The sequence below is a fragment of the Hippopotamus amphibius genome, chromosome 2 (genome assembly GCF_030028045.1).
Source record: "Hippopotamus amphibius kiboko isolate mHipAmp2 chromosome 2, mHipAmp2.hap2, whole genome shotgun sequence".
NCBI lineage: Eukaryota > Metazoa > Chordata > Mammalia > Artiodactyla > Hippopotamidae > Hippopotamus > Hippopotamus amphibius.
This window is the reverse complement of record NC_080187.1, coordinates 118,899,768-118,971,856: the sequence shown is the minus strand read 5'-3', so window position 1 is coordinate 118,971,856 and position 72,089 is coordinate 118,899,768. Positions and strand designations below refer to the sequence as shown.

The 72,089-nt window shown below is 39.6% G+C and overlaps 1 protein-coding gene and 1 pseudogene across 1 annotated transcript in view; both read left to right on the top strand.

Moving 5' to 3' along the window:
* Nucleotides 1-1,280, top strand: part of LOC130844470 (NUT family member 2G-like) — an 11,246-nt gene extending 9,966 nt beyond the window's left edge. The window contains exons 7-8 of the mRNA XM_057720705.1: nt 1-60; nt 495-1,280. The exon at nt 1-60 is cut by the window's left edge and continues 57 nt beyond it. Of these exons, the coding sequence (XP_057576688.1) occupies nt 1-60; nt 495-1,280 (846 nt within the window). The remainder of the gene's footprint in view (nt 61-494) is intronic.
* A 37,705-nt stretch (nt 1,281-38,985) lies between these two features.
* On the top strand, nt 38,986-64,334 carry LOC130844469 (cGMP-specific 3',5'-cyclic phosphodiesterase-like; annotated as a pseudogene).
* Nucleotides 64,335-72,089: the final 7,755 nt, after the last annotated feature.

Sequence of the window (72,089 nt, the reverse complement as noted above, 5' to 3'; positions counted from 1 at the left end):
CTGGATCTCTTGGCCCTAGCTGAGGAGCTGGAGCAGGAGGAAGGACTCACCCTTGAAGAGGTGAGCCAGGGGAGGGAGAGGGACACTCAGGGACCCCAGGGAGCCAGGGGAGCCAGGGACCCCAGGTAGAAAAGGGGTGACGAGGGACACCCAGGTAAGACAGGGGAGGGAGGGACTCTGGTGAGCAGGGGAGAGATAGGACCCCAGGACAGGAGGCCCACGTGGCTGTGTCCATCCCTCCCTTGCCTGGGAGGCCTGGGGTGGGTGCAGTGCAGGGCAACAGGAAGGAGGGATGGGGAGACGCGAGGGGACGTAGGACACACAGCTGGGAATCAGGTGCAGGAGGACGGCAGGAACACACAGTGTCTGCGTGTGGACTCAAGTCCCGGGGTCACCCATCTCCTCCTACCCCTGAGGGCCATTGTCCCACTGCCCAGTGCTTCTCCTCTCACACGTGTGTGTGGAGCAGTCACTGTCCTCCTCCCTCCTACCAGCTGGTGCAGAAACGACTCCTGGCCTTGAAGGAGGACAAGGGTGCGCGAGCACCCCCCAGTCACAGCGCACCCCGAATGGACTCAAGTCATTCTGAGTCCAGCGCCGGGCAAGGTGCCCAGAGGCACGACCGAGGCCCCCAGCTCGGGGTCTGCGATGATGCCTGCCCACCAGAGATGGATTTCAAGGCCCTTCATAGGCTCAGCCAGACAGACACTGGCCTGTCCAGGCCCAAAGGCTTTGTTTCCTCTCCCAGACATCAGGAGTTGCCTCCATTCCGGGCTGCATGGCCGTCCCCTCCCCAGGGTCAAAGGCGCCCTGGCCCTCGACTGGGCCCCAGGGATACCTCCGTTCTCAGAGGAGCCTCTCCTGTTGAGGAGGCCCGAGGGCCCAGGGACAGGTCCAGTGAGGACGAGGGGGACCTCCCCAGCCTGGCCTTCCTCTTGGCCTCTGAGCACAACCTCCTGCCCCGGGGCCTGTGCCTGAGTCCTGCCCCTGCCTCGGGGCTGGTCGGCCCTGGAGGTTGGGGGACCCAGAGAGCTCCCCAGGGCCCCTCCCCTCAGGGAACAGGCCTCAGCCCAGCTCCGCCAGCCGCCGCCAAGTCTAGGAAGCGGGCTCCGTGTGGAGGCCCAGCTGCTGGTGAGAAGCTGCCTGTCCCCGGGGCTGACCTAGGGGTCTCTGGGAGGCCAGCCTTGGCTCTGGGGCTGGATCGCCCCACACAGCCGAGAAAGAGAAGGTGTGACCCCTTTGCCTCAGGGGGCAGGAGGAAGCGGCACTGCAGCCAGTAGGGAACCGTGGGCCAGCTCTCCAGTGCCAGCCCCTTGGGGCGGCCTGCAGGGGACCCTAGGGGCTCCCTGTGGTCTCATCCCAGTGCTGATCCTGGCTGATGTGGGGAAAGGGAGGGAGGGCAGGACCACCAGGGTGGGGAGAGGGGGAAGTGGGGTTATGGAGGGTGAGGAAGGTGGGGGGGGTGCGGTCTGGGTGGGTGTGGGTGGGAGCAGGACCTTTGCAGTGAGGTATGTAATTTGTGAATAAAGATCGTTTTGTTGGGAGATGCTCTCAGGCCACCGTCATCTTGTTTGTGTTTGAGCTGGTCCACAGAGAGGGATCCTGGGAGGAAGGAAGGATGAGGGAGGTCACAGGAGCTGTGGATCTACAGGGGGCCAAGTCTTCCTTCCACATAGACCAGGACCCCTCAGGCTGCTCCTGGGAGCACCCAGCTCTCACTCTCCCCAAAGACCCCTTGTCATCCCCCTCGCTCAAGTCTGCCTGGCTAGGTGCCTTCTGGGGCAACTGTACCACCTTCTGCATCCCTGAACCATCTAGGGAAGGGGAGCTGCTTTTGTGCGTCTCAGTCCTCTGGACACTAACCCATTTCTGGGATGGAGCCCAGAGACAGCCCTTGTCTCTAGGGAGCTTCTCTCTGCTTCCCGGAAGCGGCCAGAGGACGCTGGGATGATCCTCTGCTCATCCAGGGTTTCCTGTGTGGGTGGTCTGACCAGAGAGGGAACGTCTCGGCCCCAGGGACAGGACCGTCTGCCTCTCTGCCTCCTTGTCGGGGGAGCATCCTCTCATCTCAGTGGGAGTATTGCCATGTGGAGAGTGGTGGTGGCAGCTACCTCTTAATCCCAGTGAGAACGGAACAAGGGGAATGGTGAGAGGAAATTCCTGGGGCGCCCATTAAAGGTATGTATAAGGGAAAGGACAGGTGGGCCCTTTCGTGGAACGTGTGGGATTTCTGTGCAGGAGCATCTTGTTTAACTGAGGGAGGAGGACCCATCTTACTGTGGCTGTGGGGCCTGGCCCTAGAGACCTATGGGTCTGCAAAGACATCCCGCAACTACTGTCCCTTCCTTTGCCACCCATGGCTGGACATGTGTGTGTACTGGTGTCAACACTGATTTGTAGTCACATATAAAACACTTCCTCCTCACAAACTATGACCACGCGTCACAAGAACAGCTCACCCAGCAGGGCAGCAGGGTAGAGGTGTCTGTGGCCCAGATCTGGGTGGGAGCTGGGATCCGTGCTGAGGAGTGTGGAGACCTCCGTCACCCTCCTGTGGGTGCTGGCAGGGGACCTCACATCGTCAGAGCAGGGTAAAGGACCCGCTGAACAGGGAGCAGACCCTTGCTGTGTCCCAGAACTCCCCCGGCCCCTCCCAGTCTGCTTAGCCCCCATCATGCGCCGTGCTGGCCCGCCTCTGAAGCCCCTTCCTCCTAACCACTTAAACGTTCTGATCTTTTGTGGACCCACCCTGGGCCTCACCCCTCTTCCCTCCTGGCCAAAGCCTCTTCTCCAGGTTCTGAGTTCTGATTCCTTCCCCAGAACCCAGGCAGGGTTGGGACAGCAGAGACTCCTTCATTCTCCCTCCTCCCCCCCAGACCTTGACAATCGCCTTTCTGTGTTTCTATGGTTTTGACTACTGTATATACTTCATATGAGTGGCTATGATATATCCTTTTATGACTGGCTTATTTCACTTAGCATATTGTCTTAGAGATTTATCCATGTGGTAGCATGTCTTGTGGTTCCCGTCCTTTTTTGTTGTTGTTGTTTTTTGGTTTTTGTTGTTGTTGTTGTTTTAATAAATTTATTTATTTATTTATTGGCTGTGCTGGGTCTCCGTCGCTGCACACGGGCTTTCTCTAGTTGCTGAGAGCGGGGGCTACTCTTCATTGTGGTGCGCAGGCTCCTCATTGTAGTGGCTTCTCTTGTTGTGGAGCACGGGCCCTAGGTGCATGGGCTTCAATAGTTGCGGCACATGGGCTCAGTAGTTGTGGCTCACGGGCTCCAGAGCACAGGCTCAATAGTTGTGGCACACGGGCTTAGTTGCTCCGTGACATGTGGAATCTTCCCAGGGCAGGGCTCGAACCCGTGTCCCCTGCATTGGCAGGTGGATTCTTTACCACTGCGCCATCTAGGAAGTCCGGTTCCCTTCCTTTTTAAGGAAGGAAATAATATTTCATTGTGTGTATAGACCACAGTATCCGTTCATCTGCGTTGGACATTTGGGTTTTTTCACCTCTTGGATTTTTGGATAATGCTGCAATGAATATGAGTGTGCAACTATCTCTTCGAGATCCTGCTTTGAATTCTTTGGGTTACGTGTCCAGAAGTGGGGCTGCAGGATTACATGGTAGTTACATGTTTAACTTTTGCAGGAAACCTCATCTTGTTTTTTCTAAAGGTTGTACCATTTTACACTCTCACCAACAATGAGAAAGAGAGCCACCATCAAGAACTTGGTGTATATCCATCTTCTAAAAATATTTATGCTTTTAGCACACCTATAGGTAATCAAAATTATATACAATACTATTTTTGCTTATATAAGCTGTCATATGTATATCATATTGCCTTTGGCTTCTTATTTCAAGATTCTTACTTTAAAGTAAGAAAAGTTGACAAATGTTCTTTAATTTTTAAATTATTTACAATTTTGCATTGTATGGATACATTAAAAATCATTTCTCAGTTCTCATGTTGGTGAACTTTTATAAAATACAATGTTACAGGGTAATCAATTCCAGAAAAAAAGGTTTTCCTTTCAGAACTTTGAAACTTTATTCCATCCAATATGGTTTTTATTATTTTTTAACATTATGCCATCAATAAATCCTCTCATGGTGGACGATCATCTTCCTTGCTAATTGTTTTTAAGATTGTCTTTTGTCTTTTGAGATCTACGGTTTCTTGATGTGTGACTAGTTTCGGGTTAAATTTATCCTCCACATAACCTATTTTGCTTCATTAACTGATAATACACATTTTTCATCAACTCGAGAACATAATATTATGTTTTTCAAATGTTTCTTCTCCACATTCTCTCCTGTCTCTACTTGCAGAACGCTGGATAGATGTATATTAGACCATCTCATATGTTCTCTCTGTCTTCATCAGCTTGGACTGCTATCACAAAATACCACAGACTGCGTGGCTTAAAAAACAGACATTAATTTCTCAGAGTTCTGAAGGTTGTAAGTCCAAGATCAAGGGGCTAGTTTCAGTTCCTGCTGAGAGCTCTCTTCCTAGCTTTCAGATGGTTGTTTTTTTACTATGTCCTCACATGGCAGAAGGAAAGAGGGATCGCTCTTGTGTCTTTTCTTATAAAGGCACTAATGCCATCATGAAAGCTCCATTCTCATGACCTAATTACCTCCCAAAGGCCCTATCCCCAAATACACTGAAGGTTAAAGCTCCAGCATATGAATTTTTTTGGGGGGTGGGGTATAAGTCCATAGCGTTCTGCCCCTGGTACCCAAAATTCATGTCCTTATTGCATGCAGAATGCATTCATTCTATCCCAACAGCCTCAAAAGCCTTAAGTCATTCCAGCATCAACTCCAAGGTTTAAAGTCCAAAGTCTGATCTAAGCAACATCTAAATCACATATGGGTGAGACTGGAAGTACTGTTCATCCTGAGGCAAAATTCCTCTGCAGCTGTAAATCTGTGACCCAAACAAGTTAAATGTTTTCAACTACGATGGTGGGACAGGCAGATAATAGACATTCCTACTCAAAAGGAAGAAACAGGAAAGAAGGAAGGGGTGACCGTTTCCAAGCAATCCAAAATCTAGCAAGGCAAATCCCATTAGATCTTAAGGTATGAGAATAATCTTCTTTGATTTGATGCTTTGCCCTCCAGGCCCACTGGGGTGCCAACATCACCCTCACAGCTCGATGGGCAGCCCCACTCCTTCAGCTTGGTGGGGTGCCACCCACACTGCAGCTGTCTGTAGGTGGAAGAGTGACAATCTCATACTTTGAAACTGAGGCCCCCTGGGCCTGTGGTGGGACTGACAGCCCCAATGATCTCTGAATCACCTTTGGGGTCCTTCTTCCCTTTTCATGAGGGGAAGTACACGTTCACACCCAAATTGCTCTATTCTCCCATCCTGTAGAATCCAAGAATTCTGACAGCCTTCCCTCATTCCGCCTGGCTTTCTCTGTCCCCTTTGGTTCAAACTGGCAGTGTCTCTGCTGGTTTAATCCCTCTCTATTCCTAGTCTCTGCGGAGGTGACTGGTTACATTAACGAGTCACATCCACAATCTCTTCTTCAAATGGTTGCTCAGCTACACCCTTAGAGTTGTGTTCAGAACAAGCTTTCTCATTTTGAAAGATGGATAGGCTAAGAATTTTCCAAATCTCTAAGTTCTGATTTCTTTCTGCTTAACAATTCTGTCTCCAATTTATCTTTCTTCTGATGTGTTTTACTATAAAGCAATCATGAGGACCCAAGCCACGTCTTCAACACTTTGTTCAGAGATCTCCTCACATGATATTGTTTCATCGCTCACAAGTTCTACCTCCCAAAAAACACTAGAACACAGTTCAGTCAAGTTCTTTATCACTTGATGATAAGAATCGCCTTTCCTCCAATTTCTAATAACATGTTCCTCATTTCTCTTTGAGACCTCACCAGAAGAGCCTTTAATGTTCACATTTCTATCTATTTATGATTATTTACGTATTCTCTACAGAGATAGAGACTTTCTCTCCAGTGTGCTTCTCTTCTGAGCCCTCACCAGAATCACTTTTAATAGGAAAAGGCTGAAAGGACTTTATGGCGATCTCAGCTTTTTTTTTTTTAGCATACACCTCAAAACTGTTTCAGTCTTTACAAACTATCCAATTTCAAGGCAACTTCCACATATTTAGGTATTTGCTACTTCTTGGTACCAAAATATGTCTTAGCTCAAGGTGATGTAACAAACTACCACAGACTGGGTGGCTTAAACCACAGACATTGATTTCTCCCTGTTCTGGAGGTTGCAAAGTTCACAATCAAGGCATCAGTAGACTCTACGGCCATAAATTTCTCTTTCATACATTCTCTTTCTTTTCTGTGCTACATTTTAGCCATTTTTTCACATCTGTCATCCATGTCATATGCTTCCTCTTTATCAGTATCTGATCTAGCTTTTCCCCATTCTCTTTGACATGTAGATGTGTGATGTTTGTATGTTCAGTTTCATCATACACTATAAAATATTCAATTTCAATGGTCAAAATTTACTAACATAAATAATGTTTACTGTTTAATACAAAACACTGTTAACTGAGACTGGCACTTGTATTTTTTTTAATTTTTTTATTTATTAATTTTTTTGAACTATCATTGTGACCCTGGGATGAATCCAGCTTGATTGTGGTGTATGATCTTTTTTATGTGTTGTTGGATTCTGATTGCTAATATTTTGTTGAGAACTTTTGCATCTATATTTATCAAAGATTTGGCTTGTAGTTTTCTTTTTTGGTATTGTCTTTGTCTGCTTTTAGTATCAGGGTGATGGTGGCTTTCTAGCATGACTTGGGGAATGTTCCCTCCTCTTCAATCTTTTGAAAGAGTTTGAGAAGGATCAGTATGGGTTCTTCTTCATATGTTTGGGAGAATTCTCCAGTAAAGCCTAGACTTTTGTTTGCAGGGAGTTTTTTGTTTATTTATTTTTTGTTTTTTTTTGTTTTTAGTTTTTTTTTCACATTCTATTTCACTTCTAGTCATTGGTCTGTTTAAGTTTTCAATTTCTTCTTGATTCAGTTTTGGTGGGCTGTATGTTTCTAGAAACTTGCCTGTTTCTTCTAGGTTGTCCAATTTGTGGGCATATCATTGTTCATAGTATTGTCTTACAGTTTTTTGTATTTCTGTGGTATCAGTTGTTAGTTCTCCTCTTTCATTTCTTGTTATGTTTCTTTGGGTGCTCTGTCTTTTCTTCTTGGTGAGCCTGACCAGAGGTTTGCTGATTTTGTTTACCTTTTCAAAGAACCAGCTCTTGGTGTTATTGATTTGTTCTAATTTTTTTAAGTCTCTGTTTCATTTATTTTCTCTCTGATCTTTATTATCTCCTTCTTTTGCTGACTTTAGGTTTTGTTTGTTCTTCTTTTTCTAATTCTTTTAAGTGGGAGGTTTAGGTTGTTTATTTGAGATTTTTGTTGTTTTTTGAGGAAGGCCTGTATTGCTATGAACTTCCCTCTAAGAACTTCTTTTGCTGCATCACATAGATTTTGTATGGTTGTGTTTTAATTGTCATTTGTCTCAAGGTATTTTTTAATTTCCTCTTTGATCTCAATGTTGATCCATTGGTTGGTTGGTTTGTTTGTTTTTTGTAGCATGTTGTGTAGTCTCCATGTAATAGCTTTTTTCCCTCATTTCTCTCTCTGTGTTTGATTTCTAGTTTCATGCCATTGTGGTCAGAAAAGATGCTTTAAATAAATTCTATCTCCTTAAATTTGTTGAAGTTTTTTGTGTGTCCTACTGTGTGGTCAGTCCTAGAGACAATATCTTGCACTCTTGAAAAAAATGTGTATTCTGTTTTTTTGTGGGGTGTTTTTAGATGTAATGTTCTGAAAATTTCAATGAAGTCTAACTGTTCCACTATATCATTTAGGATCTCTATTGCCTTATTGATTTTCTGTCTAGGAGATCTGTCCATTGATGTGAGGTGGTAAAGTCTACTATTATTGCATTCTTGTCAATTTCTCCCTTTACGTCTGTTAATATTTGTTTTCTGTATTTAGGTGCTCCTATATTAGGTGCATATATGTTAACAAGTATAATATCTTCTTCTTGTATTGATCCTTTTATCATTATATAGTGTCCTTCTTTATCTTTCTTGATTTTAAAGTCTTCTTTGTTTTTAAAGTCTATTTTGTCTGATATGAGTATTGCTACCCCCACTTTCTTGTCATTCCCATTTGCATGAAATATCTTTTCCATCCATCACTTTTGATCTATTTGTGTCCTTTGCCCTAAAGTGGGTCTCTTATAGGCAGTATATTGTAGGCTCTTATTTTCTTATCCAATCTGCCACTCTGTGCCTTTTGATTGGACCATTTAGTCCGTTGCCATTTAAGGTAATTATTGATAAATACGTATTTATTGCCATTTTAAGCCTTGTTTTCCCATTGATTTTATATTTCTTCTTTGTCCCTTTCTTTTCTTTTTGTTTTTCCTTTTGTGGTTTGATGATTTTCTTTTCTATTATACTTATGTTTTCTTCTTTTTGGTTTTTGTGAATTTATTGCATGTTTTTGTTTTGTGGTTACCCTGTTTTTCAAGTATGTTAACCCCTTCCTATCTCTACTTGCCTTAGACTTGTAGTCCTATAGGCTAAAATGCATTCTAGAGAAAAAAATCTACATTTTCTTACTCTCCTCCCCTATATTTTATGATTTTGACGTCCTCTTTTACATCTTTTATGTTCATCCTTTTGCTGTTCATTGTGGTTGTCATCAGTTTCACAAAAAATTTTTGATTTTTTTTAATCTGTGTACTGGCTTATTTAAGTGATTTACTTTCCAATTGTGATTTTCTCTTTCCTATAGATTCTTACTTCTTTTCTGTTAAGAGAGGACCTTTCCCTGTTTCCTTTAGGATAAGTTTAGTATTGCTGTGTTCTTTTAGGTTTTGCTTGTCTTAGAAAATTTTTTTATCTCTCCTTATATTCTAAATGATAATCTTGCTGCTAGAGCATCCTAGGTTGCAAGTTTTTTCCTTTCAGGACTTTGAATATATCTTGCCACTCCCTTCTGGCCTTCAACATTTCTGTAGAGAAATCAGCTTATAGCCTTATGGGGGTTCCCTTGTAATTATCTTTCTCTTGCTGCCTTTAGAAGCCTCCTTATGTTTAATTTTTGCCACTTAAATTATAGTATGTCTTTGGTGAAGGTCTGTTTGGGTTCATCTTGTTTGGGACCCTCTGTGCTTCTTATACTTGGTTATCTGTTTACTCCTTTAGGTTTGGGAAGTTTTCAGCCATAATTTCTTAAAATACATTTTTTGATCCCCTTTTCTCTATCTTTCCTTCTGGGATCCCTGTTATGTATAGATTGTGGTGCTTTGTATTATCCCATAGGTCTTGTATATTGCTATCATTTTTTTCACTTGTCTTTCTGTCTGCTGTTCTGATTAGATGATTTCCATTATTCTCGCTTCCAGATCACTTATTCGCTCTTCTGCATCATCCAGTTTTCTCCTGATTACTTTTAGCTCAGTAAATGAGTTTGTCTGAGCAAATGAGCTTTCTTATTTTAATTGGCTTAAGTTCCTTTTTACAGTAATCTGCATTTCTATCAATATCCTTTCTCAATTCCTTCAATATTTTCATTATGTCCTTTTTGAACTTGGGACCTGGTAGACTAGAGATGTTTGTTTCATTGTTTGTTCTTTCAGGGGAATTCTCTCTTTCTTTTAATTGGGAGTGGTTCCTCTGCATCTTCATTTTACTTATGTTACTCTGAATCTATGAGTTTAGGAGAAACAGTTACTACTGTGGTCTTGAAGGGCTATTTTTACGTAGGAATATTGCCTTGTCTTTCCTCAGTGTGTGTTGGCCATTATCCCCTTGATAGGGGGTAGGATTGCTGTTGTGGTGACCAGAGCCTGCACTGGATATTGTGCAGAGCCTCATCTTTTCTCTGTGGTTGTCACAGCCCTGTTAAGGGCAGGTCTGCTCCCTGGTTGTTGGAGTAGACACTCCCAGATCTATTTCTGAACTGCAGAGTGGGATAAGCAGGACTGGAACACTCCTACTGGGACAGGCCTCACTGAGTATTCCTCTGCAGGAGCTGTCCACCAGAAAGTGTGCTCTGTGGTGCCACCTGTTACCCATTGTGCAGGCTCATAAAGTACACTGTAAATGGCACTGCCCTCAGCCCTGCATCAACTGTGGGAATTCAGTCCCCCAGGCACTGTGCTCACAAAGCAACTAGCACAGATCTTCTGGAACAGAACCACTGAGGTCCGGCACAAAGACTGCCATAGTTACACACTTAGACCTGCCTTGGGAGCTACTAAGTCTATCCAGATCCCAGCCCTGCCCCTGCATGCTTGCCTGCAGTAATCCACTTAGATGTCCACAGGCACTGAGTTTACAAAGCCGCCTGTGGTACATAAATCCACAGATCGCACAGCTGCTGAGACACTCAGATTTCAGCCCTGCTTATGAAGTCATGCAGCCCCTGAGAATTGGCTAGGATTTCAGCCTTGCCTCTGTGTGTGGGCAACCTGCTGGTACTTGGGTGCTCCCAGAACTTGTAGAGGTGGAGCTGCGCCCACTGTTGCACCCCAAGAACGAGGCTGCTGTGGCGGTCCCTGCCCCTCCCTTTGAGCACACACCTTAACAATGGGGCTTTAATGGCAGAGCCAGGCCCCTTCCTGCTCACATCCCCACTTGTGGCTTGGACCACACTCCAGCCCCTTCAGGCTGTCTCCATGCAGCCAGCTCCAGTCCTCTCCCCAGGTCTGTCCTTTGAAGCCCGAGTTTCAGCACCTAGGCCTTGCACCCACCAGCCAACATGAGTCCTCAGGCTGGGGACTGCAGCAAGATGGTCAGGACCTTCTGTGCAGGTTTCTCTCTGTTCTGCCTGCTACAACCCAGCTGTTGCACTCTCCTCTGAGCTTCTGAAGCTCCCTTTCTGTCCCAGCTGATCTCACAGCTGGTGAAGGGGCTTCTCAGAGTGAGGGAATCTTTCCTCTTTCACAGCTCCCTCCTAGGGGTGTAGGTCCTGTCCTGATTCCTTTTTTTTTCCCCTTTCTTTCATCCTACCTGGTTATGTGGTGATCTTTCTTGCAATTTTGCTTGTATGATATCTTGCGCCAGCATTCAGCAGGTATTCTGTGAGAACGCTTCCACATGTAGATGTATTTTTGATGTATTCGTGGAGGGAGGTGACCTCTGTGTCCTTGTATTCTGCCATCTTGATCTGGCTCTTACCCATTTTATATATAGGAAAACTGAGGCTTTATATGGCTCTCTAAGTTGACTAAGATCAGAGCCGGCATCCATTCTGCAAGATCAAGTCTTAGTCTTACAGAGTATTGGTACTAAAATTAGGATTCTAAAATCATTTCTAACAATAAGAATTTGACCAATGAAGCCAACAAAATGAGACAGAGGAACGTCAAATTCCTGACTTCTAAAGTTGTTGAAAGTAATATGATGATGTAAGACGTAGAATAGGACTTGGGGAACTCACTGAATTTATTATTTAGGGGTCAAGATTCCTTAGAGAAAGTGAATGCAGCTGGTACTGAGAGAAAAATTTTCTAAAAAGATGGTATTTGGTGGATCATTTAGTAAAAAGCAAATTTGAAAGATCAGAGAACATCTGTAACCATAAAACCATGTCATCCAAGCCCAGTGCTACATTCTACTCAAGTTTATGGACTGTGACCATGTAATTCATTGCACATTCAAATTGAAACAAATGATGCAGTACCAAAGAGAACTCTGGATACAACCTTTCATTTATAGACCTAACCGTAGGTCCCAGACTACACAGGTATACATGCTAATTACAGCAGTGACAGATCCCCTCATGATATAAACTGCATGATAAATGGAATATCTGCTGATGATCATATCTTTTAATTCCAGTTGCTAGAATACATAGCCTTGTCTATTCTTCCTTTTCATATATTTGAGGAAATAGAATATGCCTCAAATTTTTGGATAGATAAGTATGATATCCTTGGGGGAGGAGGGAGAGAGAACAATTTTATATGGTTAATTATCAAAGCTCCCACTAGCTCAAATTAAATGTAATTTTGTTAAAGATGTAAACAGCAAAAGCAAGAAGGTTGACTGGTGAGAAAGATATACTTGAACTGGGGAAGTTGGATTCTTGCCAATATCAATCTGAACTTGAGAATCAACTAAGAATATTAACCCTCTTAGGAAGAGTCAGTATAACAAAGAAATTGCAAGACACAAAATATGTACATAATTTGCTTTACTTTCTTTTTAAAACTCACTGTATATTGGCACAGAAACATGAATGCTTATTAGTATAGACTTCTAGGACAAAATGAAATAATTGTGTGTAATTGGTAAGATGGGTTATATGGTGATTAACGTTTAGTTGTGCACATTTGCAAGGATGAAGGGACACTAAGCTGAATGTTCCAACATGCACTCACATGAGGGTAAAGTTGTAATATTTAAGCTAGGATATCTAAGGTAAGGTTGTATAGAATGTGTGGATTAGCCTCTGTACAACTGAATAAACGTATGATAGCTTGAAGGAAAGGTCAGGGAGGTCTTTGAGGACATAATGTTTTAATAATAATAATAAAAATCACAGGCACACCACTATGAATCCTGGGTGAATAAATTGTGAATGAATGAAACATTTAGTCAATGATTGAACTAAAAGCCTACAAACAAAACTGAGAAATGCTTAAATTATATGAACACAGGATCATTGGATGAATATTTATATAAGTATGGGAAAAAGAGAGCAATCACCCCAACAGAATATATTTGGACATGTCAACAGAAGTCTCTCAAAAGCCCTAACACTGTAGAAAATGGCTTGCAGCATTTGGCCCTATCTTATCAGCTTGGAAAATCCACCTGGGCAAATCATTGTCACCATTTTTTTGTGTAAACTAAAATAATCCTCTCCTCAGCTAGATATTAGAGTCCTGGCCACAATCACAGTCACCTCATTTGAAAGACTCAACCAAGGGAATGTGTGTGTAAAGATACAAACAGCCACTCTAACAAATGTCACTTCACCCTACCACATGTTCAAATAAATCATCCAATTTCTAAAACCCACTGTCTATATTGAATACCATGTTAGGCAACAGAAAGGAATTTATAGTATGTTTATGAAAGTTTTCAAGTAATACTAAGACAGGTGGGTTCATTACAGACCAAAACAAGGTAATAACTAGTAAATTACCAGGAAAGACTGATTAAGGACTAATAAGGAAAAAAATCTAGAGTCACAAAGGACAACAAATTAAACGTGTTATCTCAATCCTTATCCCTACACTGTCATATAATGCTTACATATAGGACAAATAGGAAAATGAGAGATAGAAAGGCTTTTCTCTCAAAGTTAATATATGTCAAATCTGAATTAAGAGCTTTGTATTTTGGAGCCTTATGTTGCCCCCAAGTTTAGGAAACAGGAGAGAGTCTTGGACGAATCTTAGGAATAATAAATAATTTAAAATATGCTAAGTGCTATGAAATGGTAAAGATGTTTAGATAAGAAAAAAAGAATAGCTGTCTTCTGAGAATCTTACCTCACATTTGTTTCAGAGTAGTATAAAACAAAATATATGTTTACTGATTTTAGATAGAAGGAACTCTTCGTAACTCTTTTATAGGAGGGTGATATCAAACCCTTATAACCACAATGAGCTATCACTTCATACCCACTAAGAAGGCTGTAATAAAAAAAGATGGACAACAATACATATTAATGAGGATGTAGGGAAATTGGAACCCTCATGCATAGATCATGGGAATGTAAAATTGCGCAATCACTTTGGAAGACAATTTGTCAGTGCCTTAAAAAGTTAAACAGAAGAGAATTGAAAACATACGTCCACACAAAACATAGGTCCACACAAAACATACAATAATATTCACAGAAGCATTATTCACGATAGCTAAAAGTAGAAAAATCCAAAAGTCCATCTATCAAAGAAGGGGTAAACAAGACATGGTATATCCATACAGTGGAATATTATTCACTAATAAAAAGGAATGATTCATGCTACAACCTGGATGAACCTTGAAAACATTATGCTAATTGAAAGAACCCAGACAGAAAAGGCCATATTTTATATAATTCCACTTATATTGAATGGTCAGAGTAGGCACCTGTAGAGGTGGAAAATAGATTAGTTGGTCTGGAGAGGGGATGGGGTTGGGGAGCGACAGGGAATGGGGTCAGAGTTTCTTTGGTAATGAATGTGTTCTAGGATTAGAAATGTTTTGGAATCACGTAGTGGTGATGGTTGTACAACTTTGAGAATATAGTTAAACCCAGTGAATTGTATACTTTAGAAGGGTGAGTTTTATGATCGGTGAATTATATGTCAATTTAAAAACTATATAAGTGAGTAGCTAATATTAGGGAAATAGTTATTGTACTTTAGAAAAAAAATGTTTTATCTAAAGTAAACTTCTGCAATTTAAAAATATTCATTAAAAGGACAATGCACATCAGCTGTTCCTTCTTCTTTAGAACAGATGAAATAAAAATAATGGACAGCAATGATAGGATTAATTATACAAGGTCTCTGCCTACAGAGACTTCCCTGTACAGTGGAATAGACGACATGCAGATAAATAATTACACTACATGAAATACATGGGAAAAAATGAGAGATCTATACAAGGTAATATAACACAGAAGAGAGACGGTCTATCTCTGGGTGGCATCAGTGCTTAAGGAGCTTCAAAGTTAGTATACATTGATCTGAGTCTTTATGGAAGAGTGCATCTTCCACAGATACACAGGGTGTGGAAACACATGCAGATACAAAGAGCACGTTGGTTTCATGGGTCTGCAAGTCACTCTGTTGGGCCAGAACTTGCAGAGTTTTTGCAGAAGAAGAGCTGATGAGGCTCACAAGGTTTTGTTTTTAACAAGGAATGAGACAATGAGCTTTATTCCATAGGAGATGGAGAGCCATCAAAGATAATACTCAAGGAAGTGAATTATTCAGATTTCATTTTAAGCAGATCATGCTGGCAGCAATGGGGGTCAAGCATCCGAAGACGACAAGACTAGTCGCTGAGAGATTCTTAGAGAGTAAATGGTTAAGGCAACTAAATGATGAAGCAATATTAGCAGAAATAGAAATAAATTAACCAGGTACGGACATACTTAGGGAAGAGGAGGAATTGAGAATGACTCATCTCTGGCTTAGGCAGGGAGACATTTGTTTATGTTGTTTCTATTTCTAACAAAATTATATTTAAATTGTAATGTTGAATTTGAAGCGTTTGTTGCAAATTAGAAATCTAGTTGGTAGAATTTTGCATTTTCAGCAAGGGGGAGAATGTCTGGGTTGGAGATATAAATTTCAGGGGTCATTAGAACATTCCTGGACTGATGGGAATGGATAAGATTGAGCAAGAGGAACTGATAGAAATAAGGAAAGAGGGCAAAGGCCAGAAACCATTAGAAGCCTAGATTTTGAATAAGGGAGCTTAGAGCCCAGCACATATTGCTCAATAAGTATTTGTCAAATGAGTGGACAAGTGAACTTCATATTTGCTCCCAAGGAGAGCAAGTAAGATGAAGGGTTGAATATGGAATCAAGAAAGAAGGATGCTTCTTACCTAATTGTTAGTAGATCACAATGAAAAATAAAAATCAGTCCTCTACATTGGCTGAGCATATAATTTTGGTAATTTTAAGCACAGAGATGAGATCGCTGAGTAGAGAAGAAGGCTGAAGACTAAGTTCTAATCAGGAAGAGGAGGTAGATCCAGCAACTAAGAGAGACAAGCAGCCAGTGAGATGGGGGTAAAGGGAGGTGGGAGTGATGTCTTGGAGACCAAGTGAAGAAAAGGGAGAAAGGGTAGTCATTGCTCCCAATGCTGCCTATAAGTCAAATTAGATGAGGACTGAGGATTTTATATTGGATATGGCAAGGTAAAGGTCATGAGTGACTTTAACAAGTGCTCTTCTATGAAGCCAAAATGGGAGAAAACCTAACTGCAGTGGGTGTAAGAGACAGTGCTGTGGAGGAGTCAGATATGTCGGTTCAAATAAAAGATCCAGGCAGAGAATGAGGAGGTGAAGAAAATAGAAACAAGTATGGAGTTCTAGCATAAAAGGGAGTAGAGAAATGGGCAGAGCTAGTGTGGGATGAGGAGTCGAGAGAGGGATTCTTTGTAATGAGATGGGAGATATTCCACATGCTTTTAACTGATGGGAATAATTCAGTGCAGAAAGAAAGGATGATGCAGAAGAGAAATGGGATCAGCCCAGCCTCAGAGAAGTTAAGGAGGAACAGGACCCAGAACACAAATTGGGGGTAGGGGGAGGGAGTTGGTTGGAGAATGCTACTGCAGGAACAGCAGAGGATGTGGGTCCAGATGTAGGAAACTCATTAGATTTGGTAGAATTTAATTTTACAGATAAGATAAAAATGGTAGTACATAACTTCCCAAGAACCAGGAAGCCAGGATAGTTAATTTAATTTCTGTCTAAAAATTGTGACATGTTAAATGTTGGCCCAAATGGGACATAGTATTTTTCCTTAAAAATGATACTATTATTTTCATAAAGTAATTTGTCTCTTAGTAAGTGTAAGAATAAAATGCTATAAAAGTTTGAATATAGAAGACGGCTGGGTTTTACATATCAAATATGAGAGTGAGTCAAAAATTATCTGCACTCTGGCCTTAGAATTTATTTTCATTAACTTTTAGAAAAGACGAATACATCATTTTTCAACATAATCTCCCTTCTTTTCAATACACTTTGTCCATCTGTCAATGAGCTTTCGTATTCCCTCATTAAAAAATGTTTTAGGCTGAGCTGCGAGCCACAAATGCACTGCCTCCTTCACTTCTTCATCAGAAGCGAATCTTTGTCCTCGTAGGGCTGCTTTCAGGGGACCAAACAGGTGAAAGTCCGATGGAGCAAGATCAGGACTACAGGGAGGATGCTTTAACACCTCAAAGCGAAGTTTGTGCAGAGTGTCAACAGTGTGGGCAGAAGTGTGCAGATGTGCATTGTCACACCAGATCACAAAGCCCTTGGATAGTAGTCCTCTGCGTTTAATCCAAAGTTTAGGCTTCAGCACAAACTTTTCGAAACCTAAGTCTGTCATGGATTATTTCATAGGCAGAGCCGTGGCTGATTTGCAAACGATTTGCCACACAATCCACTGTCACTCATCTATTCGACAGAGTCATTTCACATGTACACTCAATGTTGTCATCAGCCGTGGTCATGGACAGGCGTCCGGCTCCCTCTTGACGGCTAACACTTGTGCAACCTTCCTTGAACTTCTCTATCCATTCATATACACTTCTTTGCGACAAAACACCTTCTCCATACAGTGCACAAAGTCTTTGATAAATAACGGCACCGGGTGCACCCTCAGAGCACAAAAAATGAATCACTGCATGCTGCTCTTCTTTCGTGCAGATCACAAGTGGGGCATCCATTTTTGCTCGCACCTCAGTTACCAATGAACGGATGTAACACATTCACACCTGCACAGCAGTGACTGGGGAGACAGTAGCCTTGAATGGAAAGTGTTGATAAGACAGTGCGGGCAACAGAAGTTTTAATATAACTGGAGTGCAGATAATTTTTGACTCACTTGTAATATGACAGCAAGTACATTGGAATCCATGTAAAGAAAACTTAAACACAACTGGAAGATTTCTAGGGTCACTTAACTAGCCTGACATTAAACAGGAAGCCATCAATAGCAATATTTACTTTAGGAATACATGTCCAAATCAAACTCTGAGGGGTACATTTCCTTGTAAAATAAACAGAAAATAAATGCCCTAATAGCTGTCTTCCCAGTAACAGTGTATTTTCACAAAACACTTGTAAATAATTAGAATTTATTTTACATAGGAGGCATTCAGAAAAACCCTTTTTAATGAATACACGGATGAATAAACTTTGAAGAAACATTGAGGAGCTTTCTGGATCCTGTGAATAGTCAAATTATTCTTCAAAACATGAGTTACCTTCCCTTATAGGCAATAGAACATTGCCTGTTGGATCCTAGAGCAAAAGAAAAAAGTATTACAAGCTCTAAGTCAATTAGCTTTTGTAGAACAGATAATATAAGGGATACATTTATCTGAATAGAGTCATATTTTTATTAGACAGTGGGGAAAGTCTTGAGCAGACAAGGTGATAGAGATTTCAGAAGGCACTAGGAAACATTTATTTTCTAAATTCAACACAATGAATGTTGGATATGATTATAATGATCACTATTCATGTTTTCACTAACTTGTTTTGCAACTAGCGTTTCTTTACAGCTAGTGATTATTTTCTGTAAATAAAGCAGTTGGGATACTGTCTGCACCTTATCGGGTGATAATGTGACTTAAACAACATGAATTTTTATGTCCAACAGGGGAAATAATAATATTTAAATATAACATTTTGCATATAGTTATATTCAATAAATATTTGTTAATTTGATTTAAAGATTATACCTATTTTACATGAAGTAATAAATGTTTAACATAATAAACCATCAGTCCAAGAAAAGGTTGGAAAATAGTTACTATAAGATCAGTTGGGGACAAGAGTGTGATTACACGTGAACAAATTCTGACCAACAGAACACATATCTCGCTACCTAAAAAAAAAAAAGAATAGAATTATTGCTTTTCCCAAAATACATAAATACAAAGTATATGTCGAATACAAAGAAGAAATCTCTTTGGGATTCCAAAAGTCAGTTCTCTAGCTCACATAAAAGCTGGATTGTTTTTATCCCTTTACACCAGGTAAATGTACCATAAATGCTAGTTGGGAAGGAAAGCAAGAAAACTTAATAAATAATCTTTTTTACATAAAAAGTAAATGCTTTTTTAAAAAAGTTAATAATTTGATTGTAGGCCATAAATAGTCACTTAACAAATAAAATCATTTAAATTTTAAAAGTAAATCTGAGTCCTATTTTATACTCAAGAGCATTGTTCAAGTCACGAGTGTAGTTTTAAATTTGAGTGTAAGTGAAATGGTATTTCATAAGTGCCAACTAGACTTCTCTGCTATACCTTTAAACAAAATGGACACATTATTTCAGGTTAATTGCTTGAGATAGTCTCACTTTGAAATCCCATATCAATAGTTCTGTGATCATTTCAATTCAGAATGTTTGCTAAAAATTATATATATCGTTGTCACCTACTCAAAGGTCAAATATTCTTTTTAAGGTACCATTACAACTTGAAACACATTCTGATGGCTCTGATTGTAGCGATTCTCTTTAACTGTACCTGAAAAGTAACTCATGGCCTTTTCTTAATTTGTTGGATTTTAAAATCGGTTAATTTTTAAAATTTTAATCATGTCATGTGGTGTTAAAAATATGCAAAGGTTCTACAGCAATTCATACACAAGTTATATACCCATCTTCACTCTTCACGTTTCTTTGCCAGGTAAATTATTACTTGAGCTTCTTGCTATCATAGGAAACTTGTAATTTCACAAAACACGCAATGTACAATGTTAGGGAACTGAAACTTGGTGACTTCAGATGAGTGGGTATATTTGAATTGGCAAGTTTTAAACTAACGTAGTCTCTAGAAAGTGTTTATTTGATTTTGCAGGCCTCTAAGCACAGACTTCTGAGTTAGCATGAGTCTTAACATTTTGATACCATGAGCAAGGACTATCTTTTTTACTTGTTTTATTGACTCAGCACCAGAATAAAATGTTGATAGTGCATAGATTCGAATACTTTCAGCAGCAAGTGACAGGAAACCCAACTCAAGCTAGCTTAAATAATCACATATTTATTGGCTTACTTAGCTAGAAAAAGAGAAGGCAGAGAGGTGTTAGAGGTGACAATCCTGTCACCTGCCAGAGTTCTTTTTCCTACTCTAAATAGAAGCTTCATTTTCAGGGTAATAGCAAAAGAGTTGCAGAAGAATCATGACAATGTCTAGAGAGAAGGTTGCTCTGAGAATCTCTCTCATTGTGATGATGTCTTTCTCAGATGCCCCTTGAAAACCCCTTTCACATTAGCTGGGTCACATGGCATCTCCTGCATCCGTGACTTGCTCTAGAGATGGGGTTAGCTTTAGATGCACCAGAGCCACCCAATAGAGCTGACCTGGAGTGATTGAGGTCAGGTTCTCCTGAGGCCCATGAGAGGTATGGCGGAGGGGCAGATACTTGAGTACAGTTTAGGTATTATCGGAAGGAAGAGAGAAATGAATGCTTGTAGGCAGCAGAAATGTCTGTTTCAAGTAGTGGTTGGTGATCATGTATGAAATATAGCCCTCCAAAAATCAAAAGCAAATAAAAAAATTGAGGGAGCAATACTCTTCCATATATACAGAATTTTTATTCTGCAGCTTTAGAATTTTTCGGTCAGGAGATTTTTGCAATCCTGTCTTTCAAATTCATGGTGTGTTTTCAGCCTCTTTGCAAAAAAGAATTATATACCAGCTTGGTCACTCTGTGGCTGCTATTTTTTAAGTCAGGCTATAACTTTGGAAATAGTATCCGATATTTTATTTGCCTCCCGCATTTGTTACTGTTCATTTCAGATTATGTTTTTTTCTAATGTGTTATTCAGCCAGACTTTAACAAGCACTATCCTTACTCAAGGTACTTTTTACACATCTTTCATATATTATTGGCACATATGTAGTTCATGAATTTGGTGGAGGAGATAGAGTTTAAGGCGAATATGCTGGGCTATCTGATAAAACGATTTGTTTGGAGTGAGGGATTAATTAGAACAAAATAGGAGCTATGCAAACCCTTGTTATATTACATTTTCCATTTATATTAAATCTTGACTATGTTCCTAGATGTTCAAGCATCTGACTAATATTCTTGCTTCACTTGCCATTTGATTCAAATGTGATCATAATTGATGCTTATAAACCCAATAATATGGTTAGAGACTCATCACTTATAACCAGCTAGGAAAAATTCCTGAGCCTTATAAAGCTATCTCCTCATTTATAAAAAAGAAAGAAAAACTACCTCACTGAATTGTGGGAAGATTTAAATGAGATGAACTGTGTAAAATCATGGAGCAATGTTTGACATAAAGTAGGCCCTCCATAAAGGTTAAGCAACTTCTGGAAAAGGCCTGTTGCTGGAGTGTCCCAATTAAAGAAGTTAACCTTCAAAGGAAATGAAGCGTATAAATACAAATCCTTTAATCTTATAGTATTGCAAGATTATTTGTTTGTTTTAGTGACGGGCAAGAGTAAAGAATATATAAATTGGTATAGTTTCAAATTCCCAAAAATACATAGAGAGAAAGGTAGACATCTTTAAAACTTTTTTCTAACAGAACACAAACGTGTATCTACTATGGCCTACTCCACAAACCCAGAGGGAAAAAAAATTATGCATATCTCTTATTTGGTTCCTGTTAATCCACTGGGTCGTCTTTGGTTACCTGCATCCCTCCCTAAATGCCACAGCTCTTGTCAGACACCCTCTACAAATAGCCACCCTCAGAGTTCTGGTCACTTCTCCCTTTTCTTCAGACCGGGAACAGGTAATGGTTCTCCGCTGTTGCTAGTTCTGAAGTTCTACATAATCCTTATTTTTGGTTTCTTTAAACACTCCCACAGTTTTAAAAATAATCCTTTGAATCAGTTGGAGTTTACCCTCTATTTTCTTCAGAGATCCTGACTGAAACAATTAAATAAGGACGCAAGCCAGGTTCTCCAAAATAGGAACTCCTACAGGTGAAACCACATTTCATGTTGTGGGTAGCATTTCCTCTAAGCACCCCTGGAATCAGAAGGAGGATAGGGAGCTGTGAAGGGTATTCCAGGCTACAGACCCACTAGGCCCGCATAGGAGTGAACGAGCCTTCACGTGGTTCCCACCCCGGCCTCCACGTCGTCCACCTGGGACTCCAGGTGTAGTGGATTAGAGACCCTGCTGTACCCCATCTGAATTCCTGACCCACAGAAACCATGAGACAGAAAAAGTTATTATTGTTGCTTTAAGCCACTGCACTTCGAAGCACCCTGTTACACAGCAACAGATAACTACTACGCTTGTCCTCTCCAGCGTCTGTCCTCTGAGGAGCTCCCAACCTCTTCCTCTTTTTCACTGTCCATCATCTCTGACACCTGTGAGAATAGGCAGCGCCAGCGCTCACTGACCCTAATGACACAGCAGACCAGGGTGACTCATGTCTCCTGTTCTCTAAGCCTTTCCTGACAAGACTTCACAGCATAACACAGTGGTAAAGAGTGCACACCCTCTAGCTGAACTGTGTGCCTTCAAGTATGAGCTCTGCCGCTTACTAGCAGTAAGCCCTTGAACCAATAATATAACCTCTACATACCCCAGTGTCTGCATCTGTAAAATGGCGATAATAATAGCACATGGTTGATAAGGTTATTAGGATTAAACAAATTATTATTTGTATATTGTTCCAGAGTGCCTGGAATATAGAAAGTGTATATTTTATAGAATATAAAATAATATAAAACATATATACTATATAATATAAATATGTTATAGATATAATTATATCTATATATAGATTACATACATATATAGATTCTATCAATATAATATTATATAGATACGTAGTCTATATAGACTATATAATATCTATCTAATTAGATATATCTAATATATATATCTAATCTATAGATTATATTGATAGAATCTATATATAGATATAATTATATCTATAATTATATATTAAAGATATATAAAATATATAATATAAATAAAAGAATATAAAATAAGACAGTATGCCAGAAAATGACCAATTTCCCCACAAAGCAACAATGGGAAGACTCACTGAATCCAGAAAACCTAAATAAAGGATGGCCTGAAAAACCTGGTCTCTTCTAAAATATTCTAAAGTATTTTGTTAAGGGTAACATGCTAATTACCTGATATGAATACACACACATATGCTTGTGCTAATTTGTCTCTGGCTTTCTAAAGCATAATTTTGGACATCCTTAACATAGACTGTTAGCTTTCTCCTCTGTTCTTTAATAAATCTTGAGATATGTACATCAGGTCTGGTATATAAGCCAAGATCCTGACAGGAAACAGATGACATGCTCAAACTGGGTAATTCAAGAGAATTTAATTAAGGGACATTTTTGAAAGGTGGACAAGATTTCTAAAAGTCAATAACAAAAGATAGTACAGTTAGAAATGGCAGGGAGCCATTACCTCCCATAGGCTGTAAGGCAAGAGTAGTTCTATGGAGAGGGCTGTCTTGAAGAGATTTTGGCAGAGGGACACAGCCAACCAGGGCTGACCCAGTTGGGAGGTTACCAGGTGTTTGGTTATTTATTGCTGTGAAACAATAATCATGTATTGTACGCACAATATTGTGGGTCACTAACTCTGGCAGGGCACAGCAGAAATGGATTATTTTTGCTTCACAAAAGCCTGGAGTCTCAGCTGGGGTGGTTTGAACAGCTGGAGATGTTTGAGACAGCTCAACAAGGGTCATATATCTGGGGCCTCAGTACGGTTGTTGGCTGAGTTCCTTCATTCTTCTCTATGATATATCTGCTGGGATTGCAACGTCCTCCAAGATGTTGTCTTCACTCACGTATCTGCCTTGGAAGGCTGGAACAGCTAGGGGATGGCCAGCATCGCTCTCTCTCCATGATCTCTCCCTATGGCTTCCTCCAGCAGGGAAGTCTCAGGGTAGTTGACTTCTGACAAGACAGCTCAGAGCTCCAAGAGTGAGGGCTCCAGGAGACCTAGGTAGTAGGGGCTGCAAGGCTTCTTGTGATGCCCTAGCCTTAGAAGTCTCAAAATGTTACTTCCACTACATGCGATTGTTCAAGCAAGTTACTTAGGCCAGCTCTGATTAAAGGAGAGAGGGGAATTAGACTCCACTCGTCAAATCTTCAACTGGAGAAATAGCACAAAAACCCTTGACAGCATGTTTAGTTTAGCATGTCCGGTTATTAAAGATTCTGAGCTCATTTCCTCCTGGCCTGCCATCTCTTGCTGATGCTCTCTATAAACCAAGACAACCAATACCCAGAGGGCAAAGGAGCTTGATTTTTAATCCTACTAAAATTTAAAAATTTGAGAAAATTTACAAATTTATAAATATACAAATTTATATTATTATACTTTTGTAATCACGTCATATATTTATTGTTTGTTAATATTGGGTTGGTCAAAACATTCATTCAGTTAGTGAATATGTTGTTCAATAAAGTGCTTTGTGAAAATGAAAAATGTCTTTTAGTTTTACTTAAAACCAAATGAACTTTTTGGCCAACACAATACATTCTTATATTCATATTATTTTCTTAATTGAAATACAGTTAATTGACAATGTTGTGTTAGTTTCGGGTGTACAGCAAAGTGATTCAGTTTTATATATATGTGTGTATACAAACACACACACACATATATTCTTTTTTCAGATTCTTTTCCCTTATAGGTTATTACAAAATACTGAGTATAGTTCCCTGTGCTACACAGTAGGTCCTTGTTGGTTATCTATTTTATATATAGCAGTGTGTATATGTTAATCCCAGATTCCTAATTTATCCCACCCTCCCCCCTTTCCACTTTGGTAACCATCAGTTTGCTTTCTATGTCTGTGGGTCTATTTCTGTTTTGTCAATAAATTCCTTTGTACCATTTTTTTAGATTCCACATATAAGTAATAGCATATATTCATCTTTGTCTGACTTAGTTCACTTAGTATGATCATCTCTAGGTCCATCCATGTTGCTTCAAATGGTAGTATTTCATTCTATTTTATGGCCAATATTCCATTGTATATATGTACCACATCTTCTTTATCCATTCATCTGTCGATGGACATTTAGGTAGTTTCCATGTCTTGGCTATTGTAAATAGTGCTGCAATGAACCTTGGGGTGCATGTATCTTTTTGGATTACAGTTTTCTCCAGATATATGCTCAGGAGTGGGATTGCAGGATCATATGGTAGCTCTGTTTTTAGTTTTTTAAGGAACTTCCATACTGTTCTCCATAGTGACTGTACCAATTTACATTCCCATGAACAGTGTAGGAGGGTTCCTTTTTCTCCACATTCTCTCCAGCATTTATTGTTTGTAGACTTTTTGATGATGGCCATTCTGACCGGAGTGAAGTGGTACCTCATTGTAGTTTTCATTTGCATTTCTCTAATAATTAGCAAAGATGCTGAGCATCTTTTCGTGTGCCTGTTGGCCATCTGTATGTCTTCTTTGGAGAAATTTCTATTTAGGCCTTCTGCCCATTTTTTGATTGGGTTGTTTGTTTTTTTGATATTGAGCTGTATGAGCTGTTTGTGTATTTTGGAAATTAGTTTCTTGTTGGTCTCATTATTTGCAAATATTTTCTCTCATTCTGTGGGTTGTCTTTTTGTTTTGTTTATGGTTTTCTTTGCTGTGCAAAAGCTTTTAAGTTTAATTAGGTCCTATTTGTTTATTATTGTTATCTCCATTACTCTAGGAGACAGATCCAAAAAGATATTGCTGCAATTTATGTCAGAGTGTCCTGCCTGTGTTTTTCTCTAGGAGTTTTATAGTATCCGGTCTGACATTTAGGTCTTTGGTCCATTTTGAGTTTATTTTTTGTATATGGTGTTAGAGAATGTTCTAATTTCATTCTTTTACATGTAACTGTCCAGTTTTCCCAACACCACTTATTGAAGAGACTGTCTGTTCTCCAGTGTATATTCTTAGCTCCAGAGGAGCTTGTTTATGTAGTCTTTATAGGTCAGCCTTCTGGGAACAGAGTAGGACCTGAAGGAACAAACAGAAGATATCCAGCATATCCAATGACTCTCCAAACCCTCAAAAAGGCTTTCAAGCACTGTGCTAGAGTTATATAGGAGTTTGTTCTTGAGAACATGGGAATGACCAAGAGGAGAGAATCCTATAAGCCCTTCATTGCATTTGTATTTCCTATTATTGTACCTTTCATTCTTCCAGTCTTAATCTGTGTTCATATAGAAGTGTTCTTTGGTATGGGCTAGAATTTCATTCCCTACATACCGTCAATTATGGTACTGCAGTTTCCCATCTACAGGGAAAAAATAGACTTACCTCCAACTGGAATCCCACCATTGGAATATTCTTGCAAATCATTCTTACACAGGGTGGGTAGCAACATGTTAGTCTGTGTGTGCTAGCATGCTGAGGCTTGGGATGCAGTACATTTGTGCCTCAGGAGTCTAGCAACATTAGATACTGTGTCCCCTTCCATCGTGAGGTTCTATTTAAAAAAATTTTTTTTGGATGGAAGGCAGGGAACGGTAGAGTATCAGGTGAAGGCCTTAAACTCATACTGTACATCATTTTCTGTTTGGTTTATCTTCAGAATCAAATAGTTACTTCCTTTTTCAGCAAAGCCTAGTAAAGGAGCATTCTCCTTCTATACCTTCCAGAATTTTTTGCTGTCCAGTAATTTTTAAATATATTATAGTTTCCTTTTAAACTAAGTCTTATCACAGTTTTCCAGATTCCCCAAGTCAGAAAGAGCTTTTTCCTCCTGAACTATCCACACACTTCCAGTAACAAGTAATGTAAGGCATATTCATTTCGCAACACGATGTCTGACCCTTTTCATCCTGGAATTAGGTGATTCGGAAGAATGTGTGGTAGGAATATTCATATAAGTCTCTCCCACACCAGGGCAGCGAGCAAAAACTTAACAATGAAAAGAATTGACTTTGAACCAGATAAAGATATCTCCCTTAAACCAAACTAAATGTATTCCTAACTGAACGTCCTCTTAGCTGAATCCCCAAAATGCCTTCAGCCACTCCAGTGATATTGCTGACGTCTGAGGAGGAAATTTTGGGTGTAAAGAGTCCGTTGTCTTAAACAGTCAGCAGTTAAATAATTGCAACGATGTGGCCATGTTGCTAGAAACCCACTCAGAGATTCAGAAGGGGCCCTATAAAGGAATGATCCGGAAGCTTCTGTAACGTTGGGGTACATCCACCTCTGCCCTTTTTTGCAGATGATGTTTCCTCAGGAGGAGCCGTTGCTCTTCTCTGCCTCTGTGTCTAGATCAGGGACATCCTGAGTCAGCTTGGCACATAGTACACCCCAGCCCCTGCCACCCCCGCTGCCTCCCAGTGCTGAATTACAGCTCATAAAAAGACGTGGTTTCGTTCCTCTCTTCCAGAAGTTCCAAATTCCTTATGAAAATTAATCTAACTCCATCCTAGGGACCTTGTTTGTGATGAAGGGGTCCCAGGGAATGGCAGCCTTTTGTTTCAACTGTCATTCCCCCTTCAAACAAGGGAACCCTTCCTATACCCCATGTACATAACTAAAGGGAAAATGTCACGTGATTTGTAGCAGAGGATCTGATTCAAAGAAACTGTCTCCTTTCTTACAGGTTGGAAGTGCTCACTGAATTTTTAATTCCCCCGCCCCCCCCAAAGGCTATCTACAGGTATTGTCTGCCTCAAGAGGCACCCTGTTACTTTTTTTTAGGTGACTAAAACAAATACATGTACATATATTTATCAATTATATGCTATAACATTTTAGGTTATGATGTGGATATACACAATTTACTGTTCTCAAGGACCTTATAATCTGGTATTCAATGCTTAACATTTAGCACCTAGCATGTACCAGAGAGTATTGTGGGAGCTGGCGACCCAGTGGTGAATAAAACAAACTCAACTTTATGGAGCTTACAGACATCTGGAATAAACAAATAAATAATATAGACTATAATGTCCAGAGTAGATAAGTGTATCAAGAAAAATACAGCTGTGTTTGGCAGTGGTCTGATTGTGTGTCCTATTTACTTACTCAGAAGATCCTTCTGAGATGATACGTGAGCAAAGATCCACATTAATTGAGATGTGGAGCTAGGCAACTATTTGGGTTTTTTTTTTTTTTTAAGTCAGAGTGCGCAATCTCCCCAATTTGGGAGATTTTTTTTAATCTTAATAACAATAAAAACTGTTAATGAGTCACAAGAATAGTAAATAAGACATAAGAAACCTTACTCATTCATTCATTCAGTTATGTTCCTAGGGATACAGATATGAACACAAGGTCTTAGAAGGGTGTGACTAAGATTAGCATGAATAAGACCTGGAGGGGCCTGCCCTCCAGGAGCTCCTATCCTGATGTGGAAATAAATTTCAAGTAGAGGATTACAGTACAGTGCAAAGGTTGGGCATGTGTTATGAGATTACTTAAGAGGTATACTAAATGAGCCTTGGGTGAGAAGTGGGGCCTGTTAAGGCCTGGGAGTATGAGTTTGCTGGAGAGCTTAATCTCTAAATGAAATTCAGAGGAAACAGTAGGAGTTAGCAAGAAGCCAAAGAGAGCACATTTCAGCCTTGTGCAAAGTCCTGGGAAACTGAGAATATGCTACATTTAAAGAACTGTGGCACTGATGCTTCTGCCAGTGTGAACCCGGTTCAGGCCACACATGGCTTTATATGTCCCACTGAGAAGATTGTCCTCTGGTTAGAGGGGATAACGGGGAAACACCAACATGTTTTAAGACGGAAGTGACTCCAGCAGGCTTACACTTTGCAAAGATCACTCTGCCTGCGACATAGAGAACGCATGGCTTCAGGATTGAAGACAGGAAGTGGGTTGGAGAAAGGGGATGGATTTAAGAGCTGTGATATAAGATCAGTCTTTAGGACTCCATGATTGGCTGGAAAAAGAGAAAATTACAAAATAAATTATTTACACCAAAAAGGTGGCTTCAGAGAATGGATTTGGAGTCAGTTTTGAACCATATGCTGGATTTGAATAGATGGAGTAAGGAGTTTAATAGAAGGGAGAGGGCTAGAAGTCCCTTCATGTAGTTATTCTCCAGGTAAGAACTACTGAGCTCTAACTGAGTGCTGGGCACTCTGCCTACTAAGGTATATTTATTATATCACATAATAGTCAGAACAAGTCTATGTGAGCCATTGTTATTCCTGTTACAGAGAAGGAAGCTGAGGCACTGGGCAGTCACCCAGCTGGAAAACAGGATGATACAAACTTCCAATCTAGACTATAAAAACCAGAGCCATTATTTTATAACCATTTCTTATTTTACCAAAAAAAAAATGTATTTCCCACCAGACCATAGGTGAAGTAACTTTTGACTGTTTAAGATATACAAAAAACCAAATTCACTCTCAGCATAAAATAAACAAACCAGAATATTGTTACTACTGAAGAGATGCAAAAAGTCTGCTGCAGACTCTGAAAGCATTCAAAGAAGAATTTCCCAAAATGTTTTGAGCAATGGCAATACCATTCATAAAATCATATGGCCTTCCAAGGTAACTATTGCAGAGAGAAAATCACTTGCATTGATCAATTCTAGAGTTTTAAGACATTATTGAAATGTTTTTCGGTTTCACAGACCGAATATGAAAGAAATTTTGCAGGTTTTACTCTCATGCTAGAATAGCTTGCACAATACTTCTAATATATGCACCACCTCAGTGATTTCATGGACAGGGAAGAATGAAAACAAATGAACTGAAGGAATTGGGGCCTGTTCTGTGGAGTATTTCCTTCTTTCAACTGATTTATTGATGACTCTTCTTGGAAGTGCTATTATTTAAAGAGAACATTTTATGTAAGCATAGCTGGAAATTTTATCCTAGAACTTCCAGATTGGAACGGCTGCACATCATCTCCTGTCAATATATTATTCATTTCCCTGTAAGAAAGGAATGGGAAAATTCAGTCACTGTGACTATATCTATTAATATAAAGAATGAACTTCTGGCTTCATCTAGATCTTCATACAGCCTTTGTTTACTTAAAAAATGGAGTATTTTCAAGGCATCTATCAAAGTTGAGTGAAAAATTTTGCACACTTATTATCCCTAATTTGGGGGTCTTGTTTGAGTTTTAATTGATTTTGTTAAATTGTAAAATGTTGATTTTTGTTTTCAAAGAATTGAGTCAAAGAGGTTTATCCAAAAGCTACTCCTAAAAGATGAAAGTTATCTCCAGTCATGAGGTTCTTTCTTTTTCTCTGGCATAATAATTAAACCACACCTTTCCTTACACATTTGGAAAGAGGCAGGCTTCACAACGGTGTCTATGCAGCCATCCGAGGTTTTCTAAATGAGACTGAGCATCAAGTAAAAAATTTTCATCTGTAACTTATAAAGGAAGAACAAATGATTCTGTAGGCTAGACTCAAGATCAACAAACCTATCTCTTTTTTTTAATACACATTTTGTTCCTTTAACCTTTAAAGAGTCTATTTTAAATGACCTACTTTTAAACTGGTTTTCAGTTAAGTGTGTCACACCTGGATGCAGTTAACTTAAAAGTGTTTCACTCCTTGCTATTTCTTTCTAAACTAATTATTTTATTTTTAGTCACTCTGACTAGCGCAGGATATCTTCTCTAGAGAATGAAATCTTTTCTGTAATATGAAAGTGGATGAAAAGAGTACAGATTTGTTCTGGATATAGGTGTTTTAGGTTATTTTACGCTTCTGTGAATGGTTAATATTATTTATCAATTAAAATGACATCATTCCTCTGTTTAACATATTCTCCATATGCAGGTGAAAGGGCAGTGAGGAGCCTCGAGAGTTCCTGAGGTTGATCTGCCCTGAGACAGGACTTCAAAGCATTATCAGAAGATGGTTGTCCACCTCATTTGTAAAAGTCTCTAGGGAAAAATTCCACAGTTGGTTTTCATCACGAGTCCATCTGTGTTGCACCCTTCTGTCAGGAAAGTGTGTCTAGTATCTGTCCGGAATCTCTCCTGTTTTAATGTAAGTCCATTTCCTCTATGTGTGACCTTCCTTGATACAGAGAACAGCTGCTTGCCATCCTCTGTATAGAATCCTTTCACATGGATCAGCCTTTGTATATCAAACTGAATTCTTGGCTGCTTCAAGGGACTTAGGTAGAAAACCCTAGGTTTGATTTGAGGGGAAAATGCTGTGTACTGATTGGAATCATTGCACTGCACTATAAGATAGTTTTATTATTCATAGTTTGGCTCTGTCTTTGAAACTTAGAATTATGATCTGATTTAAATTCACACATTTAAGATATTAGGCTGATCTCTACTGTGTGACAACTTGAAACATGTACTCCAACACTGTCCTCAGAAAACTGCTATGTCACATGAGCTTAGTGCTGCTAAGAATAAACGGTGATGTTAAGTGTGATATGACTTCCAAAGACTACTAAAAGAAATAACCCTTCCCCAGAGATCAGTTGCTGACATATTTACACACATACAATGAGCAAAAGTATTTCCAAGGTACTCTAAGGAAAAGCCCAGGACTTCCCTGGTGGCGCAGTGGGTAAGAATCCACCTGCCAATGCAGGGGACATGGGTTTGATCCCTGGTCCGGGAAGATCCCACATGCTGTGGAGCAACTAAGCCCATGTGCCACAACTACTGAGCCTGCACTCTAGAGCCCACAAGCCACAACTATTGAGCCCGCATGCCTAGAGCTGTGCTCTGCAACAAGAGAAGCCACCCCACTGAGAAGCCTGCACACTGCAACGAAAGGCACCCCCCGCTTGCCACAACTAGAGAAAGTCCATGCACAGCAACGAAGACCCAACCAACCAAAAATAAATTAAAAAAAAGAAAAAGCCCACATTTCTTTTTAAAATGACCCAACAAATATCTACTGAACCCATGCTATGTCCCAATCACTGTGCTTTATTATACAATATTATTCTAGATGGATTCCTGAGGTGGTCTCCATGATCCCCTCATCCTGCTGTTTACACTCAGGTATGATCCCTTCCCCTTATGTGAGGGCAAAACCTTGACTTGCTTCTTTCAACTGAAAAAAAATGTTCAACCTAAAAGTTGAGAATTATATTTTAATCAGTGGCCTTATGGAGGACTATAGGATACATCCTCTCAAACAGCTCTGAGGAACTATTCCATAGAGGTAAGGGAGGAGCCAGGACATAGAGGATTTTCTGCTGGGAAAACAAAACAAAACAAAACCATGCAGTCAAACATCAAAAGACTACTGCTAATCACCCCCCCCCCCAAAAAAAAAAAAAACAAACAAAAACCCCAGACATTTCAACTTAATGATTTTTAGTGCTTTGCTATATATGGGAAGATGCAAGAGTCTGGGCTTATAGAAATTATTCCTTTGTTATGCATCTTAACTATCAATATCTAGGGCCAGTATTCTGCTTTTCTCCATACTGTATTCCCCTCTGAGCACACTGTTGGGGCAGCTGCAGTGGCTCATGGCTTGATGGCAGGCAACATTCATTGTTTACTGAAATGGCAGGCAACTTTTTTCTGTCCACACTTCCACAAATATAATATGGCAAAGGTACGTATGCATGTATGTATGTGATTGTGTATATGTGACTGTTTGATTATATTATTATAAGTTTATACTGCTCATCTTACTGGAGGCTCTCTCCCTTGCTGGCGGCTCTCTCCCTGCTGGCTTTGAGGAAGCAACTGGACATGTTGGGAAACTCCATGTGGCAAGGCACTGACAGTGGTTTTGAGAAGCAGAGAGGGGCCTCCAGCCAATAATCTAAAAAGGCCTTCAGGAAGCACCCAGCAAGAAAAAGAATTTCTCAGTTCTACAATCACAAGAAATTGAATTCTGCCAACAGCCTGAGTAATCTTAGAAGAGGATCCTTCTCCAGTTGAGCCTCAGATGAGACTGAAGCTCTGGCTAACACCTTAATGCCTTGTGAGACACCTCTGAGCAGAGGACCCAGCTCAACCAACCCAAACTTCCAATTCACAGAAACGGAGGTAACAAATGTGTGTTGCTTTAAGCCACTAATATTGTGCTAATATCATTGCATAGCAATAAATAATAAGGAGCTCCTCGGTCTTTGTCTTTCTTGACCTTGAAATCTTTGAAGCATAGAGGCCAGTTATTTTGTAGAATGTCTCTCAGTCTAGGTGTGTTTTATATAAATCCCTCCATCTCATCCTCGTGATTAGATTCATGCTTTTGGCAGTAATGACATAGAAGTAATGTTGTGTCCTTCTCAGTATATTCTATTAAAAGGTGTATACTGTTAGTCTGTCCCAGTATAAGTGATACTAAATCAAATCACTTGGTTAGAGAGGTATCCAACAGGTCTCTTTGTTGTAAAGATACTATTTTCCCATGATAAATAATAAGCAACCTGTGAAGAGATACTTTTATTTTAATTTTTATTTGGAGTATAATTGATTTACAATTTTTATTTGGAGTATAATTGATTTACAATGTTGTGTTAATTTCTGCTGTACAGCAAAGTGAATCAGTTATATGTATACATATATCCACTCCTTTTTAGATTCTGTTCTCATATAGGTCATTACAGAGTATTAGAGTTCCCTGTGCTATACAGTAGGTTCTTATTAGTTATCTATTTTATATATAGTAGTGTGTATATATCAACCCCAACCACCCAATTTATCCCTCCCCCCCTTACCCCCTGGTAACTATAAGTTTGCTTTATACATCTGTGACTTGTAGATAAGTTCATTTGTACCTTTTTTAGATTCCACATATGTGATATCATATGATATTTGTCTTTTTCTGTCTGACTTACTTCACTCAGTATGATAGTCTCTAGGTCCATCCATGTTGCTGCAGATGGCATTATTTTATTCTTTTTTATGGTTGAGTAATATTCCACTGTATGTATGTGTGTATACACACACACACACACACACACACACACACACCCCACATCTTCTTATCCATTCCTCTGTCAAAGGCCATTTAGGTTGCTTCCACATCCTGGCTAAATAGTGCTGCAGTGAACATTGGGGTGCATGTATTTTTTTGAATTATAGTTTTCTCCAGATATATGCCCAGGAGTGGGATTGCTGGATCATATGGTAGCTCTGTTTTTAGTTTTTTAAGGAACCTCCATACTGGTTGGACCAATTTACATTCTCACCTACAGTGTAAGAGTGTAAGAGGGTTCCCTTTTCTCTACACCCTCTCCAGCAATGGTTTGTAGAGTTTTTGATGATGGTCATTCTGACTAGTGTGTGAGGTGATACCTCATTGTCATTTTGATTTGCATTTCTCTAATAATTAGTGATGTTGAGCATCTTTACGTGTGCCTGTTGGCCATCTGTATGTCTTCTTTGGAGAAATGTCTATTTAGATCTTTTTCCCATTTTTTGATTGGGTTGTTTGTTTGCTATTGAGCTGATGAGCTGTTTATATATTTTAGAGATCAATCTCTTGTCAGTCACTTTGTTTGCAAATATTTTCTCCCAATCTGTGGGCTGTCTTTTTGTTTTGTTTGTGGTTTCCTTTGCTGTGCAAAAGCTTTTAAGTTTCATGAGGTCCCATTTGTTTATTTTTGTTTTTATTTTCATTGCTCTAGGAGGTGGATGAAAAAAGATCTTCCTGCAATTTATGTCAAAGAGTGTTCTGCCTATGTTTTTCTCTAAGAGTTTTATAGTATCTGGCCTTACATTTAGATCTTTAATCCATTTTGAGTTTATTTTTGTGTATGGTATTACAGTGTCCTACTTTCATTCTTTTACATGTAGTTGTCCAGTTTTCCTAGCACCACTTTTTTTTTAAATTTTTTATTTTTTTATTTTTTACAATAAACTGCATATGGAGTGTACAATTTGTTATCCCAATCTCCCAATTCATCCCCCCCCCAACCCTCCCCACTTTCTCCACTTGGTGTCCATATCTTTGTTCTCTACATCTGTGTCTCTGTTTCTGCCTTGCAAACTGGTTGATTTGTACCATTTTTCTGTAGTCCACATATATGTGTTAATATACTATATTTGTTTTCCTCTTTCTAACTCACTTCACTCTGTATGACAGTCTCTAGGTTCATCCATGTCTCTAAAAATGTCGCAGTTTCATTGCTTTTTACAGCTGAGTAATATTCCATTATATGTATGTACCACATCTTCTTTATCCATTCATCTGTTGATGGACATTTAGGTTGCTTCCATGTCCTGGCTATTGTAAATAGTCCTAGCACCACTTTTTGAAGTGACTGTCTTTTCTCAATTGTATATTCTTGCCTCCTTTGTCATAGATTAGGTGACCATAGGTGTGTGGGTTTATCACTGGACTTTCTATCCTGTTCCATTGATCTATATTTCTGTTTTTATGCCTGTATCATACTGTTTTGATTACTGTAGCTTTGTTGTATAGTCTGAAGTCAGGGTGTCTGATTCCTCCAGTTCCATTTTTCTTTCTCAAGATTGCTTTGGCTATTTGGGGCCTTTTGTGTTTCGATATAAAGTGTAAAATTTTTTGTTCTGATTCTGTGAAAAATGCTATTGGTAATTTGATAGGGATTGCATTGAATCTGTAGATTGCTTTGGGTAGTCATTTTGTAGTCATTTTGGGTAGTCATTTTGTAGTCATTTTGTAGTCACTTTGACAATATTGATTCTTATGTGAGGAGATGCTGTAAGCTATGAAAATATCCCATCCATCATCAGTCTCAATAATTAGTTTTAGTAACCATTAATATTTTTCTAATTACGTGATTCTTTTTATATTTATTTGTTGGTGTTCTACTGTAAGAAACATCCCTTTCTCTTCTGTTTATTTGGTTATCTAGTTATTTATTTATATCAGTATGGAATCACAGTTTCTGATGTTAGTCAATGGTTTAAAATTTGTTGCAATCAATATATATTTTGATATTCCAATTGCTTTAGATATGTACATTGGAAGCCCCTTTCAGATATGTTCTCTGTTCTGATATGTTGGCATCATTTTTATTTTCTTATTTTCTGTCCAAACAAGATTTTCCAGGCACATTTTGTACTTTTCCTGACACAAACCTGGAATCTTTTCTCCAAAGACTCCTGGTTTCTTTTAAAGTGAATAATGGTATTTAGAAACCAAATCTGGGACGAAGTGTACTCATTGCCACATGAATGTCATTGCTTCTAGTATCTCTCAGTGACGGTGAAGTATATACGGAGATAAGTTTAACAAAATACATGTAAGACGTGCACTAAAAACTACAAGACATTGCTGGGAGAAATTTAAAAGATTGGAATAAATGAATAAATATACTATGTTACTAGATTCTAGGACCCAGTGTTATTAAGATGCCAATTATGAAGCTGTCTTCTGCTTAGCATCTCAGAAGGCTGCAACCAGTTTATTGGCTGGCATCGTGGTCTTATCTAGGCTTGACTGGGGAAATATCTGCTTCTGCACTCACTCCAGTTGTTGGTGGAATTCAGTTCCTTGCAGTTATAAGATTGAGGAATTCATTTTGTTGCTGGATGTAGCTCCTTGCAGGCTGTCAGCTGGAGGCTGTCCACAGCTCTTAGAAACTGCCTGCATTTCCTTGTCATGTGGGATTTCCCCACATGACACATGCACACACACACACACATTTAATTTTTAACCTCCAATTCCATTTCAACACCACGATGTACCTTCTAGGCTTCCCCTTCAACAATGAGAAACCTAGATTGCATTATATGTGCAAATGTGTTTACTCAGTTTTCTCAAGCCTAGAGTATATAGGTTCGCTGCAAGGACACAGAAGCTGCTATGTGGTATTTGAACAAAACAAAACAAAAGGCAGGAAAGATGTCATGACTTTTATAATTTGTGTTCCCTTTTTTGGAAAAGGAATTTGATTATCCATGGTTTTGTTCGTTTTTTCTAGTTGTATGAATAAAACCTTTAGCAGCAGAGGTCGGTGAAAATCATGCAGAACCTTTTAAGCCATGGTAGAGAGTTTGGGTTTTATTCAATGGGAATGCATTGGAGGGCTTTCTGTTAAGTTGTTGCATGTTTGTTTGTTGTAAGTAGTATTAATATCATTTTCCAAGTTATTTCCTAGTAATGTTTATCACTTACTCATTCTTCAACTTACTCTACAACAAGATAGACATGCTTAGAGCAATCCATACCAAAAAGTTAGAAAATACATGAAATAATGGAGCAAATAAATGGGATAAAGAATTAATGGAGCTGGAGAACAAAAGGCCAGGGTGAGGCCAGTTCAAAATATGCTTAACTTTAAGTACTTTAAAGTTACAAGACGTACTGTTTTCTCTGAGTTTTCTAGAGACTAGAACAGTTTGAAATGCCTCATCCCCCATCCCTTGAGATATACTCACTCAGGTAACAGGCCTTCACAGTAACCCTCAACCCAGCATCTATGCCACGCAGAATTGAGACTCACTGATGGGAGAGTCCATGGATTGTTTTTCTTGCACAAATTTTTCGGAAGCCTTCCTGGTTGCTGATAATTTAACCCTTTGAGGTTAGGAAAGAAAATGGACATTTGGATAACGCCTGTTTAGTTAATCATGGTAGCCAACCAAGGCAAGAAATTCAAGCCAAAAATTCACTCCATCTTTAGTAGGACATAGAATTTTAAATTATAATTGACCTCTTGAGAGGAGAAATGCATGGCTTTCCACAGGGAAAAACTGAGCACTGAGGAGAAAGTCTTTATTCCATGAGCACCATAATCACTATCATAGTAACAAATTAGAAGAGAACTTTCATTTTAAAATCGGATATAATTTATCATGCATTACTTCATGCTATACTCCTTTGCTTGTTATTGGTTTGTGGCTACTTGCATACAATAATGAAGTTTCAAAGAAACTGAAGTTACAAAAGGACAATTATTTAATGCAGGAAGTATAAACCATTGCATTGGGGGACTGGAAGACATTTTTTAAAGTTCTCATATTATCTGTTGAATTATGTGTTTCTACACAGTGAGTAATGTCTTACATTCTTGCCAACAGTGTTTTGAAAGAAGTTTGTTAAAAGTATGTCAGCTAAATCACATTTAGGATATCACTGCTAATGGTGTCGTTCACACGTTGTGAAACACACAGCTCCAGTTTAATTCTGCCAAAAAAATTAGGTCATTGCAAAATACCGTATGAAAACTGCAGGGAGACAGGGATAAGGATAAAGCAAAGGAAGACACCAATTCTTTTTTGTAAAGCGTAATAGGGATAGGACAAAACCGGGTAGGAAGGCTGAGCCCTTTTAAACAGATACTTTTTTCCGTGGTGTGTGTGTGTGTGTGTGTGTGTGTGTGTGTGTGTGTGTTAATTCCAGTTGAGTACAGATGATGAATTAATTTAAAATTGGGCTAACTGGCTGTTCTGCACTGTACCTGGGTAGTTCCCGTACCTTCAAGTTCACCTAATGGTACGGAGATGCCCTTGTTTTCTGACTTCATACAGAAACCATCGTGATTATTGTATCTCAATTTACTTTTTTCTTTTTCCAGTCAAGAAAGGGGGCTTAATGCAAATTAAGCCTTTGATGCGAAGGCACATAATTTATAATCATGATTGTTATTATTAACATTACATCGCGGGAATGGCTTTGTTGGAAGTTACCCACCAGGACCCGCAAATCTATTTCGGTGACACACGCCCCAACTCTCCTCACCGAGGCGTGGTGCTTGGCTGGCGCGCTCTGAGCCACTGCGCTGGCTGAGCTCCGAAGGAGGTGGTCCCCGCTCCTCCCGAACCCACGCGCTGGGCTGGGAGAAAGCGAGGCGGGACAGTCATTGTTCTCCCTGGCCCGGGCTACCAGCACCTCTCACTTTCGGGAGAAACTTCCCCCGGCTGCCGCTCTCTGGGCTTGGGATGGGTCTCCACAGCGCGCCCTTCCCTGTCCTGGAGTGGGACGCTCAGCGAACACACACACCCACAGTCACCTTTGCGCGCTCGTCCGGAGCCGGCCGGCACACAGCGCACCCCAGCGGCCGCGTGGCTGCCTTCTAGTCCTGGCCACTAGGCTCCCGCAGAGCTCGCCAGTCGCCGCCGCGCGCGCCTCGGAATCTGGGGACTCGAGAGCCTGCGAGAGCCAGTCTCAGCCAGACCCCAGGGAGAGCGCGGGGCTGCGGCACCCCGCCCCGCCCGCCACACCTGGGAGCGGTGAGGACCGGGAGAGGCGGGGCGCGGCAGGAGGCTGGCCCGGTGTCTGAGCAGCGCCGCCGAAAGCCGGCCGGACTGGAGCGGGGCGAAGGGGGAGAGTCTCGAGGCCGAGTCCAGCTCCTCCGAGGGAGGGACCCCAGCTGGGGTGGAAAACCTGCACGGGGGAGCCGCAGAGACGCGCCGCGCTGATCATGGAGTGGGTCGGCCCCGGCTCCGCGCGGCCGCAGCAGCAGTAGGACCAGGAATCGGTCGAAGCGTGGCTGGACGATCACTGGGACTTTACCTTCTCTTACTTTGTTAGGAAAGGCACCAGGTAAGAAGAGGACCCGTGGAAGACCCGGCCGGGGCATGGAGCGTAACCTGGGGCTGATCTCTGTCCCTTATTGAATTTTCCCCTTCGTTAACCATTAAACAGTCTCCACTCTCAGGCCCTTTGCCTTTGAAGTAGGGCCGTGATCCTGTTACGGTGTAGAGACCTCGACTTTAAGGCGAGTACAGCCGAAAACCCCAAGCGTCGGATTCGATCCAACTTGCACAAAGTTCAAATCCAAAAATGAACGTGCCGGACCCCCCTCTCCCTCCCTCCCTCCCCCCAACACGCTGGCAGCCCTGGTATTCCCTGGGAGCAAGATTATTTTCCTATGCCTGCGCTCACGGGCCTTCCTCTAGCCCTTCTCTAGCCTCCTGGTTCCCCTAAATCTCCTTAGCGAAACCAAAAACAGTTTTTGAGCCCCTTCCCTGCCGCTCCGGAAGCACCATTTCCAATGCGGTCCCTGTGGCTCCGCTCCTCCCCCGTCCCCCTTCGCCCCGGCCCTGGCGGGGCGGGGAAGCCCGGGTAGGGCACGAGACCACGAAGAAGCCCCAAGGGCAGCAACATGCCGGAACCTTCCCAGAGTGAGTGCTGTCGTTTTTTTGCCCCCTTCCAGTCCCCTGGTTGTCCCGCGCTCCTCCTCTCGGCCGCTTTTGCGCGCAAGGCGGCGCCGCCGAACGGGCTCCGTGGAGGGGTTCGCGGCGCGCACACAAAGGGCGGCGCGGAGGCGCGGCGGGGAGCGGACCCTGGAGGGGGGTGGGGTGACAGGTCCCGCGGCCCGGGACAACCCCAAAGGCCAGCTCTTCCTGGTCCGGAGCCAAGCGCCAGGGCGGCTGCTGCGGAGGGCGGGGAGGAGAGAGAGACTATCCTTCGGGAGGCGGCTGCTCAGCGGGCAGTCGGGGCGCGCGTGGGAAACGCTCGCGGGAGACTTGGAGAGGAATCGCGGCTGAAGCCGAGGGGCTAGGAGGGCGAAACGCAGAGTGCCTGGCGGCCGGGTGCCCCGAAGCCGGGGGAGTTGGTGCGAAGCCCGGCCGGCCGCTGCGCGCGGCGTGGGGCTGACTCCAGACGCACCCCTTTGAAGGAGGGGCCGGGATCTCGGCGTCGCTGGCTCCCGGCAGCGGCCCTCGGGCAGCTGGCGCTGGCCGCCTCTCCGGGAGGGAGACGCGAGCGGGGCGGTGATGGTGAAGGGGCCGGCTGGGGCTGGACGCTGGGCTCCCACCCGCCGGTGCACCGCCGCGACTCGGCCGGGCGCTCCCCGCCAGGGGGCGGCGCAGCGCGGGGCGAGCGGGCGGCGGCGGGCGGCGGGCGGCGGCGCGAAGGCGCGGGCGGTAGGGGAGCCGGCTTGGAGTCGCTGGCCTCACCTGGGCACGTCGTCGGCCCCCAGCCCCCACCCCCACGGCGCCTCCTCGAGTCCAGGGTCCGCCGACGCCGCCTCATCTGCATCTCCAACTCGCCAGGTTTGCTATGTTGCCTTTTGGAGACAAAACAAGGTACTTCCTTAAGCATCCTCCCCCTCTTTCCCCACTTTCCCCGGGGGCGCGGTGGGGGCCGGGTGCAGGGTGCTTGCACCCAGGTCACACCGGCGGGGCGATGCTTCGTTGAAAATGTGCTCTGTGACATTTCTGTCTTCCTCTACCTTCCTGCAGATGTAATACTCTGAGGTCTTAGATGGGACGCTTTTTAACTCCGTTGCTCCTAACGAATGTTCAGTGGGTGTCGATTTGATCACTTTTGGGGGGTTTTAACAGAGGCGATGGCTTCGGGACAGATCTTATCTCCTCTGTTTAATTACTCAGCCTTCCTTTTAAAATCCTCTTCCCGCTTTCGCCTTCTATCAAAATACTAAATCTGGAGCGACCCAGGGGATAAATCCTGAATGGAAAGTGGTTCCCTTTCGAAGGGCACTTTTCTGCGGGTTTGGGGTGAGGCACTAAGACCATCTAGGTCTGGAATTATCCATTGCTGGGAGCCAGCAGTTTTGAGAGGTCTCCTCCTCCGAGGCCATCTGTCCCCGTTTTCCTTTCACCCTTGCATACTTCCACCCTTCCGCCCTTAATGAATTATAGCGCATAGTATAATGCGGAGTGGGCAGGAGAACGGGGCTGATATTTTAAATGTGTAGAGGGATGTTCTTTAGGCAGATTATTAAGAAAGAACAAAATTATTTATTTTAAACTCAGCGTAAATGTCCTTTTTCTTTTTTTCTCCCCTCTCCCTTTAAAGACATAAACTTGGGATTGTTTGGTGGTAGCTTTTAACTCATACATAACAACACTTCACTTTGAGAGCCCGCCAAAAGTTTGAGAGTAACGTTTTTTTTTGGTTTTTTTTTTTTGTTGTTTTTTTTCCGGAAAATAAATTGAATGAGTTGTTACATTTCTTTTTACATTACTTTTTTCTCCCAAATAGCATAGGATTAAAATCCCAGTTCTCAAAATTACACTGCTTAGCGTAAAATGTAGATCATCTGAGACTTTGTTAAAGGTTTTCTCTTCAGTTAGGGTTTTTATATCATAGTTGATGTGGACAATACGCTGAAACGCTTTCTGTGGTATATATATGTGTGTGTATGTAATCTTGGGAGAAGAGTTTATGTTGAGTTCAAGTTGAAAAACGAAAGTGTAAGATAATCAAGAGTAGTGTAGGCCCTCAATTTTAGGAGTTATAGATAAAGCGCTGAAAGTAGTCAGTGTGAAGAATATAATCTGTCTTGTCTGTAGCCAGAGATTTTTCACGGAACAGTACTCCAGTTTGGGCTTCTATTTGATGGCATGACCTGGAGACACAGAATGAGAGGTTGAATATTAGCAAATTATAAAAATGCCAACCTGCTGAACACAGTGTGATTCACATGGTTGTGGTAAAAGCTTATTGGAGACACTTTGTTCACAGCTGTTTTTTGTTGTGATTTTTGGTTTTTAACGAAAAGCTCACATTACTTTGCTTTTTCCCCTTTTGTTAGACTATGTATAAAATGAACACTGTATGTGATTTGGGAAAGCCTTGAAAGAGAATAGTTCTGTAGAGGCATTTGGTGTGTTTTAAGATTTAAAATAAATTTGCATTCACTTAGAATGGCCACCTGTGCCTGTAAACAGGCTCCTTGGTAGAATTATTTCTACCTTATTTGATTTAATTGTTGTTTGACATTCATGCATGCTTCTCTGTTCTCTCCCCAAACGGAATGGTCTGCACTCAATAGTAAGTCATTGAATAGAAGGAAGGTTCTGGCCCTCCTTAACTCTCATGTAAACACCTGTGAATTTTGGTTGACCTTGAAAGCAATTATCGCTGCTATATTTTACATTATTTCCTATAATTATCTTTCCTTAAAAGCTATAGCTTGTAGCACACAAATAGATGCTTTTTAGCAATCAAAACCTGTTTCAGTGAATTTTGAGAGTGTCAGTTGAACATTTCATAATATAATCTATTGGCATAAAAATTAACTTGAGACTAGTAACTAAAACCTATGGAAAACTTCCACCCTCGCTATTATAGAAAACTTTGCAGTCCTGCAGGTTTGGGATGCTGTGTTCATTAAGGGCTTTAATGCTTGTACATTCACAGATGGAGCCTTTTTGGTGCTAATGCCACTTTAACAGCTGTTGTTATTCTTGACAGCATATTAGAATAATTTATCTTTCATTAGTTACTAATCAGCTCTGTGATTGTGGGCAATGTTTTTGATCCTTTAGTATTGTAGGGGTAATATGATTGACTTTTATTGCTTTGTTTTGCACTAGGCAAAAGCTTGAGAATATTTGGCATGTACTGGAAATAGGAGATATTAAGTGAGGACAACTTTTTATGACTACTTGGATCAAAGTCCAGAAACAGAAGTTTTACACTCCCATGTAGTTTTCTATGATAGACTTTTTATTTGACATTGCAAAGCTGTGGTGAATTAGTTGATGTTTCAGGTCCTGTGTTTGGGATTTTCTTTTTCTCTTTCTTTCTTTTTCTTTTTTTCTTTCTTTCTTTCTTCCTTTCTTTCTTTCTTTCTTTCTTTCTTTCTTTCTTTCTTTCTTTCTTTCTTTCTTTCTTTCTCTTTCTCTTTTTCTTCCTTCCTTCCTTTCTCTCTTTCTTTCTTTTTTTCTTTCTTTCTTTTTCTTTCTCTTCCTTCCTTCCTTCCTTTCTCTCTTTCTCTCTCTCTTCCTCTCTCTCTCTCCTTCTCTCTCTCTTTCTCTTTCTTCCTTCCTTCCTTCCTTCCTTCCTGTGTCTGTCTCTCTCTGTGTGTGTGTCTCTAAAAGCTATAACCTTTTATTTGCATGATATTTATCTTAAAGTCAGATGATGGGTGTAAAATAAATCTTGCTATTCGATCTTAAAAATGATTGTTTCTGTGATCATATAGGAATATACACTTTTCACAATTTTCAAACGAGTTGCTAAGCATATTTTGTTAAGCAGTCACTAATACTGAAGATAATAAAGTCCTGTGGGCATTGACTCAGTCTGGCTTTGATATTATTTCTATTTTCATTATGGTAATTCTGGTGTAATAATGTCCTTTTATCCGTGTATTGCTTATGACCAGGGTCCTTATAGCCAGCTCTAAGACACCTTTTAGTGCCCTAAAAGTACTCATGTGGATTGAATTTGCATAGGATTGAATCTGGAAGAATCCATAGGAGCCCCTGAAATGTTTCTCATTGCTCTTCTATCACCAGTGTTCTCAGGGTTTCATATTCAGTTCCATTTTGAAAGCCCCCAATACAAGATCATGATTCCTAAAACTGTGGCAGAACTAATCAGTGGCAATTAGTCATTCAAATCTATTTGCTTAGTGTAACACTTAAACAGGCTTGTAGTACAATTCAGTAGCTTTTTTTTGTTTTTGATCTGAAGATCTATAGAGATTGCCAGTATTTTCTTAATATTGTTTTCAGTACCTAAAGATGAGCAGTTTTTAGCATTTTGATTATGTTGTGCAACCAAATTTCCTTTCTAAATAGTTCCACCTGAAGAAATGACTTGAGTCTGGTTTCTGATACGATTTCTTTTAAAATGTATGAAAATGCTTTCAAGTTGTATGGGTAAAGTTTGTACCTTCACCCTTATCTGATTACAGAGAGTATGTCTTACTAAGATGCATGCTTCCCTTCTTCTAGATTTGAAAACACGAATTAACCTAAACATGCTTGAACTTCCTAATACTTTTTAATAATGCTTGGGAAAGAGTTCTTTCGTGCGAGAAAAGTCTTTAAAAAAACTGCTTGGTATTTATTAGTTTGTCCCTCAAATATTTTTCAAGCTAACAATTTATTAAACCCCTAACTGTTGCGTTAAGTTAGATTTTTTCTTTGTTCTCAGGGCTAATTGTAGGATAAAACCTCTTGCTTTGGTAAGGGCTTCAGGGCAATTAAATAAATCACTGAGTTGATTGATAGTGGACGGTTGAAAAATGACTAATTTTTGAATTTAGACTGCACACTAGCTACTGACTTTGCAGGACTTCCTATGAGAATACTTTAGCTGGACAGATGTTGATTCAGTTGATCAATGTTACAGCTGATTGATGTGGCCTTGGAAATATCTGTTAAATCAGATTCTCAGTAAAAAAAAAAAAAAAAAAAAAAGTGCCTATGAATTACAACCTAAGAATAAAAATTGAAGAAACTCTTTCCACATGAGTCATTCGTTTGATATTTAGCTCTGTAATCTTATTTACTGACTTGGTATTCTCACTTTATTTTGAATCATATTTTTTTTCATGGTGTGAGTGCTTTATTCATTTTCTCTAACTGGTAGGAATTTCTACTTATTGCCAACTAAATATTTAAGGCAGGTAAGGTAAACTAACTGTTAAGTTCATAAGAATCATCCTGATGAATAGTCTAAAAAGCTTTATAAAAAGCCTTCTGTATATGGATGTATACATAGATGTATATATACACATACCCCATTTGTAGTTTGTAGTGAACATGCTTTTTAAAGTCTTAGGTGCCATTGTTAGCTTCTGTATTCTTTGAGACCTTTCCCTTATTTCTGAATTGTAAAGTAAAATTAACTTTTTGCAGATTGTCTTCTCGGGATAATTTTATTATATCTAAACTTGAGAAAGAAAAGATCCCTATCTGATCTCATATCCCTGGTAATAATTATTTTTTAAAAAGTCATCATTTCTACTTTCTGTTGAATACATATACTGAGGTTATAAGAAGAGACAAAACCCTAATTTTTTAAGCTGATGAAATAATTAAAACACACAGGATCTTTGAACTGTAGAGTTAGAGGAGATCATGTCCAGTGTTTCTCAAATTTAAGTAATGTTTACCTTGTAAGAAAGACATTCTTATTGATCCCCAGTATCTTCGTTAAAAAGCTTTTGGTCACAAGTGACAGAAACTCATCTTAAACTCATACAAAATTAACTGACAATTGACATTCCTGGAGTTTGGTTTGGGTGTGAAATTCACCTGATGAAATAATCTTGTCAACATTCTTTTTGTCTGTATATCTATGTAATCAATCTTCCTTCCTTCATTCCTTCTCTCCTTCCCTCCCTCCCTCCCTCTCTCCCTCCCTCCCTCCATCCCTGCTTCCCTCCATCCCTTTGGCCCTATGCAGCTTTGGCTTTATTCTCAGGCAGGCTTTCTTTGTGCACTGGAAAAGTTTCTTCTTGGCAAGTTTATGTGGGTCTTAAACTTCTGATGTTTGAGAAGTACCTTCTTACCCATATCAGTCATCTCAAGATTACTTGGCCTTGCTTGCATGACTTGCCTGCTCTGGACCTGTCATTGTGTAGGGAAGAATAGGGGTGTCTCACTACTTTGCTGGGGCAGGTCGCCCATAGTGTGATACGTCAGTGGGGGAGGAGAAATTCCCCAAAGAAAGTGATGTCAGCACCTCCAGAGGTTCCAGAGATCTGCCATACCTAGTACTGACTTTCTCTTATTTTAATGTTAGTTAAATGTGGAATTCTTAAGAGTAGGTATAAGTTAATCCTAGTTATAGCAATTATACAACTAATACCAAAAAAAGTGTATAAGTTAATTATGAATTAAATGATAAAACTCTAGCCAAATGTAAGTTGACAGGCTTCATTAAATCATCCTGGTAAGGGTGACTGTGGCCCTGATTCCCCTGCAGGGGTCTGGTGAGGTCCGCTTGCCTTGGCTGCAGTTGCCTCCTGATGATTGTTTCTCCCAATGGGGCCCTCTTAACAGTCCTGAAACTTTTAGTCCCATAGCACAGTACACCAGCTTTGGGGTTTTATTTGGCTTGAAAGCATATTTGCATATTAAATCTACTTTTTTTTTCTCTTTACCCCCGAACCATTGGGCTGCAGTGTGATTGTAAACAGAAATATAAACTTGACTGCTAAAATTGCAGGATAGTATTTGGTTATAAGGTGGTCATCCCAATCATTTAAAGTATATGTCTTTTACTTTTTTTTTTTTTAGGTTTTAATTGTCATTAGTGTGAAAACGCAAAACTGAAGCATTTCCATAGAAAAACTACAGATCTTCAAAACATACTTGCTTTGGACTGTCCCGGCTTCTCGTACCTTAGATTGAGACATGCCAATCTAGTCCAGTCTTTCCCATATCTAAGCTGCAAAACAAATCGGTTTACATATTTACAGTATAGATTTTGCTTATTAGGTTTTCTTTCAGATGTAAGCAGGTTTTCCATGAAAGAACATTTTTCATATATGTGATTGTGAATGCATGGAAAATTATAAAACATGTCTCTTCCAACTCTTGGTCAAATTTGAATGTAAAAATATGAAGCAGTTGTGCATTTTATTTATATTTGGTCCCAGTAAGTGTCTCAGATGTTTTCATAGCTGGAGAACACTTGGGAACATCAAATAACTTTAGGCAGCATTTGTTTCTAAACCATGCCAGAAGCAAAGGAACTACTCACTGTAACATCAGAGTAGAGATTATTGGAGGAATCACTTGGAGGTGTCCCAGATCGCCCCTGTTTCATTTAATACCCTGTTATAGTATGTTAATCTTTTATTCATCCAAACCATTGCTTTTTTTTCTTTCCTTTTTTTTTTTAATTGAAGTATAGTTGATTTACAGTGTTGTGTTAGTTTCAGGTTTACAGCGAAGTGATTCATCTTTTTCAGATTCTTTTTCATTGTAGTAAACCATTGCTTCTTAAAGGGGATGCTGTTTGGCATTCGGTAGTGATACTTTTTGTTGTTGTGAGAAACTGTTCAGCGTGTTGCAGGATGTTTAACATCCCTGGGCCCCAGAAACTAAATGTCAGGAGCACCCTGATTATTGTGACACACATTTCCACATGACCCCCAAAGGCTGGCACCACTACTTGGTTAGGAGCCACTGTTCTGAACCCTTTAAAATTTACTTCTATTTATGGTGGTTAAGGGCCCCAGATAAGATAGATTTAAGCTTCAACCCCAGAACTACCGCTTTCTTAAAAGTACCTTTAGGTACTTTATTTGCTTTCTCTGCAAAATGGGAATAATAGCATTGACTTCTAGTGTTCTTAAGGAATTTAAAGGAACTAATACATATTTCCTTATCTTTTTTAGACTGATTTTCAGTAGGTTACTGTTTATTTTACTGAGAATCATCAGTGCCTTAATTATAATTGCAAACTTTGAGAGTCACCCCCTTATTCTGATAAGTGGGAATTAGAACAACAGAACAGGGACTTAATAGACTTTGTGTCCTTCTCATTTTTTAGATGAGTTTTTATTAATGGTTGGAACAGAACCTTTTGTGGATTGTGTAAGGTACTGGAAAGGGAATTGAAATGGGAGTCCAGACCTCCTGCCTGTGTTCCCAGCTTTGTGACTGGCCCAGGTTAATAAATCTTGGCTTTAAAATGGGAGATAGGAGGGGGTGAGAAATCAAAGCAGAGAAATTCATAAATGAGTTTAACAATCTCTTTCAGCTCTAAGCATTCTTGATTCTCACCAGGAGAGCAGAATATCAGCTTCTCAGATTGAATCGTTTCCTTCTTTAAGTATTTTCCAAGTATGAGTGGTGGATCTAGGTCAATTATGCAAACAACACAACTAAAACTGTGTAAAATTAGGATCCAAGGGCAGAAGAAATATCTAACATTATATTTTATGTGAGTTATTTTTACGTTTTTCCTACAGATAATTTTATCACATTTCCCTATGTTATCAACCATCCCTTTTTAGACAGGAAATTAGTGTACTCTTTGTAATTCTGGTTTTAAGTGGTTAATTCCCATCAGTGATGGAAAAAGGCACTGGAGAGAAAGAGAAAGGGGTCATGTTTTAATAGTAGACTTAAAAACATGATTGTGCACTGTGTTTGTGGATCATTCAGGGCCTGTAACTGTTTCCTTTGTTTTGTTTGAGGCACCCTGCAAATCTCTGTAATGTTACTCAAAGGTAACATCCTTGAGGCCCAGATATCAGCCTACCTATAGAATTCCCCCAAGTAAGCCCCCTAGGGTGGGAACTAAAGTGGACCAATTTTAATCCCCAAATCTCCTGTAGCAGAGTGTTAAAGCATTGTTTTTATCAAGTGTTGATATTTAAAACCATTCTCCAGTTTAGAGGTATGGTTGTTATGAAATATTGCTATGGTTTTTATCATAAGTAATTAGTTGTATATTTTATCACATTTGTTGTCAAACAGTTTTATTATATCTGTGATGTTTTGAAAAACTCATCACCGAAATTCTATAACTTATTTTTAAAAATTAAATTCTGAGTAGTAATAGAAAGACAGTGATTTTTCTCAAGAAACAAAACACAACACTGTTCAGCTCTTAATCTTTGTGCATTATTCAGAAAATTATGTCATATGTAAGTGTAGTTATTGGTCTAGGGAGTCTATGTTTTTTCAGTTCTAATTTGAGAAAATACCAACATTGAAACAATTTTTTTTTTTGCACAAATGTTTCTATAGAGAAATTAGTGCTTTTAAACTAGGAGCTTAAAAAGAAACAAATGGGTAACATCTCATTATTCTGTAGAAACCCATGAATAAATTGTTTTTATTTTTACAAAATAAATTTTGAAAATATATTTCAGTTAATGTTCGATTAACTTGGGAATTTCCTGGTGGTCCGGTGTTTAGGACTCAGTGCTTTCAGTGCCAATGGCCCGGGTTCGATCCTTGGTCAGGGAACTAAGATCCCACAGGCTGCATGGCGTGGCCAGAAAAAAAAAAATTCAGTTAACTTAAAAACAGTAATGACCACATATTAAACACTGTGTACTAGACTCTATGCTATTACTTTATAGGCATCATTTCCCTTAATTTTCTGAAGAACGCTATGAGGGTTAATGCCATTATTTCTATTTTATAGAGAGTGAATAATGCACCTGAGGTCTTATCTCAGAAGCAGCTCTGGGGTTGAAGCCTCAGTCTGTCCCACCAAGAGCCCTTACCCACCAATCTCTACTGAAGTTCAATATTCAATATTAACGGAAGCAAAGCAAAGACTCATAGATTTAATGTCGTGAGGAATTTAACTCAGGAAGAGGCTAAAGTTTCTCCTAGGGCCTCTTAATGTGCAAGCACGTTACTAAATGAGGTGCCTAAAGACTTTGCCCAAGTGGGTTTCGTTTCCATATATAATTTTAGAGTATGAAAAGTGGGACCTCGCCAATGACATTTTAAAATAGAATGGCTGAAAACTTGGGTACTAGACTGTTACCATTGTATTTTTAGTATTAGAGCACAGATACCCTAAGTACAGTATATTTTCAAAGAATTTTTATCCTCTGATACATTATTTTAGGCAAGAGTACGAAACACATTAAACTAGTTGCTCTACAAGTAGATTTCATCTAATTATATTTTTAACCCGTGAGAATTATGTTTACATCAGAATTTTACACTGCTTTGTAAATTTTTCTTTTCCTTACTTTTCTAGATGCCAGGAAATAGTCTATAAAACCTAGACAAAGTATTTAAATTATTTTTCCCTTTCAAGGCATCTGGAATACTGAATATGTACTTTAAGGTATTTCTGTCTTTTTAAGATGAGTGAGCACAGTAAAAGTTATTGCTTCGTGGAGCCCCTTTGTACACAGTTGCGAGTGCATGTATGTTGGTGTGTGTGTGTGTGTGTGTGTCTCCCTTTTGCTAACCGTATTTGAAATGGTATGTGAGAATTTGCATCCCACTATGCAGTAAGTTTTGCATATTCTATTTAATACTTCTAGATAGTAAGCATTTGGAAGAAGCTATGACTTGTTTAGATTAGTGGGAAATTTCTAGAACACAAATTATAAACTGTAGTTTTCCTCCCTGTGATAGGTAATAATGTTGAGTGAAAATTAGAAATTGCAAAAGGGGGAAAGTTGTCATTCGTAACAGAGTATGTGCCATCATCTGGTGACATTCCATTTTTTCAATGGATATTACTAATCAGTTTATAAAATTTTTGTAGAATATGAGAGGAAGCATAGCTCATATCTAAAACTTAAACCTATTTAAATATCCCGTAAAAAGATATTCTTAGCTTGGTACCATTAAATTTAATCATTAACTTAATTGAATCTATCATTTTAAGAATGATACACTTTTCATCTTTAAAAATATGAGCACACAGGATGTGTAGGAATGAAATATGTAGCACTTTGTTTCTACCATGTGTGTAATTTTGATGAGATAACTCTTTGTTACAACCGTTGTAAAAAATGACAATTCACCTCCTAGGCTTTCTACCCCCCAGAATTTCTTCCATGCTTTTTTCTTATCATTCACGAATGAATTTATTCTTTCCATTTCTCTGTGTATTACCAAAGATCCCAAATGCCCGACACTGGAAATGTCAAGCTCAGCCTTTTCCTGCAGCAGCTGCTAGAACCTGGCCGCCTGGCCTTTTGAGTGCATGAACTCATTTAGTTTTGTAGGGTGCTCCAGCCACAATGAACATTGTCTTGAAGGATGCAGTGCCGTTGGGGCTTTACAGAAGCCTCCTGAAATCAAAATATGTTAAACGTTATTCCTCATGACACTGATTTTTGTATTAAATCATCATTGCATGGGTGGGACTCTTGAGCTGCAAGCGTCTTCAGTAAAGTAGAATACTAAGATAGTAGACTTCTGATTGGATTCATTGTTTTAAGAGATTCGGGGTTTAAAATCCAAGTCACATTTATGATAACTCATGGCACGTTTTGATCAGCTTCCAGTGGCTGTATTTCCGGCTCTCTAATTAATTTCAATCTTTTGGGTTCTTTACTTGCTCAGGAAGGGAAAGGGTCCCTTCGTGAGCCCTGAGCAGCATCTCTGGTACCTGTAAGTTTGAAAGCACAGTTGGTATTCACATTCATGTTACCTGAGTGAAGTAACTCCCAACATTGATTTTGGCACCCTCCAGGGTTTCTCCAGTTATTTTAAGACATATTGTAGAAGTTTAAAAACAAAACTACGTCGAATTTACCCATTTTAAAAAGGTGTATAATGCAACTCATTTATGAGGTGAGAAATTTTGTGTGTAATAAAATGTGGAAGGAAATAAGTGACTGGAGAATAATAAAACAGATTTCGGTGAGGAGAGAAGGAATGACTTAGATGGGGTGTTAAACATCGGGATCTTGTCATCGATTATAAATTCTTGGCGTTAATTTTTATTGCATTTCCCTTGGCTGTGGGTTTTTTTCAAGGGTCCAGGGCCTGTTGTCTTTCATTAACCAGGGCCTGTTGTCTTTCATTAACAGCCTTGTAAAAGTTAAATCAACTCAAAGACTTCAAGAGGTCTGTTCTGCTTTCGATTGCAGGGCAGTTAGCAAGGACTTGCTGATACCTGAAAGCAGAGTCACTAAGTTATCAGTGCTTGTAGGAGAGGGTAGAATACCTTTGTGGAACGTGCATCCATTTTGTTCTTTTCGTTCAGATGGCTAGGATGTAACTTATGTAGACTTATGATGTAACTCTTCTTTTTAGAGGGAGAACTCAGTGGGATTCTATAATGAGTGACAATCTGCAGTATCTGCTTTGGACAAGTACTCTGGATGCTCAGGGTGCAGGTAGTCAGCCTGTTTCCAAACCCTCTTAGGCCCACTCAGCCTGTGGGCCTGTACCACCAGGAATACAACCTTTTTCTCCCTCACTTTCTCTGATTCTCTTGGCTGGACTTGAGGAGGGAGTGAACAGCCATGGCTCCTTACCCCAGCCCTACGTCTCCACTGGAATGAATCCTAAGGGTCTAGGAGATAGCAACATCTTCAATATATGGAAGAGATTTTGAAATGCTTCCACGTGCGTTCTCTAACTTGACGCGCACACCAACCCTGTGCGGTGAGTGAAGGAGGAAGAAGTCTTTTGCCTGTTTAAAAATGAGGAAGCTGAGGGGCAAAAGGAGATGACAAGAGTTGACCAACCTAATCATCATCACCTACTGGCCCGTTCATCATGTAAGCAGGCTTCATGACCTGTTCATATGGCTGACCGTGTGTACAATGAAGAACTTGTACTCTGGAGAAAATGAACTCCAGAGAAGTTGTGATTGGTTCAGCCTCAGGTCTGTGTATTCTTATAGTTGGAACTAGAGTTCTCTCCTGATGGCCAGTTTGGTATTCTTGACTTCATACTCTGCTGAAGAAAGTCAGCACCTTGCGCTTCATGAAGAAGTTAGAATAGGCAGTATTTCCCCTATTATACAGAGGATGAAATCGAAACTCAGAAGAAGAAAATTGTTTGCCACTGGTCACAAATCCCATTGGTAGCAATAGCTAAGATACAGACTGGAATTTAGGATTTATGGCTGAAAAACACAGCTTCTCGGGGTGTGGTTGTAAGTCCCAAGAGTTTTTAGCACGTAGTCAGCCTCCCTTTTATAAGTAGATTGCAGTTTGTTTTTTCTCTACTAAGTATATGGTATAGTTTGGACAGTAAAATGAAAAAGCTTGATTTAAGGAAGACTTTTATGCCACAAATTATTAATCCAAGAGCTTTCAAAAGGTTCAGTTATCTTACACAGGATCCTTTGTGCTCTTTCAATGATAAAATTAGTATTAGTGATTTGATAGCCTGGAGCTCATTAGCATGCTGCATAGAACCTGCTTTTTTCTTTGTTGTCTACCTGCCAACAGTTTCACTTGGGAAAAATAGAATATCGAGTGACTAGTGTGGCCAGCTAAAATATAGGACACCCAGTAAAATTTGAATTTTAGATACTGCTTATATTAAAAAATTATTCATTGTTTACCTGAAACTGAGTTTTAACTGGATATCCAGGATTTTTATTTGCTAAATCTAGCAGCCCTGAGAATTATTCTTCTCTTGAACACATTTATTATATATTCTTTTCAGTGAATCATTTTCGGTTTGTAAAACATTTTATGCTTTCAGAGAAACACAGGCATGGGATTCAGTCAGATTTTTTTTCAGGACACTATCCTTAAGAATCTTTGTTCTCTGAATCCCTTGAGGCAGTGTTTTTACCTCGGTGGTTAAGTGTGCTGTCCTTTTATGATCTGGATGGAAAGAATTTAGTTAGAGGATGTGTATTATAGGTGATTTTATTTTCTCTATGCCTTGTGTGTTTAAATTTGATCTTTGACTCTTTCAGATGCTGCTAGACATTATGAAGTGTCTTTGTGACAAACATTGATGTTCTGGGAACTTTTAGGTTCTTGTAGGCCATAAGACTTGGATTAGGAGACCCAGATTTGATTCCAGGTTTTGTTACCAGCTTGCAGAATGTGTTTGGTTCAGCCATTTAATTTAGCTTCATAATTTAGAAACTGGGATTGTGCATGCCTGCTTCACGAGGTTTAAATAAAATGGTGCTTTTTTTTCCCTTCCAATATCACTAATGTAAATACTTTTCAAAATCTCAGAGACTCAAGGAAGAGAAAGAAGGGAAAACAGAGATCCTATCTCAGGCCAAAGAAGTGATTTGCCCCATCAGAGCTACCAGCCAGGTTTCTTGAATCCCATCTGGTATATTACCTTCATATTTGACATGTTCATCTTTCCATCTTTTTTCATTCATATGCAGTTACATATAACTTCATATGACAGCAAATTCAGTGTGTGTGTAAATTAGCTGCTGGACACAATGTAAGCTTCAGTTTGGGGAGGAGAGGTCTGGGCTTGCTCACTCCTGTATCCCTAGTGCCTGACACACTCAAGGACCTTCATGAGAATAATTTATTCTAGAAAAAAAAGGACACAGAAGTGAATCCAATTAAAATGGGAAAATATCAGTGAAAAGGCTTTGATTGGAACTTTATCTTGAAAAATGGAACCGCGGGTTATAAGAGTAAATTTACCTTATTTTAGATTTAAGAAGATTTAGATTATAATGAAAACTCCAAGCTATTAAAATAAACAATTTTCTGGCAAGGCTGTATCGTAAACACAAGTATCTTTACTTCTTATTTGGCATTTGCAGCAGGATCCTAAAGAGAGTCTTTTTTCCTCAAATATAGTTTTTTAAAATTAATATTTGACATTTTTCCAGCAGCCTTTCTTAATCTAGAATGCAGTTATTTGAATAGAATTCTCTTTTCACGTGTTTGTTATTTCATGATCCTTGTTTTTTTCCCAGTTGTTAGCTGTTTTTTAATTGGACTTAACCCTTAATTATCAGTGGCTTTATGTAATATTAGAATAGTTCTCCAATATCACCTTGGTTTACTTCTAGAAATTCTATATCTTACATAAGAGTGTAAAATTTCAGTCTGCAGGTGATTTGTATTTGCAGAGATTAAAGTATTAAAAAACAATCAACAGGAGATGATAGATATTAGTCTTAGGAAAGAAGGCTCACTTCATACAGCCACATAGGTCATGCACTGCAAAACCTCAAGGGATGCCTAAAGGGAGAGAGGTGGGAGAGAGGATTTAATTTCATTTATGCTTGGTTTATAAGTGATTGTTTTGATGTTATGATAACATATGTTTTCCTATGCAGGGATGTATCTACAGGGACTCAGATAATCAATAATGTGGTCGTGAGAAAACCCTTCCCTCCATGACTGGTAGTTAATAAAAATTGTTGATTGAGTCACTGAATATACCAGATCTATTTTTCCTGTGTCATTTAATACTGAGTTCATCTCTCCAAGAAAATATCTAGAAGTAAAACACTTGTGACACAATTAAATATAATACAAAACACCTAACAAAGAATTTTTGGACTCTGGCTTAGTTTAAGACATATATTAGGCCCTATAGGATATCCTATAGGGTAAATTAGCCATGGTCAGTTATGAGACTCACATCCAAAGGAAGATGAACATTAATAGCTAAAACACAATGTTGATTTTCTGTAACAAATATACCAGCATTCAGATTTTCAAAGGACTATTGTCCCTTTTAATGCAGTTAATTTAGGAGGCTTCATTTATTTATTCATTCACACAAATAGTTATCAAGGACTTAGTATGTGCAAGGCATTTTCTAAGTACAGACATGCAGCCGTGAACAAGACAGACAGACAAGTATGACATTTACATCTCCTCGGAGGAGGCAGACAATAAACCAACAGATTGATAAACAAGAAAAATAGACGATAGTAAGAATTCAGGTAGCGTGGGGGGAGAACATAGTGTGTCGAGGCCACTTGAGGTGGAGTGACCAGGGAAGACCTGTCTGCGCAGGGGATGAGGAGCTGCGATCAGCCGGGTGCAGGTGAGTAGAGTGGTCCAGACTGGGGGCAGTTAGAGTTTGATGTGATGAGGAGTATCGAGGGGCTGGCATGGGCGAGAGGGGCTATGGTAGGGGATAGAAAGAGTTTGAGTTTTAGTCTCAATTCAGTGAGAAGCCAAGTAGGGTAGTTAAGATGTTAAGGTTTTCTTTGTTCAAAGATGACTCTGGCTGCTGTGTGGAGAATGGATTGAAGGGAGGCTAGTATAATATCAGAGAGACCAGTTAAGGGGCTGTGGCCATAGTCCCAGGTGAGAGGTGATGGGCTTGGATCAGGGAGGTAGTACAGGAGATAGAAATGAACAGACTAGAATATAGGGTTTTGAAAGTCACGTAGACAAGACTTGGCTGCTGGATTGGACGTGTGAGTTGAAAGAAACAGAAATTCAGAGTAACTCCTAGATGTTTGAGTAGCTAGGGAGATCATGGTGCTACTTATTAATATGAAGAAAACTGTCAAGGAGTGAGGTTGAAGCAAGACGAAGGATGGGCCATTAGGAATTCTGATTTCACGAATTTAAGGTGTCTGTTTAGATGTTCACATGGAGTTGTCAAGTAGGTGGCTTGATTAAAAAATTTAAAAGTCGATCACCATTTTTCAATGAGAAGATAAGAAAAGTTGAGGCTGTGTTTCAGGTTTGTAGCTGAAATAGTTAAAATGCCTATTTTTTGTATACATTTGAGAATTTAAGTTACATGTACACACTTTTAAATCACATGAGATGTTAAGTTAAATGTATTCTTTTTTCTGTCTTATATTTTATGAAACAGCTTATTCAAATGCTTCCTGTGCATTTTTCACATACATGTCTGACATCAGTGTCTTTGGCACTACTGCTGTGATTCTGGAGGTAATGCAAGCATTTCCCAAAGTATGTCCCCCTCATTTCTGTCGAAGTTTTTGAGATACAGCATTATTTTATTATCAGCGTATGTTCTCATCGCTGGAAATTTTGTTCCAAGCCTTGTCATGAATTTATAAAACATTAGGCAATTATATTTTAAAAGATTCTGTGCTGTAGGTATACACCGGGGATCTGTACAGTATACTTACTACATTGCTTTTCTAAAAATAATTTTATTTATTTATTTATTTATTTATTTATTGGCTGCGTTAGGTCTTCATTGCTACATGCGGGCTTTCTCTAGTTGCGGAAAACAGAGGCTACTCTTCGTTGTGGTGCATGGGCTTTTCAGTACAGTGGCTTCTCTTGTTGCAGAGCATGGGCTCTAGGTGTATGGGCTTCAGTAGTTGTGGTGCACAGGCTTAGTTGCTCCGTGGCATGTGGGATCTTCCCAGACCAGGAATTGAACCCATCTGTGTTCCCTGCACTAGCAGGCGGATTCTTTTCTTTTTCCTTTTTTTTTTAATTTTTTAGTTATCTTTGTGTCATTTTTTTAAATTTAAGCTCTTTTTTGGAATATAATTGCTTTACAGTGCTGTGCCAACTTTTAAGGTACACGAAAATGTATCAGCTGTATTTATACACATATCCCTACCCTCCCGTGACTCCCTCCAACCCTCCCTATCCCGGCCCTCTAAGTCATCACCCATCATCGAGTTTGTCTCCTTATGTTATGCAGGAACTTCTCATGAGCTATATATTTTACATTTGGTTCTGTATATATGTCAAAGCTACTCTCTCACTTCGTCCCAGCTTCCCCATTCCTTCCCCCTCCCCCAACCCTGTGTGCTCAAGTCCATTCTCTACATCTGCATCTTTATTCTTGCCCTGTCACTGGGTTCATCAGTACCATTTTTTTTTTTTTTTTTAGATTCCATATGTATGAGTTAGCATACAGTATTTGTTTTTCTCTTTCTGGCTTACTTTTCTCTGCATGACCGACTCTAGGTCTATCCACCTCATTACAAATAACTCAATTTCATTCTTTTTTATGGCTGAGTAATATTCCATTGTATATATGTGCCACAACTTCTTTATTCATCTGTTGATGGGCATTTAGGTTGCTTCCACGTCCTGGCTCTTGTAAGCAGTGCTGCAATGAACATTATGGTACATGTTTCTTTTGGGATTATGGTTTGCTTTGGGTATATGCCTAGTATTGGAATTGCTGGGTCATATGTTAGTTCCATTTTTAGTTTTTTAAGGAACCTCCAAACTGTTTTCCATAGTGGCTGTACCCCAACTTACATTCCCACCAGCAGTGCAGGAGAGTTCCCTTTTCTCCACACCCTCTCCAGCATTTATTGTTCTTAGTTTTTTTGATGATGGCCATTCTGATTGGTGTGAGGTGATACCTCATTGTGGCTTTGACTTGCATTTCTCTAATGATTAGTGATGTTGAGCATCTTTTCATGTGTTTGTTGGCCATCTGCAGGTTTTCTTTGGAGAAATGTCTATTTAGGTCTTCTGCCCATTTGTGGATTGGGTTATTTGCTTTTTTGGTATTAAGCTGCATGAGCTGCTTGTATATTTTGAAGATTAATCCTTTGTCCGTTGCTTCATTGGCAAATATTTTCTCCCATTCTGAGGGTTGTCTTCTAGTCCTGTTTATGGTTTCTTTCGCTGTGCAGTGGCGGGCGGATTCTTAACCACTGCACCACCAGGAAGCCCTACATTGCTTTTTTAAAAACTAATTATTATTATTATTATTATTATTATTATTATTATTATTATTATTATTATTACTATTTTGGCCCATGCTGCATCACATGCAGGATCTTAGTTCCCCAATCAGGGATCAAAACCTGTGCGCCCTGCACTGAGGGCATGCAGTCTTAACTGCTGGACCACGGGGGAAGTCCCTACATTGCTTTTTAAAGAGAACTTTAAAATTTATACCTGTATCTAACACTTGGAATTATGGGGTAATCCTAATCATATCTGTGTTATCTTTTTTTTGACCCATTTCATTCTAGACTGGTGTCATTTCAGGGTAGTACAGTATTTACCAAACAATAGTTGCTGTTCAAAATAAAATAATTAAGGGAACATTCTATAAGTGAAAGACTTAGTAGAGACTCAGAAAAAAGGCTAACTCTTCTTTCTCCCTTCTGGATCTTCTTTTTTCACTTAATAAATTGTGGTAATTATTCACATCAGTACCTATGACCATTTTTAAATGTCTGCCTAGTGTTCCCTTTATAAATGTGCCATGATGTGTTTTTGCCAGGCTTCTGTTTGTGGTATTAGGTTGCTTCTTATCTTCGCTATAACAAAAAGTACCACAGTAAATAAATACCCTGGTACTTCCTTTCCCACATGCGTAAAATCTGTGGAACAAAGGATAAATGCATTTTAAAACTTGTTAGCTATTGCCTACTTGCCCTCTGAAGAGGTGTTATCAATTTCTATTGCATTCAGAAGGATTAGAGAGTGCCTGTTTCCCTGCACTCTCCAAAATGATACACTGTCAAACTTTTTTATCCTGGCTCCTTGGTGAAGATAATCAGTAAGTCATTGTCAAGTGGAGATTGCATTGCTTTTATAGGCCAGTTCTTTTAAGTATCCTCAGTGGTAGCAAGTTTCTGTCTCTTGAAAGTGAATTTGAGTTTCAGAAAAAGTCAAGTCTAATGCATAAGATATACATTAAGTTATCTTTTACTCTAGGTTTTTGTGGTTTCACTTGCTTGTTTTGAGAGGAAGGCTTACTGAAAAACAAGATCTAACTTTAAGATAAAACAAATATTCTTTCTACTCAATACTCTGTAATGGCTTACATGGGGAAAGAATCAAAAAAAGAGTGGATATATGTATAACTGATTCACTTTGCTGTACAGTGGAAACTCACACAACATTGTAAATCAACTGTACTCCAAAAAAATCAATTTAAAAAACTAATATTCTTATGTGGCTCTTGAAAATTTTTAGAAGTTAGTTTCAAAAGAAGAGTTCCAAAAATGTCTAAAGTAATGGCACCATCAGTTGGCATGAGAATGCAGCTTCCCAAGAGGAATTATTTGACCTGAACAGCGATCATTTGGATGTGTATGATCTGGCATATTTGTTTAAAAAAAATCACCCACTGTGAAGGCTTTAGCCCAAATGGGTTTTTTTCATGGGATGGCACATTAATAACATAAATAACTTAAGTTTTCTTGGACTGAATTTTCTATATTAGTTATTACCTACCTTTTTGTTTTCTCCTTTATACAAGGAGTAGATACTCTAGAAGAAGAGATCATCGTTACCATTAATTGAACAAATCTTATTAGGATGATTTTAATGGAAATCTATAATCTTTCTACCACATACCAGATCAAATGGTTTATATTTTCCACTTCCCTTTCTAAATCTAATCTATATGTAGCGATATAGATTAAAACAACTATCTAAAATTAAGCATATTAGCTAGCCAATTTTATATAAATTTTTAAAAATTTTTAAATATTTAACTTCAGAAAAAGTTGTATGTTTTAAATAGCAGATAAATTTCCATATTTATATTTTCCTAAGACTCTTGTCAAATTTAGTGTCTTTTACTTTAACACAAACTGATTTGAGAGGAGCAGACTTGACAATGTGTTATAAATCAGATATCTGAAAATACACGTTATAGGAGTCAGGCTTTATTAAAATGTTCACTGAAGCAATTGTCCTCTCGAGTTTTTCAAAATAAAACCGTCTTAAATAAACCATCTTGTTTTTATTTTCTATGACAAATCAATCATTACCACATCAGTTTACCATGAGCGGATTTTTAGAAGCTTTCGGGGGTAGCAATATTTAAGAAGGGGTATTCCTCAAACATTTACTGTGTCTACATGTTCTTTTCTGCAGAGAAATGGTCAATGCATGGTTTGCTGAGAGAGTTCACACCATCCCTGTGTGCAAGGAAGGCGTCAGAGGCCACACGGAAGCTTGCTCTTGCCCCTCGCAGCAGAGTCCCTGTGCAGAAAGCAGCGTCCCTGGAACACCAACCAGGAAAATCTCCGCCTCCGAATTTGATCGGCCTCTTAGACCCATTGTCGTCAAGGATTCTGAGGGAACTGTGAGCTTCCTCTCTGACTCAGAAAAGAAGGAACAGATGCCTCTAACCCCCCCAAGGTTTGATAATGATGAAGGGGACCAGTGCTCAAGACTCTTGGAATTAGTGAAAGATATTTCTAGTCACTTGGATGTCACAGCCTTATGTCACAAAATGTTCTTGCACATCCATGGACTCATCTCCACTGACCGCTATTCCCTGTTCCTTGTCTGTGAGGACAGCTCCAACGACAAGTTTCTTATCAGCCGCCTCTTTGATGTTGCAGAAGGTTCAACACTGGAAGAAGCTTCAAATAACTGTATCCGCTTAGAGTGGAACAAAGGCATCGTGGGACATGTGGCTGCTCTTGGTGAGCCCTTGAACATCAAAGATGCATATGAGGTAAATAAGAAACAGAGGCGGGGTGGGAGGTGGAGCGTGGGTGGGGCCTTGGACAACTACTGTGAATTGTGGGGATATTTGAAACTGACATGTAAAAATGTGCATACTTGTTAAAAATGGGACTGTCTGGTAAGGACCTCCCCATCTTTTAAATGCCAGAGTTTCTTCACTGGGGGCTGAATCAAGGATAGAGGCCTGAGGGAAATATTGTCTTGTTTTCCTGCTTAATGATAATTTTACATAGCTCATCTCACAGTTGTATTCTTTCATCTTTTTACCTGATCACTATACATATCCCCTATCTATGTTATCTCCACATGAACTTCTGGGGACTTTACTAAGATTCTAAAATGATAGGTCCAAAAAGTGTCAGAAAACCAAACCCCCAGTCTTTTTAAATTCATTCATTCAATTCATCATATTCATTCATTTGAAGTCCCTTTGACACCAAAGTCTGTTTCTTTCTTTCCACTCTTTCGTTTCATTAAACAAATAAATGTGTGGATAGCTCTAGAAAATGGACATTTTTGCCCTACAATATTTCAATGGAAAGATTTGATATTTCTTCCACTTTTGCTTCCATTATGAACAGATCTTTATTATGGACTTAAAGTTTACACTGTATGATTTTTCAAATTTCCCATTTACAATGATTCTTTTATTAATTGAATTAGAGGTTTTAAACAAATCATCTTAATTGAATGACACTTAGTATGTTTATGAATTATGTTCTGGCATCATGATAGAACAATTATGCTAGTTACTTATCATGTGGTACACTTTGAAGATTCCATAATAATACCAGCTTGAGGCTCCTCTGTGTAATTTGAGGGGTCATAGATGTTTTATTCACTCCTGTACTCCTGATGCCTAATACAGTGCCTGGAACATAGATAAGTGTTAATAAATATTGATTGGGAGAAAATTATAGTAGATGAGATAAATAAGTAGACTAGATAGCAGGTCATAATTGATCCAGGGAAAATGTGTTAGGTTCAGGGAAGCAGGAGATCACATATAATTGGGGAGATGGAGAGAGGTTTCTTTGAGGAAGCAATGATTGATATGGACCCTGGAAGATGGATAAGATTTCAGTAGATTGAGTCGTGTGCATATTGAGATCCAGTTGCAAAAAGAAGTTTGAGGAAGAAACAGGAAGTTGGACCATGTGGTGCTTGTAAGGAAATGTGTGGGTGATAGTATAGACGTTGAGGAGCTACTGGAGATTACTGGGGTCTTAAATGCCAAGCTGAGGAGTATTTATTTGATTCAGAGCCATGAGGACTAATTAAAGATGGTTTGAAAGGGGGACTGGCATGATTCAGACTGTGCTTTAGAAAGATGAATATTATGGTGGCCATAAAATGAATTAGAGGGAAAAATACTGGAAACTGGGAGGACAGGTTAAATAGTCTGAGGGAGTAAGCACCTGAACCAGAGCACTGGCCTTTGAGACCAAAAGGAGGGAATGGATTAAAGATGAAGAAGCTGAATCTGCTAGACTTGGCAGCTAACAGGAGGTGGAAGTGAGGAGAAAAGAGGAGTTGGAGAAGACTCAGGTTTTGAAGTTGGGTGAATAAGTAATAGTAACTGGTGAGAAATACTGAGGGCAGGTATCTGGGGAAAGATGTGATAGTTCAGATTGGCTAAATCCTGAGATAGCTTTCAGAATCCACTCTATACCAGCAGTCTTTTCAATTTTGATTCTTCACGGAGCTATCTCCATGACCTCTTTGAGCTCTGTAAGTAATGTCACAGCGCAGCAGACTCCAAGAGGGGTATTAAGGACACAGCTGAAGGATCGCTGCCAAATTTGCAGAATTCCCTTCCTGTCTTAGGTGACAGCTGGGTTTCCGCTTTTCAATGGCACTATAGTCCCAAGTACAGTAGGACCATAAATATACTACAGCTTTGCTGGGAAAGCCTTCATCTGTTTGCATGGTCCTAAATTTCTCCAGCCCTGAGAATTTCTTCACTTATATGCACGTTATTTAATCTGTTTACCATCTTTAGAGTTTTCATGGTGTAATCTTTGTTTTGCAGTTAGTAATGATTTAATTCTTGTACTGCCATCTAAAATAGGCTCAGTGTCCTGGATTTGCAGTGACCCCAGACTGAAGCCTCTTAGTCTGTGGATTTCTCATGTTACTGCTTCACCCTTGACACCTTTGATCTGTGTTTATAGAGGCCTTGCAGAAGTTATTCCCATCCCAGGAATTTCATTAGAAGTTGTGGGATTGATCTGGGCCATAATTTACATTGGTATTAACAGTGGAAATCAGTTGGCTAGTGGGTAATTCATCACTTAGCCCACTCATAATTTGAATAGTCAAAATACTGTCTCATAGCCGTTTATGAAAATAGTCAGAATATGAAAGTACGTTCTATGTTTTCTGAGTCCTACTGCTTTAAATACGTGTCTGTGAAAATGACACATTTCTTCAGCTTATGAGACCACAGAACACTTAAAAATTAATAATGTAGCAGTAGAAAACCAAGAAGTGGCCGTGAAACAAAGTAGTGCTCAGATTGAAGCTAAGAGTAAAAAAATAGTCTCCTAGATAGATTAATTGTAAGAAATGGTCAACTTTTGATTCACTTTTTAAAACTTTGTAACAGAATGATATAAATTTAGGGATTCAACTATTTTGTTATTAATAAAATAACACATTCATATGTTTAAAATAGAAGACAAGGTCCACAATTTAGACCAGTGAGTTTCAATTAGACCACAAATACCAATGGTGTTCAGTCACACATCATCTCCTCCTTCATCAGCCCCATCATTCGTGCAAATTTCTTGACTGTGGCACAGTGTTTATTAATAATAAGATATTAACACATAATAACCAGAACAACTATATAAATGTGTTGGCATTATCCTCATATGTGAAAACTAGATATCATCCAATATCTAGATTGAATTGCGTATTAGTCAGTGTTCTTCAGAGAAACAGAACCAGTAGGATATCCAGAGATAAATAAGTGATTTATTGTAGGGATTAGCTCACTTGGATATGGAGGCCTAGAAGTTCCACAATCTGCCCACCATCTGCACAATCTGGAGAACCAGATAAATTGATGGTATAATCAACTGAAGGCCTAAGAATCAGGGAGGGGTCAATTGTGTAACTCTGGTTTGAGTCCAAAAGCTTTAGTTCCAAGAGCTCTGATGGACAGCAGGAGGGCAAGAGAAGATGGATGTCTTAGCTCCGAAAGCAAATTCGTCCTCCCTCTCCCTTTTTGTTCTGTTCAGGTACTCAAGGGATTGGGTGATGCCCACTGCGTTGATGAAGATCTTCTTTACTCATTCTCCTGATTCAAATGTTCATCTCTTCTGGAGACGTCCTCATAGACACACCTAGAAATTACATTTTATCAGCCACTTGGGTATCCCTTCGCCTAGTCAAGGTGACACAGAAAATTAACCATCACAAATTGCTTTGAACCCCTGGTTCCATGTCCTGTGGAAGCCATAAGCCTCCCCAAGATTTCCTATGTCAAAGGATTTACATTGTCTAAACAACCCTTTTTCCTAAGTCAACTGGAATGCAAAACTTGTACTCTTCTCTTGTTTCCTGGAGACAGCCTCTCCATGGATACCATGATTTCTAGGGAGGAAACTTGGAAGGTCTTAGGGAATGGTCACATTGCCACTCATGTGGCCTTCACCCACCCCCACTTTATTCCTCCCTTTTCAGTCCTTCTCCAGATAAACAAATCTTCACCAGCTCTCATCCTACAGGTCTCACTTGCTACTCAAGTGAATTTCTGATGAATGAAATTATTTCTAAAATGAATTTTCAGAGGAAAGAAGGAACAATAGCAACTGTTTTAATTTTGATAAGTCTTTAATTTATCAAAATTATTAATTGTGATAAATTTGATAAATTTGTCATGGCATAATTGTACTCCAGGAAACACAGTTCGGGAACTGCTCTATCTTTGTTTAATGTTCTAATAATCTTTAGGTATTCCACTTTGCGGAAGAAAACCGACATATAATTTGGCAAGTCTACTGTGTTATTTCCTTTTTCGTTTTCTTTTATCTTTTATTTTTATATTATTTCAAGCTTACAGAAAGGTTGCAAGACCAGCATCACAAACTTGTGTATACCCTTTACGCAGATTCTCCAATTGTTTATATTTTGTGCCATTGCTTTATTATTTTCTTTTTCTATATATAATGCATGTAAGTAATATATGCATATTATTTTTTTCTGAACCATTTGGAGACTTTTTTATGAGTATATATTTTCTAACAAGAATATTCTCTTACACAATTGTGATACATTAATCAAAATCTGGAAATTTTATGATACAGTACTCTTATCTGACATTCTATAGTCAAATTTGGTCAGTTGTTCCATGATGTCCTTTATAGTTGTTTTTTCCCTCTGATCAAGGCTCTAATTCAGGACTGCATATTGCATATACTTGTTCTATCTCTTTAGTCTCCATTAAATCTGGAATAGTTTCTCAGTGTTTATCTTTCTTAACATGTATTTTGGAAGAATACAGGGCAGTTATCTTGTAGAATGTTTTCCTTGAATAGATACAAGTTAGGCACTTTTGGCAGGAATACCACAGATGTTGACCTTGAGACCTTGTTTGGTTTTACAAACAACAGTCAGTTCTTCACTTCTCCTGCACCAGCTTTGAGCTACATTCCAGCTCAATTCAGACACTAGCTACCTGGAGTTAGTGCAGACCCCACAGGTTAAGGACTCAGTGCCACAGTATTGTCCCCGCTTCAGATGCCAGCCATAAATAGGATCCCCACATCCATGTCTGGCTAGCTACAGATTCAGGAGTTCCCTGCTCAGATTTAATGATTTCTTAAAATGACTCAGAACTCAGGAAAGCACTATAATTAACACTACAGTTTTATTATAAAGGATACAATTCAGAAATAGCCAAATAGAAGCGATGCATAGGGCAAGGAACGAGGTGGGGGACACAAAACTTCCATGCCCTCTCGAGTGGGAGGAGGGGCAGTGCATCACCATCCCAGCACACAGATGCCGTCATAACCCAAATCTCTGACAAACGGGGCAAGAATATACAATGGATAAAAGACAGTCTCTTCAGCAAATGGCGCTGGGAAAACTGAACAGCCACATGTAACAGAATGAAATTAGAACATTCTCTAACACCATACACAAAAATAAACTCAAAATGGATTAAAGACCTAAATGTAAGACCAGACACTATAAAACTCCTAGAGGAAAGCAGAAAACACTATAAAACTCCTTAACATAAATCATAGCAATATCTTTCTGGATTCATTTCCTTATTCTTTATATATGTGTGCATGTGCTCAAGCCATGTTCCAAGCTCTTTACTCCTCTCTGTAGAATCTCTTATCTTTCTCTTCAAGCTGAAGAGCTTTCATTAACTCTTCTTTAGTACCCGTGTGGTGGTGACAAATTCTCTGATTTCGTTTATCTGAAAATGCCTTTATTTTGACTGTAATCCTAAAAGATATTTTCACTGCCTAGACAATTCTTAGTTAATAGTAGTTTCCTTTCAACACTTAAAATGTTCTCCCACTTTTTTCTGGTTTTAATTTTTCTTATGAGAAGTCAGCCAGCCTTCATTTTTCACCTTATGAGTTTCACAATATATGTCATTTTCACACTATGTGTGTATGTTTAAGGTTTTCACTAATGTTGGGAAATTTTTGGTCATGTGTTTAAATATTTTTTCTGCCCCATTCACTTCTCTTTGAACTCCAATTGTATATATGTTAGACCATTTGATGTTGGACTCAGAGAACACTGAGGCTCTGTTAACTTTTTTATAGATTTTTTTTTTGTCCTCTCAGTCCTTTTGACTAGATATTTTCTGTTGATCTATCTTCAGGTTCACTGACCCTTCTGCTGTTTCCAGTCTGTTGTTAAATCCATCAATGAACTTTTGTATTTTTCAGTTCTAGAATTTCCATTTGGCTTTTTTAAAATACTTCTTTCTTTCTACAGAGATGTCCATCTGTTCATTATTACCATATTTTCTCTTCAGTCCTTAAACACACTTATAATAGCTGCTTTAAAGTCCCTGTTTGTTAATTCCAACCTCTGAATCATCTTGAGGTCATTTTCTATTGACTGCTTTTTTTCACAAGTCAGTTTATGTTACCACTTCACCTATTTTTGTCCTCCTGCCATTTGATCTATTTTTATACTAGAGAAACATAATATAGTTTCATTTATTTGTGTAAGGTCCGTTTTCATCCATGTTTATCTGCATCATTTTGCTATGCAAGCCTGTTTGCACCAAGGAACTTGCATGAGATCAAAATCTTTATTATCTTGGAATTTTATCTGTGTTGGAAAAGGCCGCTGAGCATAAGGAGGCAAACCATACTCTTTCTATGCAAGGGAAAGATCTCAAAACGTCTTTAAAAACTATCTAGATATGGACGTATTGAGTGGATGCCTAGACATGGATATGATTTCTATTTGAATGGCAGTCTCACTAAGTGCAGAAGTTAGTGGTTTTAAAGATTGAGTCAGTGATATCCAAAATATTTCATTTCTAAAATACAGTTCTTGGATCACTGTACTCAATCATAATAGTCAATGCAGCTCTGTAGAAAACAGTTCAAAGCTTCCAGATCTAAGAAAAGAAATTTATAGGTAATGAGCATCTACTGTGTGCCAAATACCAATTCGGTGCTTTACACCTGTTCAGCCTGGTTCCTTGTAGGTGGGGAAGTGGGAGACTTGGGCTACAGCCTGTGGTCTTGGAAACTGGTGATGGGACATAGGCAGAGCCACGAAGCAAAGAAAATGATGAAGTCTGAGTTCCAAATGACAAGTCCTCCAGAGTAAGGAATAGCTCCAAAACTTCAGGTCTGTGAGGGAAGAGTGTGGAAAGAGAAGGACTGGATCCAGAATGAAGGTTTTATAACTGCTGATCCCCAGTAAGTCCCAGAGGATAACCGTGAAGGAACACTGAGTAGGGAGAAAGAATCCTTCCTAGAGTATCTTTAGCTCAATTTGTGGGCAGGGAGGGGACCCGGCATCAAGTTAGTACATTACACATGCATTATCTCAGTCCTCACAACAACCCAATGAGGGTTACTATCCCCATTTTATACCTGTAAACAGTGAGATTCAGGAAGGTTAAGTAATTTGCCCAACTTGAAACATCCAGAATACATCCCCAGACCCGACTCCAAAGCCCATATTCTTTCTACTGTATCTCATTGCTTCTCAGAGACTGGGGAACAAAGAAGGGTTCCCCTGTTTCCCTGTGCAGACTCAGCCAAGGAGACTACAATACCACACGACTCTAACCCCAAGCTGGAGAAGTGAAAACTCACAGCCACAATATTTGAGTGTCAAGGAACATTAACTTTTTAAAAAACTCTTTTGCATAATAAGCTATCACTAAATGTTTATTAACACAAAACATTTTGTTGTGTAACAGGAGCATTCGTTTTCTTCAGTCAACATTTTCTTCTCTCATTTCTTTCACTTGTTTTTGTAACTAAATGCTGTGTTGGAATTTGGGCTTCTGCTTTATGGACTTTAGCCAGGTTGAGAAATAGACCCAGGAAGCAGAGATTGAAATGTATGTCTTATCATCTAAATTATGGGGTTCCCTAGTAAAGCTGAGTAGGAGATGAGGCTTAGGCCTAAAGCAGAAATAGGTTTGCTCCAGTTCTCCACAAATGAACTTCAGTCTTCCTCACTCAAGCCCAGCTCCAGCGTGGGAGTAAGAAGTACTGCTCCCTGAACGCCAAGGGCAGAATTAGAAAACGCTGTACCTGAGCTCCTGCAAGTCTTAGAAACTGAGTTCTTCTTTGTTGCCTGGGAAGGTGCGAGAGAGAAGGTGTAGAGAGGGGCCCCAAATATTTATCCAGTACCACCTTCCATCATCAGGATTAGAACAGAAACCTGAAGAGTGAAGCAACACGCATCCCTCCCCTTCTCTGCCAGGTTTCTCGTCTTTTAGCATATTACAGTGTGTGTCCCACTGGCATTATGTCAGTTGATTTCAGGTAGCAGGGTGATGGTGACAGGCATTTTTTTTAATTTTAGTAATTATGCATTTTAATCTATTCAGAAAAAATATATTTTAACATATCATGAGCTCAAGAATTTTAAAGTCCACACAATATTTTTAAAAATGTATCAGTATTAGCATGGGTGATGCGCAAATAAATAAAAATCCCAAAGCAGCGCATATATGAAGGAAGGCTGGGAAACGATGTCATAAGGCATTGTTCTTAGGCGAGTTAGAAGTCAGCCAGGGCTGCCTTCCTCTCAGCAGGGCAGGCAGCTGCTCACAGTGCTGCTGTGCTCTCACCATCATACACTCTGCTCCTTTCTACACAACGTTCCCCTCTGGAACTGCTGATGGGCATTTCACCTTTTGCCCACAAAAGACTCTAGCATCATGAGTCAGCCAGGATTCCATGCGGCACCCTAAGCTCAAAATTCACTCCCTATTCTATTCTTATCAGTAATTATCTCCTGTCATGATGTTGTCCAGAATAGGTCCACCAGATTTTATGAAATGAATATAAAGACTGGATCAACAACATAAACATGTCCCAAATTTGAACAATAGGAAACTCTTATTATTCAACGTCCTCAAAACTAAATCCCCTTGCAAATAAAAGCCCACAGAAATTAAAGTCCAAATGCCTTCATTCCCAATTTTATACGACTGGCTCCGTCTCAGCCAGAGGGTCTTACGTACTTGTCTGGGTTCCCACATCTGCAGCTGTGTCCCAAGCTGTCTTTCATAGGTATGTAGCTTCTTCAGCCTCTTTAAATTCAAATCTCTGGTTAGTTTTACTCTCCAAGGGGTCAGTAGCCACAAAGGAAACTGCAGCTCCACTGCAGAAGTTATCACAAACAAAATTATGATCCCCAAATTAAATGAATGGTGGAATGTCGTTCGATGTTGCTATTCTCAGCCAAAGAGCATGGCAGGTAACTTAGTGGTAGCTGTGTGGGAGACAGTGAGAACCTGAGAACACCTGGTTTCAGTCCCATGGCAGGCCAGCCAGCTGCACCGGTGTTGAGTCCACAGCCTGGGCATCTGTGTGTACTGACCAGAAACTGCCCAAAAGTTGTATTTCTACATGTATAATATATGTATTTCTGTGTTTCTTCTTGTTTTGTTTTGTTTGGGAGATGCCTGTGGGGATTCCCCCCGTATGTGTTGCCTACTTTCTCTCAGAGAGTGACATGCGAGACATTATTGCCTTCTTATTTAGATATTCTGGTTTCTTCATTTCCTCCTGTCTATTGTCTCATGCAAGACTGTGGTCTAGAGAAAACCTCTACTCCCAGATCCTTCCAAGTGTGTTCTCTGTAGGGGTGAAGTACACTATTCTCCATGAAAACGTGAGGAATGGAGTAGAGACCATCACCCTACTTCCTTAGCACTATGTTTTAACTTAATAATGTACACTGTTTTATTTACTCCGATACTAGTAATTGTCGTCACTTTTCCATAAACGTTTCCTTCCTACCTAGGCGGGCTGAGTTGGACCCAGGTGGGCCGTAGGTAACTAGAGTCAAAATTAAAAAAAAAAAAAATTAAAACACTAGGATCAGGACTTCCCTGGTGGTCCAGTGGGTACGACTCTGCACTCCCAATGCAGGGGGCTGGGGTTCAGTGCCTGACGGGGGAACTTGGTCCCACTTGCGTGCTGCAGCTAAGACGTCTGCATGCCATAACTACGTTTGCATGCTGCACCTATGACCTGGAGCAGCCCAAATAAGTATTAAAGAACAAAAAACAGAAACAAACAAAAAAACACCAGGATCACAATAGAGGCCAGTGAGTCAGGATTACTCTTGTGCACTGTTGGTAGGAATGTAAACTGGTTCAGCCACTGTGGAAAACAGTATGGAAACGCCTCAGAAATTTACTAGAACTTCTAAATGACCCAGCAGTTCTACTTCTGGGTATTTACCTGAAGAAAACAAAAACACTAATTTGAAAAGATATATGCACCCTTATGTTTACTGCAGCATTATTACAACAGCCAAGATATGGAAACAACCCATACGTCCAAGGATGCAATGTATATAGACACAACAGAATACCGTGTAGCCATAAAAGAAGGAAATCTTGCCATTTGCGACAACATGGATGGACCTTGAGGGCATTATGCTAAGTGAAATAAGTCAGAAGAAGAAAGACAAATACCATATAATTTCTCTTTTATGTGCAATATAAAAACCAAAACAAACAAAACAAAAGCAAACTCACAGATTCAGAGAACAGATTGGTGTTTACCAGAAGGAAGAGGGTTGGAGGAAGGGTGAAGTGAGTGAAGGAGAGCAATTGTATGGTGATGGATGGTAGCTAGACGTACAGTGCTGATTATTTTGTAGTGTATACAAATATTGATTTATAATGTTGCATACCTGAAATTTGTATAAATGTTATATACCAATTTTACCTTGATTGAAAAAACAAAAAAAGAAGAAAAAGTAACAGGAGGATACCAAAGTTTAGCAAAACTTTACGGAGATTCTAGATATCACAGATGTAAGTAGTCAAAAGTTAGTATTCCAAAAGGTTGGGCCAATGAAAAGACAGAGCACAAGCACAGACAAACAAAAAATACTTAAACCTAAACTTCAGGGTAGAAACTTTTCTGTTCTTACGCATTCCTGTCTCAGTAGGATCTGACCATCAGTGTAAGCAGAGAGACTGCAGCTGTGGAGGAAAATGGTGCCAAGAGCTGCAGCGGCAGAATTTTTTTTGTTTGTTTTTTGTGTGTCTGTGTGTTTTTTCACTTTTTACTTTAACCTGTAAAATTAATACATGCACAAGTTAAAAAAAATAAAACAGTACAGAGTGGTACTAAAAAATGAAAGTTCTCTACCTGACCTCGTTCTGCCACGGCCCATTTCTAACCCAGCTTCCTACTTTTTTAATTAATTTTTATTGGAGTATAGTTGCTTTACAATGTTGTGTTAGTTTCTGCTGTAGAGCCAAGTGAATCAGCTATATGTATACACATATCCCCTCCTTTTTGGATTTCCTTTCCACTTAGGTCACCACAGAGCACTGAGTAGAGTTCCCTATACTATACAGT